At 35.5% G+C, this 72,089-nt stretch overlaps 2 protein-coding genes and 1 non-coding gene across 3 annotated transcripts; all 3 read right to left on the minus strand.

Moving 5' to 3' along the window:
* Positions 1 to 12,547: 12,547 nt before the first annotated feature.
* TRNAA-UGC (transfer RNA alanine (anticodon UGC)) lies at positions 12,548 to 12,620 on the minus strand. Its single transcript has one exon. It is a non-coding gene; the product is annotated as a tRNA-Ala (tRNA).
* Positions 12,621 to 29,922: 17,302 nt separating this feature from the next.
* On the minus strand, positions 29,923 to 32,404 carry LOC136206411 (uncharacterized). Its single transcript, XM_065997443.1, has 2 exons — positions 31,628 to 32,404; positions 29,923 to 30,225 (listed from the first exon to the last, which is right to left on the minus strand). The coding sequence occupies exons 1-2, from the start codon at positions 32,157 to 32,159 to the stop codon at positions 30,146 to 30,148; spliced, it is 612 nt and encodes a 203-aa protein (XP_065853515.1). The 5' UTR covers positions 32,160 to 32,404; the 3' UTR covers positions 29,923 to 30,145.
* Positions 32,405 to 44,582: 12,178 nt separating this feature from the next.
* On the minus strand, positions 44,583 to 46,396 carry LOC136206749 (uncharacterized protein At2g34160). Its single transcript, XM_065997899.1, has 5 exons — positions 46,111 to 46,396; positions 45,809 to 45,857; positions 45,340 to 45,402; positions 45,159 to 45,223; positions 44,583 to 45,054 (listed from the first exon to the last, which is right to left on the minus strand). The coding sequence occupies exons 1-5, from the start codon at positions 46,300 to 46,302 to the stop codon at positions 44,854 to 44,856; spliced, it is 570 nt and encodes a 189-aa protein (XP_065853971.1). The 5' UTR covers positions 46,303 to 46,396; the 3' UTR covers positions 44,583 to 44,853.
* Between the last annotated feature and the right edge of the window lie 25,693 nt (positions 46,397 to 72,089).

Consider the following 72,089-nt stretch of genomic DNA (forward strand, 5'->3'; position numbering starts at 1 on the left):
TGCGTGCCATTCTTTTATTAATGTAATTTTAGAATAGGTTCTATTTATAAAATTCTAATTGATCGTGAAGAAGCCCAGATGGTCCAAGCCCATGGTGGGAGCCCAAGGAGACTTGAAGCAAGCCTGTGAAGATTAGATAGTTTATCTAGTTTCACTAGGATGTATTATAAGGCCCATAGAGTCTATATGTTTATTTTATTATACAATTGCTTAGTATAACATGAAATATAAGTAGCAACGATCACCAGATCATCACCCGCGATAATTATATGTTAAAGCCGTATCACTTAATTAATCCGGATAATGAAATATTGAGTCGCTTAAAAGTGCTTTCCAGATTCACACCTCTTCCTCCCAGGTAGTGCTACAGTGTATGACGTGCCCTAGCAGGTATGCTGTAGTAATTAGTGGGCCGTCGAGGGTTAGGATACTTCGGTATGGCTAACACGTGTATGGTGGTTGGACTCAACGTGGGTAGCATTAGCTCAGAGCGGGCCCTAAGCACAGATGGGCTAAGTGTCACAAAGCCCATCAAACCAAGAGTCCTCATGGAGGATTGGATAGTTTATCCTACCAAATCGTCAATGGTCGACGGTGGAGCCCTAGCTCGGTCGATTGTTGATGGATTATGGATCTTGGTCAAGATAGCCAAATAAATATCACCAATAACGAATTAAAATGGATTATTAATTTGATCTTTGGCTTAAGCCCTTTATTCTAACTCTAATGTAATTTTTCTACGTAGATAAAAATCACCAAGTTACATAAAAGAAATAATGACTGCAACAAGCAACAACTCACTCAGACCACTCCTGGAAAAGGAAAAGCTTTCAGGGACTGATTTCCTTGACTGTTCTATAGACTTGCAAAAGGTTTGTAGACACGAGTGGAAGGAATCTGTACTAACTGCTACCTTACCAGCCAACAAAGGGAACATGCCTAAGGGAAAGGCCAAGTCCAAGTCCAAGGCGAACGCCCAAAAGGCCAAGTCAAAGATAAGGAAGACGGCAGCTCCTAAGGGTAGGTTGGCCTCGACAGATGATGTCTGTCACGAGTGTAATGAGAAGGGACACTGGAAGAACGTGTGTCCAAAGCTAAGGGAGAAACAAAAGGCTAAAGCTTCTGGTTCTGGCATTTATGTTGTTGAGATAAATCTGGCTATTTCTACATCTTGGGTTTTAGACCCTGGATGTAGTACTCACATTTGTTCAAATGTGCAGGGACTGAGAAATAGGAGGTTGTTAGGATCTGGTGAAGTGGATCTTCGAGTCGGGAATGGTGCTCGTGTAGAGGCCTTGGAGATCGGAGATTACACTTTAGAGATGCCTACTGGTTTTGTTTTAGAACTTAGAGATTGTTGTTTTGTACCTGCAATGCGCAGGAACATTATCTCAGTTTCTATGTTGGATATTTCCAGTTTTAATTTTAATATTGGACGTGGTAGGATTTCTATACATCGTGGCAATATTGTTTATGGAACCGCATTTCTAGAAAATGGTTTGTATATCCTTGATCTAAAACGTAGTGAATCAATCTATAACATAAACGCTAAAAGGATTAAGACTAATGAACTGAATCCTACATATATCTGGCACTGTCGTCTTGGCCACATAAATGAGAAACGCATAACTAGGCTTCACTCTAGTGGAGCGCTAGGGTCATTTGACATGCAGTCTTATGACACGTGTGAATCCTGTTTAAGAGGGAAGATGACAAAGGCTCCTTTCACCAAAACTGGTGTAAGGGCCACAGAGCTATTGGAGCTGATACACTCAGATGTATGCGGTCCAATGAGCACTAATGCTAGATCTGGTTTTCTATACTTTGTTACCTTCACAGATGACTATAGCCGATACGGGTATGTGTATCTGATGAAACATAAATCTGAAACTCTTCTGAGATTCAAAGATTTTAAAAATGAAGTAGAAAATCAACTTGGCAAGAAAGTAAAAGCGCTTCGGTCTGATAGAGGGGGCGAATACTTGAGCCAAGAGTTTGTCTCATTCTTGAGAGAGTGTGGGATTGTATCCCAACTCACTCCTCCTGGTACACCCCAATGGAATGGAGTGTCAGAAAGGAGGAACAGGACCCTGCTTGACATGGTCCGCTCAATGATGAGTCAAGCTTCTCTCCCTATCTCCTTTTGGGGATTTGCTTTGGAAACTGCTGCTCATATAATTAATAATACACCGAGCAAGGCAGTTGAAGGAACACCATATGAATTATGGACGGGCCGAAAGCCCAACGTTTCCTTCATGAAGATTTGGGGCTGTGATGCACATGTCAAGAAATTGATGAGTGGCAAACTAGAGTCCAAATCTGTCAAATGCTAGTTCGTGGGTTACCCTAAGGAAACTAAGGGTTATTACTTCTACAACCCAGCCGAGAATAAAACATTCGTGGCTAGGTTTGCAGTTTTTTGGAAAAGGAATTCCTTTCCAAAGTAGACAGTGGGAGCAATATTGATCTCGCTGAGATTCAAGACTCACCGACTCCTACAGCAGATGCTGAGGATGCTCAGGTAACTGATTTAGGTCCTCAAGAAATTGAGGAGGCTGAACCAGTTACACAGGAACCTAGAAGGTCTGATAGGACATGTCATCAACCCGAAAGGTACGGTTTTGTCGTGACTGATGATGGGGACATAATGGTCGATGACCAGGATGAGCCCAAGACTTATCAAGAGGCTATTGAAATCCCACAATCAGATCAATGGCGTAAAGCTATGGAGGCTGAAATGTAGTCTATGCATGATAACCAAGTGTGGAACTTGGTGGATCCACCTCCGGGTGTTAAAACAATTGGCTGCAAGTGGTGTTTCAAATTAAAAGCCGATAACACCTTCAAGGGGCGACTGGTGGCAAAAGGTTATAGACAAATCTAAGGAATTGACTATGATGAAACCTTTTCACCAGTTGCTATGTTCAAATCCATTAGGATAGTACTGGCCATAGCTGCATGGTATAACTATGAGATATGGCAGATGGATGTTAAAACTGCTTTCCTGAATGGGAAGTTACTAGAGGATGTCTACATGACACAACTAGAGGGTTTTATCGATCCGAAGTATCCTAACCGAGTATGTAAGCTTCAAAGATCTATTTATGGATTGAAGCAAGCATCTAGGTCTTGGAATCAGAGATTCAATGAAGCCATAACTGAATATGGTTTCATGCAGAATCCTGATGAACCTTGTGTGTATATGAAATTCAGTGGGAGCATATCCACTTTCCTGATATTGTATGTCGATGACATACTGCTCATTGGAGGCGATATACCAACACTGCAAGGCATGAAGCAGTGGTTGAGTAAATGCTTCGCAATGAAAGACTTAGGAGAAGCCGAAACGATCTTAGGGATCAGGATCTACAGAGATAGATCCAACGGACTTCTAGGCTTGAGTCAGGCAACGTACATAGACAAAGTTCTTAGAAGATTCAGCATGGACCAGGCTAAGAAAGGATTCATGCCTATGCGCCATGGGTTGAAACTTGGTAAGAAAGATTGTCCTCAGACAAAACAGGACAGAGAGAACATGGAAAAGGTCCCATATGCGTCAGCTATAGGATCTATCATGTACTCTATGTTATGTACAAGGCCAGATGTTGCATTTGCACTTAGCATGACTAGCCGGTACCAGTCAGATCCCGGTGAGGAGCACTGGAAGGCAGTTAAGGCTATCCTAAAGTACCTTAAGCGTACCAAGGATCTCTTTTTTAGTTTTTGGTGGGCAAGAGGAGCTGGCAGTATCAGGTTACACTGATGCAAGTTTCGAGACTGATGAGGACCAGAAACAATCACAGTCTGGTTATGTTTTTCTCCTGAATGGCGGTGCCATTAGTTGGAGATCCTCAAAGCAGCCTACCATTGCCGATTCTACAACGGAAGCTGAGTACATAGCTGCATGCGACGCTGCAAAGGAAACAGTTTGGATCAAGAAGTTCATAACTGACTTAGGTGTAGTTCCTACTATCCTAGGTGCAGTTGATGTTTTCTGTGATAACAACGGCGCCATAGCATAACCACTCGAGCCCCGATCACACAAGAGATCCAAACATGTACTTATAAAGTTTCACCTCATCCGGGAGATCCAGGCGAGAGGTGACATTACATTACAGAGAGTTGACACCGAGAACAATGTCGCAGATCCGTTTACCAAGGCACTTGCACAGCGCCTACATGATGGTCATACTAGATCTATAGGGATTATGGCAATGCCTGCTTGGAACTAGTCCAAGTGGGAGACTGTTGGTGTGCCCTAGTTCTTAGGCATTGGTTCATGTATATTGTATTATGCTTTTTTTTATTATTCTTACATAGATACACTATTTGTGTTACATTAATAAAGGCATTAATCTAGTTCATTTATATCTTGTGCTATAATATGAATAGAGAATCCATTGATTGATAATCGTAAAACCATATCCCAAGTCTATTCTATCATGGGAATGATTAGGACCACAGACTTGTATATTCGACGACTGTATGGTAGTAATTGATACTAGCCATAGCACTTGATAAGTTAGTTGTGAATATGGGTACATGTTGTATACATGTGACTGGATCGATCCGCCTGAGAAAACTACATGGTGGTTGTGTCATTAGTTTTCTTAAGTAGGTCTCTAACTGTCTTCAGACCAGATTTCATTATAATATCAATGTGGGATCCGGTTCACTTTGACATACGCCCAACAGGTCTGTAATAGGATGTCAAATACGGGTATGATTGGGTGAACATGTGAACACATTGGCATTGATAGTGAAGTGATGGAATTACCACTCACGTAATAGTGAGATGATATCACAGGCCACTTGATAAGTGAGATTGATAAGTGTGTGGCCACACCCTGATAAGTAGTTTACTTATCTGATTCATTAATCTACTTAAGATCAAGAAATATCATAAACAACAGAGAGGATGACAGCCGCCATGCCTCTAGTTTATAATATCGATATCAAATGGTAAAAAGAAGTTAAGAGATAACTACAGGGTCTCTGCATCTTTAGACTGCTGAAACTCTGTCTTGGTTAGGGACAGTAATGGTTTGCTAGAACCCACTTACTGTCTGTGGGCCGTGAGCCCACTGCTAACTAAGGACAGTCCCATAGGATTGTGCACATCGAACATCTGAGTTAGAACTTATAGAACGGTACATTGGAGAGATGAAATTAATTAATTGATTGACAGTAAAATGTCAAGGTAATTAATTGGTGGTTAATTAATTGATTAATTGGTACTTTGTATCAAGGTAATTGATTAATGGTTTTAAGTGTTGGGTATTTAATTGATTAATTAGTTTACGGGATGTAATTAATTAATTTGTAAATAATGAAATTGCATTCATTGAATAATTAATTAGATTAATACGTCAATTTATTAATTAGTGTTATTCATTTAATTGGGGTAATTAAATTTAATCTAATCACAACTAATTGCATAGAATAAATATTATTGGTATTTATTTATGTAATTAGATTAGGATTGGATTAGTTTTGTAATTAACCAATTAACCTTAAACTAATTAGGTTTAGGAATACACTATATATATAAATTAAAACACTCTAAAACCCTAATTAATATACACATATTCGGCCAACATTGTTTATTGCTTTGGAAAGCAATCAATTTCCGCAGCCACTAATTCAAGGTGGAGAAGTTTTATTGGCGAATTACATAATCTCTCCAGTTCTTCTTCGTTCTTCGGCTAGCATCGGTTTTGGCTCGATAGCTGTTCGTGCACCTGACTATGGAGATCATACTACTTTATGGATTCTTCAACCGTCTCTAGAAGAGACAATCCGGGTAAGTTTTTACCCTTAAATGGATCCAAAAGGTTTTATTCAATCAATGGTTAACGGACAAAGATCAAACTAAAAGGGATTAGAAATAAATTTTAAACCTCAATTCCGCTGCGCTACAGTTGATTAACTGGATATAATCCCTAACAACTCTTACACATGATTCATGGTCTGTCCATAGGAGGTGGGCATGAGGGTCTTGCTAGGAGACCCATCCCCTATAGGTTGAGCACTGCTTTAATACCGAGGATGCCCATATTTTAGGTATTTCGTCGGACTATGTTATATCTGGGAGGAGGTGAGGGAGGCACCCATTATTGTCTGACATGGATGGGAATGGGCCTTTGTATCATGACATGTTATCGGCTCGAAGTCTCATTTTTTATGAATACCATTTTAGGGGTTTGGTTTGGACGATTTTGCATGATCCTTCCCATCCCATGACCTAGATATGACGTGCTTGCTTGTACCACTTAAAGACTTGTCATAATATAAATGAGTATCATGATTGGAGGGATATGTATCAGTTAATGATTGACTGCGGTGAGATTCCTAACATGGATGATGTCTAGCCGGCATCGTGTTGTATTTTTCATTTTGTTTATTTGTAAGCTAGATTTATTTGTATTTGCTTCGGACATACGTTTACATTGTCCACTGGGTCATTAAATGTAATGTTTTGTTGCTTGGTAATATGATGTTCTACTAAATTGTTCGTGTATTTGTTTGGTGGTGTGTGCTTTGATAGTAGTGCCCTTTTGCGTAGTTCATTTGATGTGCATGCTTTTTATTTCATGTCGATGTCTCATGGTGATGCATCCACTTGGAGCTAGTGCCCTTGGGCGTGCAGACTTTTAAGAGGGGTTACCCATTTACCAGAGTTTCCCATCTATGTGCCACATTCGATGTGAGGAGTTTTGTGCCTTTGGGCTAGATGGGTGTGGTCGTGGCCTGTCCATCTTCAGCTTTTTATGGGCATCCTGATTTTTTTTTCTGTTTTGTGCAACAAACAAAGTATCGGTGCAAATGTTTCTTTATTGATAGTATTTTTGAGATTTTGTATATTCAAAGTATTCCCCAATGGGCTTCTTTATATTGTGGATAATCGATAGGATCCGTTAAGGATGGTCTTATAGATGATGTACGAGCCCTCCTAGTTTTGCCCTCATTTCCCCTTGGCGAGGGGTGATTGGGAAGCTATAACATTTCTTAAGACCAAATCGCATGCCTAAATTGTCATGGCTACCTTATATTTGTAAGTCATGACAATGAGGAGGGAGTTGAGTCGTGCCTTTTATATACCATCAACAACATTTTAAGGGCGATGGTGTTCTTTTCATCATCGTACTCTTAGACTCAAAGGGATCATAATGTGATTTATGACAGTGGCATCGACTCTTCCTTGTAGCAGATGAAGAACGGGGTCCTTCCTATTACTGAATGGGGAGTGGTTCGATTGGACCATAGGTTTACAGGGAGGTGGTCGACCTAACTCTGTCCTTATGCATGTAGTTGGGCTTTAATTGAAGGATTTGAAGCGGAAGCATGTTGGTATTTAGAAACTTTTTCCTAAACAAACAATATGTGTGATCCAGTCACAGTAATTAAATATTCAACCATCCAATGTTTGACACCAAATCCGTAACCAGGATCATTAAGTTCTTTAATAATCAAATTGATATTTATACTACGAGATTAGAATAATACATCTTGTAGATTCCAATCAGATATTTAAGCTTCTCTAGCGGTGAAGCCTCTAGACAGTTCACTAAATCGATTAGATCAAGCCTTGAAAGAAATTGATTATTCTTACTCAAAATCGAAAACTTCAACGGTTTAGATAAAATCAATCGGTGCTTCCTGTGGGGGGACTCGGTGGAGGGAAGGAAAATTCATCTTGTTCCTTGGAAGGAGGTTTGCCAACCTAAAGGTATGGGTGGCCTTGGGATTAGACATGCTAGGGATAATAACAAAGTGTTGTTAATGAAACTCCTTTGGAGGATGTGGCAATCTCTGTCTGATCTGTGGGTTCAGCTCCTGTGCGGGAAATATAGGAATGATAGGATTTTTGGGGGGCAAAAAGAAAAAGTTCAGGTCTGTTCCTTTTTATGGAAAGGGGTTACTGCAGTTTTTTCTGAATTTTGTACTGGTATTGGTTAGTCGGTTGGCAATGGTAGATCAATTAGTTTTTGGAATGATGCTTGGCTTGGGAAGCGGCCTTTATTAGAGATTTATACTTTTTCTCCGCCTCTTGAGGTCCGAAATTAGAGAATTGTGAATGTTGTGACTAAGGAGGGAGAGTGAGATTGGTCTAAATTTGATCGTTTTTTCAGTCTCAAAACGCTCCTGATAATCCGGGGAGTTAAAGTTAGCAGTATGGAGGAAGATGGTGATACTCGTTGTTGGTCGTTTACTAATAATGGTTCTTATTCTTGTAAATCTGCTTTTGAGGCCTTTAATCACAATTTGGATGTTCCTCCTTCAAACCTTTGGAAAGGTATTTGGTCCTTGAAGGTTCCTTATCGTATTAGAAGTTTTCTTTGGCTTTGTGCTAAGAATAGGCTTCTAACGAATGTTGAAAAGAAAAGACGATATTTGGTGGACTCTGATGCTTATAGTAGATGTAAAGCTCATGCAGAAACCAGTTGCAATGTTCTTAGAGATTGTGCTGGAAGTAAGGTCGTGTGGAGGAAAGTTCTGCCTGAGCAATGTCTTTCTGCCTTCTTTTCCTATTCAGAACAAGACTGGTTTATGGAGGGTTAAAGGGAAGTTGTTGGTTGAGCTCAAACATGAAGTAATTCTATTTGATGTGGTCTGCCACCAAATTTGGCATTGGAGGAATGTTGAGGTATTTGGAGAAGGAGCGGTTCTCATTCCTAATTTGTTGGCTTTCTTCTTCAGAAAAGTTAATTCAATAATTGAGAGTTTCAAGGTTGATAGTTTAGCAGGTTCTATCCAAAAGATGACTATTCATCTCATAGGCTGGGATAGACTAGGTGAAGGGATGGTAAAGTTGAACATCGATGGGTCGCGTAAAGAGGATAGAAGAATTGCTGCCGGTGGTGTTTTGAGAGATGCATGACATGCTTGGTTGTCAGGTTTTGCTCAGAATCTGGGTTTGGGCTCCTCTTTTATTGCTGAGCTCTGGGGTATCTTTTCTGGGTTTAGGGTGGCAGAGGATCTGGGGATTAGGATCCTGCTAGTGGAGTCAGACAATCTCGAAGCAGTCGAGATGATTTCTGATAAAAGGGCTCTGTGTTTAGGGAGCCAGAATTTTGTTAAAGCCATTAGAAGGATTTGCTCCTCTTTCGATTCTATCAACTTTTGCCATGTTTTTAAGGAGCAGAATCGGGTGGCAGATCGGCTTGCTACTGAGGGCCATGAGAGGGTTTTGGGCGTCTCTATTTTCTCTTCTCCTCCTGATTTCCTGTTATTTTTACTTTCTAAAGCTATTGCGGGGGTTAGCTTTCCTAGGCTAATCCCGGGTTAATTTGTTGTGGTGTTTGTTTTATCTTTACTTTCTTTTCCCTACCAAAAAAAATTAATTTATAATATATATAATAATAATTAATTAACAACTTAATTAATTACTAGTATATCCTTTAATAAAATCTTAGAGGAGTTAATTTAAAACACATCTCAATTCCAACATTCAACACTTGACTATTGTATTTGGAAAAAGTCATCAACTTAATTTGAGCAAGAATAATGATATTTACAATTTGAATTGAATACCAAACAGTGTTAGAATGTTTTGTCAACCTCATTGACATATTCAGTTGTGTTAATTAATTAATTAAAATACTTTTAATTAATCAATTTAACCAAAGCTAGACACATACAACTTATAGGTGTGCGACTTTGTAGGTTCATCTTTAACTGACATTAGAGGCATAATACTAACTCTTAATAAGTCAGGAATCCAATTCCTTGTACTATAAGTGTATCCTATATAAGCTTAGCTTATATTTACTTATAATCCTCTAAAGGTCATGATCTCCAGCCAACACACTGCGCCATGACGTCCCAATTAAAGAATGAAGTTACTTGAAGTAAACTTATAATTAAACTAATTATGAACCATCGATCATAATTTCATGCACTAAAGTCCTTTCATTAAAAATCCCGATATTGACTAGACCCATAAAGTGTCAAGCTCTAATCGTCAAGATACTAAGAAATATTGATTAAGTCTTTCATAAAATAAGACTCTCATTAATGAACCATTCCTCGATACTTATCTCATTTAGACATATCTTGTCCTGGCCAGGAACTCATTCTATCAAAAGACCAATCAATAACTACTTTAGGATTTATCTCTATTTACTTAGAGTAATGAATCGTCTATTAGCAAACTCTTGTTACACTACACAACTAACTGTAGCGATTCACTGTTGGATTACCATAATTAAGATCCAAGTACAAAGCAAGAACAAACTGTAATTACTTGCACAAGAACAACTAAGTTTCCTCAAGTCAAAGGACTATATGCACTATTATGACATAAATAATAATTATGTTGACTATGAGTAAACCTTTGAGCAATTATTATCTAACGTCATAGTTTGAACAATTCATCTCTTTGAATGTCCACATATTTATTCCGATATCAACATATCAAACAGAATGAGATTTTCTATTTCCGATTAATATCTCATACTAATCGAGAAAATAAACAGAGGTGATAGTTTAAGGATAGATGAATGTCCAAATTCATTATCCACCGACTATGAACATTTAAGATTATTATTTTACTAAAGAAACATATCTCATTATTATTAACTCTTAATAATATTATCTCTTTGTAAATAATCTCTAGACTAATGTATATATATTCATTAAATAATTAAACAATACAAATAATTATATATGAATACATATTTTATTAATTGCCATTTGGATACAAAATTCATACTGTATATTATATAAAAGGAATGGCCAAGAACATACAACAATTACAATCTCCCACTAGCACTAGAGCCATTCAGTACAATATTTAAGACCTATCTTCTCAAGATGACGGTCTAATTGTGACTGAGTCATTGGCTTGGTAAATGGATTAGCTGGATTATCAGCCGATGCTATCTTCTGCACTGAGATATCTTCTCGTCCAACAATCTTTCTGATTAAGTGATATCGCTTAAGCACGTGTTTGAAGTTCTTGTGAGACATTGTTTCCTTTGAATGTGCAATCGCTCCATTGTTATCATAATACAAAGGGACGGGACTAACAATGGAAGGAACCACACCAAGTTCAGTGATAAAATTCTTCAACCACATTACTTCTTTAAAGGCACTTGAGGTAGCAATATATTCAGCCTCAGTAGTGGAATCGGCTACAGTATCTTGTTTAGAACTCTTCCAAACAACTGCAATTCCATTACATGTAAACACATATCCTGAAGTTGATATAAGTTTCTCCTTGTCTGATTGAAAGCTAGAATCTGTAAGCCTTCAACTAACAGATCACCTCCTCCATATGTTAAGATCATATCTTTAGTTCTTTGCAAACCATGCCTTTCATCTTGCTTTTTTTTTTTGGCACATCATTAATTGACAAACAATATGGAATGACTTTGAATTGAGAATAATTCAAATTTTCTATTTTTCATGCTTTTTTCCCGTTTTTATAATATTTTTTCGTATATTTCTCTTTTTTGTCGTTTTTTCCATGTTTTTCTATTTTTATCGTTTTCACATTTTTTATGATGAGTAATATTTTTTTTTATTTCTATTTTTATCGTTTTCACATTTTTTTATGTTGAGTAATAAAAAAATTTGAAGTCACAAATATAACTATTAATAAAAAGAAAAATATGGAGATGCAGAACACATATCCTGAAGTTGATATAAGTTTCTCCGTGTCTGATTGAAAGCTAGAATCTGTAAGCCTTCAACTAACAGATCACCTCCTCCATATGTTAAGATCATATCTTTAGTTCTTTGCAAACCATGTCTTTCAGCTTGCTCTTTTTTTGGCACATCATTAATTGACAAACAATATGGAATGACTTTGAATTGAGAATAATTCAATTTTTCTATTTTTCATGCTTTTTTCCCGTTTTTATACGTATATTTCTCTTTTTATCGTTTTCACATTTTTTTATGTTGAGTAATAAAAAATTTTGAAGTCACAAATATAACTATTAATAAAAAGAAAAATATAACTATTTTTCAAATTTTCTATTTTTCATGCTTTTTTCCCGTTTTTATAATATTTTTTCGTATATTTCTCTTTTTTGTCGTTTTTTCCATGTTTTTCTATTTTTATCGTTTTCACATTTTTTATGATGAGTAATATTTTTTTTTATTTCTATTTTTATCGTTTTCACATTTTTTTATGTTGAGTAATAAAAAAATTTGAAGTCACAAATATAACTATTAATAAAAAGAAAAATATGGAGATGCAGAACACATATCCTGAAGTTGATATAAGTTTCTCCGTGTCTGATTGAAAGCTAAAATCTGTAAGCCTTCAACTAACAGATCACCTCCTCCATATGTTAAGATCATATCTTTAGTTCTTTGCAAACCATGTCTTTCAGCTTGCTCTTTTTTTGGCACATCATTAATTTGACAAACAATATGGAATGACTTTGAATTGAGAATAATTCAATTTTTCTATTTTTCATGCTTTTTTTCCCGTTTTTATACGTATATTTCTCTTTTTATCGTTTTCACATTTTTTTATGTTGAGTAATAAAAAATTTTGAAGTTACAAATATAACTATTAATAAAAAGAAAAATATGGAGATGCAGGGGATCGAACCCTGTACCTCTCGCATGCAAAGCGAGCGCTCTACCATTTGAGCTACATCCCCATTTGTCAAGACTTATGATATTGGCCTATTTAATAAAATAATTTAATATATTATCACATGAAAAAATCAGAAGCAAAATAAAATTTAGATAAACTTAATGTATCCTCAATCTTTTTAACTTCCATTTTCTTTTGCATAATTTTTTTTATCACATTGAGTCCCTAATTATTATTATTTTATATAGATGATTTGATTAATTTTTTTTACCATATTAAAGCCCTAAACTCTTATTATATATAATTGTCATTATATATAAGGTCCTTTGCTAAAAAAAATTAATCATATTGAAACCCTAAACCCTCACTATTTTATGCATAAAATGTTGATCAATTATTTTTTATAGTTTTGTCACGATAAAATTATTGTTTTCACAAGATGTTTAGAATCTTGACTGAACAACATTTGAATTCTAGTTCAACCACAATTATTTTATGGTTGTTTAATCCGTCCGGTTTTAATAACATATATATAACCTTTAATAGAGTGAAGTATTTGTTTTAAAATTTATGCATAATATTTTAAAATTTGGTATATTTAAAGAAATCTCCCTTTTCACAAAAAAAAAAGGAAAAAAAAAATCCCCATTCAGGAGATCTGTGTGGGGTGTATTGTTATGTAATTAATATTATGGTTGATGTCTCAATTGGTTAATAGAGTTGTTATTTATATGTATAAATTCAATTAAGTTAAATATAATATGACCGCGGACGTCAATACCACAGGTACGACATATTAGCTGGTCTCGCCCCCCTTTAGGCTTCGTCAAATGCAATTGTGACGCGGCTACCTTTAAAGCTGAATCTCGAAATGGGGTGGGAGCTTTACTTAGATCTTCTGATGGATCCTTCATGGCTTGTCGTAGTCGCATAATCCCTATTGTTGATGATATTAGGGAAGCTGAAGCATTAGCTCTACGTGAGACATTGCATTGGTGTGTCTATCTTAATTGTATTAATGTCTTGTTTGAAAGTGACTCTTTGATTGTGGTTAATAGTGTCAATTCGGTTGATCCAGACTTGTCTGTTTATGGGTCAATTATTCAGGATTGTAAGGCTTTATTAAGTAGTCGACACGATTATAAAGTGTCTTTCTCTCCACGCCTAGCGAACAGGGGCGCTCATGTTGTTGCACGACATGCCCTGTCCAATGCTAGCGAGTTTGTTTCTTTTTCTGCTCCGGCTTGGTTGCAGGAAACTATTGTTGCTGATTCGATTTAAGGAATGAATTTAATCTTGTTTCAAAAAAAAAAGTTAAATATAATATGACAATATTTTATTTTTAAAAGAACGATAAATATATATTTTTTTATCATATATATTAATAAAATTTTATATCAAACGATTTTTTCCAATAAAATTCATAAACACCTTTACTTTCAATCTTCAATTCTATAAAAAATGGATTTTGAAAATTCACCGACTCCAATAGAACGAAACCAAATGGATATAACCAACCCGATTAACAATCCACTAATCTTAATTGACTTGATAAATCAGGTGTACAATGAATAAAATATGTAAAATTTGATGCAAGAGTATTATAATGTGGTAAACACTTAAATACAAATATTCCAATATCTTCATGCACCGGACCACGAAGTTATGGCAATCGGGGAAGGGATTGTCGATTACGGAATTGGGAGGAGCTTTGTTATTGATTCTACTTTATCACCATCATGATCTTTGATGCGTAATTGACAAAGGGCTGTGGACGTTTGATAATCATATGCTTTTGTCACACGAAATCTCGAACGAAGAGGATCCTTTGATGGTTCCCATTTTCGAAGAATTTTCTTGGGTTCAATTGCATGGCCTAACCTCGGGTATTTTTTCTGAAAATGTTGCCAAGGCTCTCATAAACTTAATTCGATCTTTTGTTGCTTATGATCCCAAGAACAAATGGTCCCCTAAACGTAAATATATGCGAGTTAGGGTTTCTTTGGCTATATGGCAACCACTAAAGAAGGAGAAGAAGGTTTGCAAGGCGATGACAAATGACTAACTTGTCTATTTCGCTATGAAAAACTCTCCACCTTTTGTTTCATTTGTGGCTTGATAGGTCACCTAGATCGACATCATGAACTCTACTTTCAATTGAAGGAGGAGGGAGTGATTCATGCTTGGGATGTTTCTCTTCGAGAACCTAATATACGGTCTAGTTTTTTAAGGGGCAGGAATTGGTTGATGGAGGAGATGAGTGTGGTAGCATGTGCAAATGTAAATTGATAAGGGTGTTCAGTTGGGGTTAGGAGCAAGTCAGGCACAACTCACTAAGCCTCAACAAACTCTCATGCATTTGGCACACAATTTTGGTGTGAACATCTTCGAGTATGGGGTAATGTTGACTGGTGTTGATAATGTGAAAGAGAAAGAGACAAGATTGGAAGTTAATGAGGAGTGGAGACATCGACGAGGGAATAGAATTTCCAGAGTATGGGTATGAGTAGTATTAAGAAAATAGAATTTTCACATATGGAAATTGATAAGCCCAAGAAAAAGGAAAATATAGGAGGTGTTCTGGAGCATCCATAAAATGTTTCTTCAACTACAAAGGAGTCTGATCCAAAAAATGGAGCACATGCAAGCCTAGAGGAGCGAGTCTGCCCAGATATATGAAGATTATGAGCTGGAACTGCCTGGGGCTTAGACATCAAGGAAGTTCCCATTCTTTGTGAGCTCATTCAGGCGCATCATCCTGATATTGTTTTTCTTTTTAAAACTTTAGTTTGTAATGCTCGTATTAAAGTTATTCGTAATAAAATTGGATTTGAAAGTTGTTACTCGGTGGATTGTATTAGCCACAATGGTGGTATTTGTGTTTCTTGGAAAAGAGCTAATCAATGTTCTTTACTTTATTTTTCCACCAATCACATTGATATGGATGTTATTGATAATAAGTTAGGAAATTGGGGTTCAGTTGTTAAAAAGCAGTTTTGAGGCAGATCAATGAGATTACGGTGATGACTAGATGAACTTTGGGGGTCGGATAATGAAGTAGAAACCCGAAGGATCAGTGGTGAGTTGTATGATATCTGTCTAGCACAGAAATTGCACTAGAAACAGCGTGCCAAGATTAAATGACTCTAGGCAGGAGATAAAAATTCTTAGTTTTTTCATGCTTTAATCCTTACGAGAAGAAAGAAGAATGATTTCAGTGGCCTTAACATATCTTCTGGGCAGCATCTCAAGTGGTCGACGGGATTAGCAGTTGCTATTCATGGGCATTTCCAATCTCTTTTTACTACACAAGGTGTTATGGGTCTCGAGGCAATTGATTCAATTAGTTCCCCTTTATCATCGGATCAGAAACAATGGTTGTCGCATGAGTTTATGGCGAAGGAGGTGAAGGTGGTGTTGGTCCCTGGTAATTAGTTCCAAGGGGGGGTTAGGAACTAATATAACTTTTTCGCGTTTTAATTAAGCTGACTGGAAGTAATTTTGAGAGTTTATTAACTCGGCTTTTGGTCAGCTTGGTGAGATATGTTTGAAGACAGCTTTAGTCAGATGTTGACTAAAGTTGTTTTCTTGTGAGTTGAGAATTGACACTCTTGGAGGTCAGCTTCTAACTCAGCACCGCTTATTTTCTCAAGGTCAGCTTAGGCAATTTATATGCTGAGTAAATATAGCAAACAACACATACAATATAAGAGAGAGTTCAGAGATTACTCAGTATCACTTATCCTGGTTCGGCCTCTCTGCCTACGTCCAGTCCCCAGAGTCCTCCGGGCTTTTTGAATCCAATACTGAGCTCTTTAACGGTAGAGCACAAACCAATTACAAGGCAGTTGAATATTCAAGAGTACCTTCCTCTATTCGTCTACTCAACTCCTACTAAGTGCTACAACCCAGCACCTAGATTTCTCTACCACTGAATGCTTACAACCAAGCACTCAGCTTAACACTCTCAATATTCCTATTGATCACAAACTTGTTCTTTTTATGCTAAAGAACACTTTAGATGATTATACAACAATCAATCTAGCATTTACACAGAGAATGAAAAGTTGGTGTAAGATCTTTTTGTATTTGAGTGCTTTCAAGATTTTCTCTCTTTGTATTTTTCTCTTGATGCTTCAGTGTTTATGATCCAAGGTTCTTCATTGTCCTTTTATAGAAGGAAATCGCAGATTTGGATCCTTTGAATTGTTGTTACCGTTAACACCAAAGCGGCTCTTTTGGGGAACAATTTCTGGCCAGCTTCAGACTGCTCCGCCATTCCCTTTCTCTGTTTTCTTCAGGCGTCAGATTTGTCTTCTTGCGTCTGTCTTGTCTGTTTGTGCCAGTTGTCTTTTACCAATAATCCAATGACCCATGACTCTTGGAATTAGTCTTTTATGTGTCTTCGAGGTTCCAATTATTGGTGCAGAAGATTTGCAGACTTTGTCCTTTAGTGAACGGATCCTTCATGCTGTCCTGACAGTCGTTCAGCTTTCTTCGTAATCTTCGGATGTTCAACTTCTAAGCTGAGTTCATTCTTGGTCAGCTCCGCTCTGTGTAACCGCTTCTGAAGAAATCTTTAACTTTAGTCAGCTTCGTTTTGCTTCTAAGTTCTACTCCACTCCGCTTACATTCTGTCATGCTGAGTTCCGTTCTACTCAGCTTTGCTTGTGCTGACTTTTGTCCTGTCTTTACCTTATATATATTTTTGCACTCAATATTGAATAAACACATTAGTACAATTAAATCAAAGCACTTAAATTTAATTGCCTCTTAATCATGGATGATTTTGTCAAATCAAAATCTTGTGGAAAGGTGTTTCAACAAACTCCCCCATTTTGATGTTGGCAAAATACATAATTACGGAACTCAGTTATAAGTTGCCCCATGATTGATTTTTGAAATGACTCCCCCGTAAGGGTTGCACATATTGTTTTAACTTAATTCTAAACCTTCCAATGTTTAATTAGTTTTAAGACATTTGTGTATGCTGACTTAGTTTTAGATTTGAGCTTGTTTGGATTTAAGTCAGTATTTCAAAAATATTAGAAGTATGTTGTCTCTCAGTTTATTGCATAAGTTGGTGTTAATGCATACTGAGTGTATTTAACTTCTTGATTTGTTTGTTCAAATTTTATTAGTCAGATCAGGAAGAAAACTAATACTTGTTATATTGACCTTAAAAAAACATACATTCAAAGACATGATATAAAGCTAAGTCTTAGACATTGACTAAGCTAGTTCTACTTCTTCTTTTTCTGAGCCGAGTGATCAGCTTGAGCAATTCCTTTGCCTTTCTCTTTCTCTTTGCTTCCAGAAGCATTACCTGCAGGCTGAGGCTGAGTTCCTCCTTGACTTGTCTCCCCCGTTTTGCCATCATCGGGTTTGTAGAGGAAGGTTTCATTTCGTGCTGCAGAGGAGAGATAATGGGAGTAGCGCTGAAGCCTTTTGGTGCTTTCACCCAAGCCATCAATGACCGGTACACTATCGTCCTGGATATGCCTAGGAACCCGAAGGGAGCTGCTGATCATGCTGAGGAGGCATTCATGGGATTTGCTCAGGCAGGTGAGTGAGCTTGTGATTTGACCAAAAGATTGATGGTACAGTTTTAGCAGAGCAGAATCATAAAACATGCGCTGGGCATTGTTGATGCGCATTGCCTTCATGATAGCTTGTGAAAAGCTCATGAGTTCAGTGTTGGAGATTGGATCAACATCCATCTGGGCTCTGTCGATGTTGAGTAGTCTGACTGCTTCACTTAATTGGTCAATAGTACACTGAGAAGAGGAGGATACCAAGTCACGTGTACTGGTCAGCTCAGTATGAAGCTTGGTGAAGCATTGTTGAAGTTCGGCAGAGGTGGCAAACTCAGCATTGCTGGGTGGACTTGATTTGGTCAGCTCAGCATTCAGCTTGGTAAAGCAATCATGCAACTCAGCAGAGGTAGCATACTCAGTATGGGTAGTGGCACTGGATTTGGTCAGTTCCGCAAAATATTCGTGCAGTTTAGTTGAAGTTGCATACCCTGGATTGACTGCCGACAATTTTTGAACTTGCCCTTCAAGTGAATTCATATGGGTTGCCATTGTAAGCACCAGTTCAGTCAGTTTTGCTATTTGCCCTTGATTCGGTTGCTGAGTTTGAACCGTAGTGATAACGCTAACCAGATCTTTTAGTCCTCGAAGTTCATTCAAAAGCTGAGTAATACCTGACAGGTGGGAGGACTCAGCTTGAGTAGATTGGTGACCATCAGCTTGAGTAGTATTGAAATCTTGAAGCAAGGACTGAGCAGAAGCAATGACACATCAGCCAGACTCAGTAGCATTCAAGTATACAAATCTAGCAGTGTTAGACTCAGAGGCTGGTACTGAGTTTGATGGTGGAGGAGGAGTTGGCTCTCTGCCAGATTGTGTACCTTGATTGGTACCTGGACTTTGATTGATTGGATGAGCTGAGTCATTAACATGTTGAGTTGAAGGTGGAGTTGAGGCAGGAGTTGGCTCAACTTGAGCAGTTTGGATTGGATCTGCAGGGTTTTTGGCTTGTTCCTCATCCTGAGTAACAGAGGCTTGTTTTTTCTACAGGATTTTCTGGTGGTGACTCAGTCTCATTAGAGAAGTACTAGAACTGGATTGTAGAGAGGTCAGTTTCAAGCTCATCAATAGGAAAGTCGTCCATGAGATCAATTTGCTTTTGCACTTTCTTTTTGAGTCTTCGCCGTGTCTCAGCTCTTGGCAGTGAATGGTCCGTTCGAATACCTTTACAGGACTCAGTAGCAACTATCTCTTCTACAAGTTGCTCAACATGACCCTCAACAGCATTACTTTCTCTTTCTCCTTGCTCAGCATCATCCTGAGATTTCTCAACATTGGGATGTTCTTCCTGCTCAGTATTAGCTTCTTGGTGCTCATCATGTAGCTCTGTTTCTTCTACAACTTCCTTTTCTTGGTCAGTTCCATGACCTTCGGGTTGAGTACAGTCTAGTGGGACAGCTTCCACTATCTTTAAGGAGTTCCCCTTTTTCTTTTTCTTTAAAGGGGATTCTGGAGTTTCTTCTTCCTCATCCTCAGGCTCTTCTTGCCTTTTTCTTTTCTCAGTTAACTCAGCTTGCTCCTTAGCCTTGTCAGCTTTAGCTTTTTCTTTTGATAATAGCCTTACTTTCTTTGGGACTGCATGAATGTCTTTTGAGCAGGTTTCTATAGCCTTCCTCTTCTTCTTCCTCTCAGGCTGAGCTGTCTTAGGTGACTCAGCATGACCCTCAACATCTCTTGCAGGCTCAGTTTCGAGCTCAATTTCTGGTTGCTCAGCTTCTTCATCTTCTTCAGCATCTCCAGCTCCTTCATATCCCTTTAAGGGTTGGTTGTACAACAGTCCATCCAGTAGAACTGCAGTGATTTCACTCCCCAATGTACTTGTTTCATTCACCGTCTCTATTTGCTTGTCCTTAATAATTTTTGTAATGAGAGAGCCCAATCGGAGTTTCTTACCACTTCGTTGAAAAGCTCCAACTAGGAAGACGGGAAGGTTGAGTGGAGTGTAGGTCAGCATGTGCCAGATGAAGCACTGCTCGAAGTTGGAGGCGGATGAAGCTGAGCTGAGTTTGGGGAAGATAAATTTGGTCAGCATGTAGTGGACCATCTTTTGTTCTTTACCCATGCAGGTGCTGGGTATTTCACCCTTATGATCCTTGGGTTTACAGAACCCCTTGAGCTTCTCAGCCGTGTCTTTTGGCACTTTCTCCTTCGTCGTTTTAAACTGAATTCCTTCGTCTGGTAAATCTAGTAAGGTGGCTAGATAGGCAGGGGTTACGATGATTTTCTGACCTTTAACTGTGGTCTCCAAATAGTCAGAGTCGTCTGCATCAACGTGTAGATTCGAGTAGAATTCCCGTACTAACCTGGGATAGGTTGTTCTTGAAAGAGAGAAGAGACCTTTCCACTTGTTCTTCTCGATCCATTCACAGAATGGTTTCTCAGACGAGACAAAGCTTGGAGAAAACCATCGACATTTTAGAACCTCCAGATTGTTGACCTTTTTGTGAACTTTGATCATGGTTCTTTTCACTGGTTGTGAGGAGCCGGCGAGGTCAGCTTGATTGGGCGTGCCAGAGGTTTGTGTGGGATTAGGGATTTGATTCTTTCCGGAAGCCATTGTTACAGATGAAGGTTTGAGGTTTTTAGGGAGAGAGAAGGATTTGATTTCAGAGAATCGTAGGAGTAAGGATTCGTGAGTGGGGATTCTTCCACTTTTTATACCTATTTTCGGTGGCCCTATTCAATTAACTAGCCGTTTTGCCTAGGGACGTTCAACCGACAAGTATTCTGTTATTTATGACATCTTCGGCGCATGAGATTTGTCATAAATATGCGTCTTTCCAAGGTGCCAGAGTTTACACGTGTAGGCATTTATTTTATGCGAGTGGGTTTTTACTTGGTTTTGCTAGAATTCGAAGCATTCACGATATTGAGTGCCTAACTTTTGTGAAGATAATTTTTTCTATCTCTAATTAACTCAACATACGTTACTCACTCAGCATGTATATGTACTCATCATAGAATGATTACTCAATACGTTTATCTACTCAGCATAGAATGTTTACTCAGCTTTTATACCTACTCAGTATCATCACTCAATATATATGTCAATTCAGCATAGGGTGGCTTTTCCATTTTCAAACTTAGTAAGGAGTAGATATTTTACTCAACATGGCATTTGCACAATCACTCAAATTTCCACTCACATGGCAATTATTCAATACAGATTTAGTTAGAGTGGATTTGACATACCAATTGCTTCCCTTAGTGTGTTGAATTGTTCTCGTGCCAAGGGCTTTGTGAAGATATCTGCAAGCTGATCATTTGTTGGCACATAGGTCAGCTTGATCTCATCTTTTAGTACATGATCTCTGATGAAGTGATGCCTTATGCTAACATGCTTCATCCTGCTGTGTTGGACTGGGTTCTTTGATAGATCAATGACACTTTTGTTGTCACATTTGATCTCTATTGTCTTTGTTTTGACACCATAATCCTCAAGCTGTTGCTTTATCCATAGGACTTGAGCAACACAGCTTCCAGCAGCCACGTACTCAGCTTCAGTTGTAGATAGGGCTACGGATGATTGCTTCTTGCTGAACCAAGATACTAGACAGCTTCCGAGAAAATGACATCCTCCCGAAGTACTCTTCCGTTCTAGCTTATCTCGTCCATAGTCAGCATCAGTATATCCAATGAGTGTGAAGTCATTTGAGGTTGGATACCATAGACCTGCATCAACTGAGCTTTGCAAGTATCTAAAAATTCTTTTCACAGCCGTTAGATGAGATTCCCTGGGGTCAGCTTGATATCTAGCACAATAGCATACTGAGTATTGAATATCCGGTCTACTAGCAGTGAGATAGAGTAAAGAACCTATCATACCTCGATAGAGTTTACTGTCAACTGACTTACTCTTCTCATCCTTGCATAGGACAGTATCAGTTCCTATGGGGGTTGATATTGGTTTGCAATCTACCATGCTGAATTTCTTCAACATTTCCTTGGTGTACTTAGACTGACTTATAAAGATGCCATTCTTACCTTGCTTGATTTGAAGTCCAAGGAAGAAGTTGAGTTCACCCATCATTGACATTTCAAACTCAGTTTGCATCTGTTGGCTAAATTCTTTGCACAAAGATTCGTCAGTAGCACCAAATATTATATCATCTACATATATCTGTGCAAGTAGGGTATGTTTACCCTTTTTCTTAATAAACAAGGTTGTGTCTGCTTTTCCCCTGACATAGTTCCTGGTCAGCAGGAAGTTGGTCAACCTCTCATACCAAGCTCTTGGAGCTTGCTTTAGGCCGTACAGGGCCTTTTTGAGTTTATAAACGTGGTTTGGAAACTTTGGATCTTCAAACCCAGGAGGTTGATTAACATATACCTCTTCGTTTATAAAGCCATTAAGAAACACACTTTTTACATCCATTTGGTATAGTTTAAAATTCATGTAACTGGCATAGGCACACAATATACGTATAGCTTCTAATCTAGCAACAGGAGCAAATGTTTCTCCATAGTCTATACCCTCTTGCTGACTATAGCCTTGGGCTACAAGTCGAGCTTTGTTTCTAATCACATTTCCATGCTCATCTAGTTTATTTCTAAAGACCCACTTGGTTCCTATGGGCTTTTGATTCCTAGGTCTAGGTACTAGATCCCATACCTCATTTCTGGTGAATTGATCAAGTTCTTCTTGCATGGCATTTATCTAATATTCATCTTGCTCAGCATCAGCAAAATTCTTTGGCTCAAGCATTGAGACGAAGGCAACATTGCTAAGGTATTTTCTAAGCTGATCTCTGGTCATCAACTTGTTGTTGGCAGCATCAAGAATGGCCTGTTCTGTATGACCTCTTGGAATCTTTATTTCCTTGGGCAATGTTGAGTCGTTTGGAAGAGGTGTTTCTATAATCTATACAGGAGTAGATTGGTCAGCAAATGATATTTCAATTTCTTGCTTACCTTGGGTCAGCTCCTGTATAGATGACACATAGGCTTCTGGTTGTGCAGCGGAAGCTGAGCCTGGTTCATCTTCTTCAGGCTGAGCTGACTTACCTGTAGGGTCAGTTTCATCGAACTCAACATGTACAGACTCTTCTACAACCTGAGTTCTTTTATTAAATACTCTATATGCTTTACTGTTTGTTGAGTACCCTAAAAAGATCGCCTCGTCAGCTTTAGCATCAAATTTAGCAAGGTTGTCTTTTGTATTGAGTATAAAGCATTTCACCCAAAGGCACGAAAGTATCCAATGTTGGGCTTTCGACCTTTCCAAAGTTCATATGGGGTTTTCTTAAGTATAGGTCTAACTAGAGCCCTATTCAGTATGTAACATGCCGTGCGAACAGCTTCACCCCAGAAGTACTTTGGAAGCCTATTTTCACTCAGCATTGTCCTAGCTATTTCGACAATAGTTCTATTTTTCCTTTCAACAACCCCATTTTGTTGAGGTGTTCTAGGAGCGGAGAAATTGTGGTCAATACCACTGATTTCACAAAATTCATCAAACTGTTGGTTTTTGAATTCTCCACCATTGTCGCTTCTAATATGAGCTACTCTTAGGTCTTTGTCATTTTCAAGCTTTTTAATCAGTGTGGTAAACATCTCAAAAGTTTCATCCTTGTAGCTCAGCAAGATGATCCAAGTGTACCGAGAGAAATCATCTACAATAACCAAGGAAAATTTCTTACCTCCCAAGCTGAGTGGCTGGATAGGTCCGAAAAGATCCAAGTGTAGTAATTCCAATGGTCTTTTGGTTGAGACAATATTTTTGCTATGAAATGACTTTTTAGTTTGTTTGCCTTGCTGACAAGCTTTACACAGTTGATCTTTTTCAAACTTTAATTTGGGTAATCCCTCAACTAATTGCTTTCTAGCTAATTTGGCAAGAAGGTCCATGCTGACATGCCCAAGTCTTCTATGTCATAGCCAGGAGTTGTCCTCTTTAGACACTAAGCATATGTTTTTAGAAAACTGTTTTTCTAAGTTTAACATGTATACATTTTCTACATGAGGGGCAGTTAAAATTAATTCATTTGTATTTCCCTCGAGTATTTGACACTTAGTATCATCAAATACAACCTTTCTGCCGCTCTTGCAAAGCTGAGCTACACTCAGCAGATTGTATTTGAGACCTTTAACTAAGGAGACAGACTCAATAGTTGGGTTACCTCCGATAGTACCTGAGCCGACTATCTTACCCTTCTTGTTGTCTCCAAAGCTTACACTCCCACCTCGTTTAAGCTCTAGTGTGATGAACTGAGTTTCATCACCTGTCATATGCCTTGAACATGCGCTGTCTATATACCAAAGCTTTGATTTCTCCACGCATGTCAAGCTGACCTGCATTTTAAACTATTCATTTTTAGGTACCCAATTCCTTTTGGGTCCTTTCTTGTTAGTGTAAACAGGTGCAAAGTCATATTTTAACTTGTGACGACATACATTTGTAGTATGGCCACTTTTACCACAAAAGCCATACGTAGTTGCCCTTTTAGGGTGATATCGAGTGTGGTCAGCATTGTTATGCTGAGCATGCCAGCATACCTTGGTAGTATGACCTTTCTTACCACAAAAGTCACATTGGACAGTCTGTTTGTTATGCCAGCACACAGCTTTTGTGTGTCCTTTCTTCCCACAACAGCTACATTGAGTAAACTGTTTATGCTGACCAGTACCTGAGTACTCAGCATGGGGTTTATTCTTAGTTGAACCTTTTATTTGGTTCTGTAAAGTTGTGACATCCTTTCTAAGTTTCTTTGACTCAATTTGAACCTTCGTGACAAACTCATGTATGATTTGCATGTTGGTATGTAAGTCAGAGTTGTCCTGGAGGAGATATCGGAGGTCACTCAACTTGACCTCTTCAATCTCGTCACACCGCCTGCTGAGTGCTTTAATCTTTTTGTTACACTTCTTAGTTAGTGTATATAAGTCACTCAGGGCATTTACCATTTTATTTCTAAGCAAAAGTAAGGATGTTACCTCATTGTTGTTTTCCTCCTGCTCGGAATCTTCAGAGAGGTCAGCTTGCTCAGATTGGGATTGGTCAGCTCCATCATCTGCCATGAAACATATATTGGCTGTTTCATTTTGCTCAGCTTCGGATGATGTTGACACATCACTGTCACTCCATGTGGCTACCATAGCCTTTTTGCTTCCCTTCTTCTCCTTTTTGAGGTTGGGACAGCTTGACTTGATGTGCCCAGTTTGATGACACTCAAAGCATGTGACAGACTTCGAGCTGTCCTTCTTGTACTTGTCACTTGACTCGGCTTTATACTTGTCATTTCTTCTAAATGACCTTTTGCCGTTTCTATCATTCCTTCTGAACAGCTTCTTCATTTTTCTGGTGAACATGGCTATTTCCTCATCATCAGTTGACTCAGCTTCAGTCGAGTCAGCTTTCATGACAAGTGACTTTTGTTTCTTATCTTCTGATTTTTCTTTCTCTTTGGCTTCAAAGTTTTTCATAGAGATTTCATGGGTCAGCAGGGATCCGATCAGCTCATCATATTTATAGGTAGTCAAGTCTTGAGCTTCTTCTACGGCTGTTTTCTTTGCTTGCCAACTCTTAGGCACACTTCTCAGAATTTTCTTCACCTGTTCCTCTTCAGTGAAGTTCTTTCCAAGCCTTTTTAGCTCGTTTATAATATTTGTGAACCTTGCATTCATTTCTGAGATGTCTTCATTCTCATTCATCTCAAACAGCTCGTAGAGTCTCATGTGTTGATTGACTTTAGACTCCTTAACTTTGCTTGTGCCTTCATAGGTTACTTCAAGCTTCTTCCAAATCTCTTGTGCTGACTCGCAACCTGAAATCTTATTGTATTCTGCAGCATCTAACGCACAGTGAAGCATGTTTATAGCCGAAGCATTATTTTGTAATTTTCTGAGGTCATCCTCTGTCCACTCAGCCTCACTTTTAACGATTTTCTCATCGTTAACAGTTTTGTATGGCACATGTGGACCTTGAACAATTGCAAGCCATGCACTCATGTTTGTGGCTTGAATAAAGTTTTTCATCCTATTCTTCCAGAATTTATAATTTGACCCAAAGAATAGGGGAGGTCTAGTGATTGATAGTCCCTCAGGGAGTATCTGTGTTGTTTGGTTTCCTAGAAGGAACCGAGTGCTATTCTCACCCATTTTTAGGGATCAGCTCAAGATTGTTAAATCTTTGAGTAGTGAGCTTAGGCTCTGATACCATTTGTTGGTCCCTGGTAATTAGTTCCAAGGGGGGTTTAGGAACTAATATAACTTTTTCGCGTTTTAATTAAGCTGACTGGAAGTAATTTTGAGAGTTTATTAACTCGGCTTTTGGTCAGCTTGGTGAGATATGTTTGAAGACAGCTTTAGTCAGATGTTGACTAAAGTTGTTTTCTTGTGAGTTGAGAATTGACACTCTTGGAGGTCAGCTTCTAACTCAGCACCGCTTATTTTCTCAAGGTCAGCTTAGGCAATTTATATGCTGAGTAAATATAGCAAACAACACATACAATATAAGAGAGAGTTCAGAGATTACTCAGTATCACTTATCTTGGTTCGGCCTCTCTGCCTACGTCCAGTCCCCAGAGTCCTCTGGGCTTTTTGAATCCAATACTGAGCTCTTTAACGGTAGGGCACAAACCAATTACAAGATAGTTGAATATTCAAGAGTACCTTCCTCTATTCGTCTACTCAACTCCTACTAAGTGCTACAACCCAGCACCTAGATTTCTCTACCACTGAATGCTTACAACCAAGCACTCAGCTTAACACTCTCAATATTCCCATTGATCACAAACTTGTTCTTTTTATGCTAAAGAACACTTTAGATGATTATACAACAATCAATCTAGCATTTACACAGAGAATGAAAAGTTGGTGTAAGATCTTTTTGTATTTGAGTGCTTTCAAGATTTTCTCTCTTTGTATTTTTCTTTTGATGCTTCAGTGTTTATGATCCAAGGTTCTTCATTGTCTTTTTATAGAAGGAAATCGCAGATTTGGATCCTTTGAATTGTTGTTACCGTTAACACCAAAACGGCTCTTTTGGGGAACAATTTCTGGCCAGCTTCAGACTGCTCCGCCATTCCCTTTCTCTGTTTTCTTCAGGCGTCAGATTTGTCTTCTTGCGTCTGGCTTGTCTGTTTGTGCCAGTTGTCTTTTACCAATAATCCAATGACCCATGACTCTTGGAATTAGTCTTTTATGTGTCTTCGAGGTTCCAATTATTGGTGCAGAAGATTTGCAGACTTTGTCCTTTAGTGAACGGATCCTTCATGCTGTCCTGACAGTCGTTCAGCTTTCTTCGTAATCTTCGGATGTTCAACTTCTAAGCTGAGTTCATTCTTGGTCAGCTCCGCTCTGTGTAACCGCTTCTGAAGAAATCTTTAACTTTAGTCAGCTTCGTTTTGCTTCTAAGTTCTACTCCACTCCGCTTACATTCTGTCATGCTGAGTTATGTTCTACTCAGCTTTGCTTGTGCTGACTTTTGTCCTGTCTTTACCTTATATATATTTTTGCACTCAATATTGAACAAACACATTAGTATAATTAAATCAAAGCATTTAAATTTAATTGCCTCTTAATCATGGATGATTTTGTCAAATCAAAATCTTGTGGAAAGGTGTTTCAACAGGTGGTGCTTTTCTCAATGCATCTGGACAAAGCTCTAAGTCCGGATGGGCTTAATCCGGGATTTTTTCAACATAATTGGCAGACTCTCGGTCCGGCAGTGTCTTCCCTTTTGCACCCCTTGCTTGAATTCGGGTAACATTCCTAATCAACTCAATAACACAAATATTATCCTTATCCCGAAAAAAACACCCTCATGTTGTGATGACCGATCTTATACCCATTGCACTGTGTAATGTGCTCATGAAAATTATAACTAGGGTGATAGCCAATAGACTGAAATTGATTCTGGATACAGTGGTTTCCGAGGCTCAAAGTGCTTTAATTCCAAAACGGTCTATTACTGACAATATTATGTTAGCATTTGAAGCCGGACATGCCTTATAGTTAGGGAGCGGTGGTAGAAGAGGATTTGCGAAACTAAAAGTGGATATATGTCTAAGGCTTATAATAGAATTGAGTGGGTGTTTCTTCAGGTTCTACTACTTCAGATGGAGTTCCCTATGCAAATTGTGGATTTGATCATGGTATATATATGTGTCATTTGTAGAGTACCAAATCACTAACCGGAACACATACTTTGCACCTTTCAAACCTTATAGAGGTCTCCAATAGGGTGATATGTTGTTCCCCTATTTATTTGTCCTATTTACAGAGGTGCTTACTTCATTTCTTAGAAAGTCTGAGGAACTTGGAAGCATTCATGGATGCCGAATTTGTAAAGGCCCCCTAGTATTTCTCATTTTTTTGTTTGCTGATGACAGCTACTTCTTCTTTCGAGCTACAGTTATGGAACGTGGGGTGATCCAGTAGATCTTTCAGGTGTATGAACAAACGTCAGGATAGGAGATAAATTTTGAGAAGTCTAAGATCATGTTTAGTGCCAAAGTTCCACCTCTGCGTATGACTGAGTTAGCACAGCCCCTGGGGGTTTAGATGGTTGACAGTCAGGGTATCTATTTAGGGTTGCCATTATAGGTTGGGAGGGGTCGTACTGCTACTTTCTCCTACATAGTGGACCGTCTGCACAAGAAACTGAGAGGTTGGCAAGGTTCGCTATTTTACTTGATATTTAGTGTGTAATTTATTACCCACTATGGATACTCTTCTTCACAGAGGTTTGGATGTGGAGAGTCGATGTGTTGCTTGCAATGGGGGTTTGGAGGATCAGTGGAATTTTTTCATCCAATGCTCGATGATGTTGAGAGTTTGGAATGAAGCTCGGCTGTTAAATATGATTCGTTCGAAAGCGACGAATGCGGAAATTTTCAAGCTTTGTTCTTTGACATTCTGACTTCGTCTTCTAAAGAAACCGTCGACACCTTTTTAATGGTTTTGTGGAGCTTACAAAGGTCTCAAAATGACTAGTATTGGAATCGTGTCATTATTTTACCGGAACATATTTGCTATAGGCTAGAGATGTTTTATACAATTAGTTGCAGGCGAGACATTTGAAGCTTCAAGCGACTGCTTCTATAGATCCTCCTCAGTGTCGTCTATCGAATTTACCGCCGCAAAATATCCTCGCTTCTAACACATATATTGCTATCTTAAGTGGGATCGGGCGTTGTTCTTTGCAATTCTGCAGACAGCTTCATTACGGGCAGAACTACAGATTTTTCTGGGTTTCCACTGGTTAAGGAATGCGAGGCTTTAGCTCTCTTTCATGCTATGATTTGGGTTATGGCTCTCGGCTTTGTTTGTGTGATTTTTCAAACGGATGCAAAGGTGGCTGACGGGATTAATTCTATATCCCAGGACCATTCCGAGTTTAGAGATATTATTGTTCGTTGTCGAGAGCTTCTTCATCAACACAACTCTTACCCAATCAAGTTTATCCCATGACAAGCTAATGAGTTCGCTAATGCTTTTGCTCGACCAGTCTTCTCGTGCTGGATTTTGTCTCCAATTTTATCATACTATTCCAAGTTTTGTTTCGCCTTTAATATTACATTTTTGCCAGATTGACACTTTTTAATGCATTCCTATTTCAAAAAAAAAAAAAAAGATAAAGATAAAAAAAAAAAGGAATGTGTAAATATGTCTCTAATCAAACATAGATTAAAGTTAGTAATCAATTAATTAATTAATAAAAATGAAAGCCAAAGCGATGATCATTGCATGCTTTTAAATGGCATTAACAAAACACAAAATGCCATCCATATTACAGCACAAAATATGATCCATTTTCTTTCCTTCAAAAGGAGTAGTTTTCTCTCTTTTCTTTTCATGAACTTGTTGGCCTAATTAATATCATCAGTAATCTAAAAGGACACCCTAATTAGTTAATTATTCCTTTAATAAACCCCAAAGTGTCTCTTTTTTTTACTCTTTCTGTGCTTGCTCGGTCGGTCGGTCGGTCGATCGATCGGCTACAACAGATTGAAACCCATCCCATATATATATATGTATCTGCTCTACTTCCCCCTTATATTGACTGCAACACTGAACATGCTACTGCTTGCGCCCAATGCCTTAATTTCATCTTCACCTGCTGTGGATCATCCCCTGCACCACATTAACTTTAATTAGTTAAACAATAATATTTCATTGTCCTAAACTTTGTCCGACCTTAAACTTGCTTAAAGGGACATATTGAACCCCTAAACTTGACTTATTGATATCTTGTGTGGTCACGATGGTCTATTCGCCCCTGAACTTGTCCAGAAAGCTTGATTGAGCATCTGAACTTTCAAAATGTTTCGATAGCCCTCTTAACTTGCATAAAATATCCGGATATTCCTCTCAAATTGTATAAAGTGTAATCAATTAATCACTCGATTGCAAAAATGTAAGCTCGTATAATTTGTGTTGCATGAGCCTTAGAATGTTATTACATAATTCACAAAATAGATTAGAACATATTAAAAACGAAGTTTTTATTTGCTCAACTGTAAAACTTGTCTCTCATCATGATATAACCTCATACCTCGACAAGGCATGTGCAACAGACGTCCTAATGTAATTTACTTTTTTTTTTACAACCGACTGATTAATTGACGACATTTGACACAGATTGAGAGGGCAATTCGAACATTTTATGCAAGTTAAGAAGACTATCGACACATTTTGAAAGTTCACACGTCAAACTTTTAAATTATTCAAGTTTCTTCTTATTATTATGTCACATAGAGGTGGCAAAACTACCTACGACCCGATTACACGACACGAAATCGACACGTAATTTTAGTATTTGGGTTTAAGTTAGTAGGCAATGGGTTATTTTTGGGTTCACACGAAACTGATAGCAAATTGAGTTGAGTTAGGATTGATATTTTAATCCGAAATCGACACGAAAAGACATAATTATTTAAAATTATGTTATATTCTATTGTGTTTTTATATGTTACTTTATTAAGAAAGATAATAAAATTATAATTATTATTTGCAAATATGATTCGAACTTCCTAAATTGACATGATATTATCGGACTTTTCGATGGTTAATATTAAAAATAGTATTTAAAAATAGTATCATATCAGTGTAATAAAATTTCATGTAACCCAAAAACACGACACGAAATCGACACTAATCCGAAGGTTAACACGATTGTGACACGCAATTTTTTGGACTAGGGTTGGGTTTAATCTTTTTAACACGAATCAAAAAAGTGACATGACACAAATACAACTCGAACACATAATTGTCGGGTCTAATGTCACATAAATTTAGGACTTATAAGACATTTTAATCAAATCACTAAACTAGGGAGACATTTCGAAAATTCAAATACTAATCATATAATTTGAACAATTACTTCACCTATTGTATAGGTACGTGGTATTGAAGCATGACCTACGGTTATATATTTTGACGACCAAAATCAATGTCTCAAACAAACAAATCATAAAAGTTGAAGGACCAATGTAATCGTTTTGCCACAATGAATCAAATACGAAAAAACACACACCTGGGCTACATATTTTCCAATCGGATTCACTAGCTGTAGGGCTCCCGAACGACGACGACCGAGTACCAAGCGACGCCGACGAGATTCTCTGGCTATGCGAATGCGGAGACGAAGCTGGGCTACAAGAAATCTGCCGATTAACCGCAAAATAAAGATCCAAAGCCGGTAAAGTATTACACAATCGTTGCCCTGCTTCCTCATTGAACCCAAAACCAAGCTCTATACATCCTTTCAACTCATTCAAATCTTCATCCGTCAAATCATCGCCATTATCCACCACGTTATTCATTCTCCTCTCCTGATTCAGAATCTGTCTCCGACGCCTCTCCCACGCGATATCTCGCCGAGTCTCGCACATAGAAAGCTGCTTCGACAAACACTTCTTGTTCTTAAATCTCGGTGGCGCTAATGGCATTCGCTGCAAATCCTCCGATTCCGATTCATCCAGGAACGGCGATGATGATGAAGAAGAAGATGAAGACAACAGGTATTCATTATTTTCTGCCGTATTGTGTTGCTGATCTAATGTCATAGTTGATTATTATATATCAATAGAAAAGGAAATTAAGAAAATTGTAGGCGGCAATGCGACGGCAAGGGGAAAAGGCCGTCGGTGCCGCCTGAGAGAAATTGGGATGGGAGGCAAAAGGAGGAGATTATGGAGAAAAAGAAGGAATAATATCGGATTGAAAGAAAAAAAATGGATGAGAAAGAGGGACGACGACCACCACCGGGGTGAGGAGGTGAAGCTAGGGCTTTAATGGGTATGGAAGTTGAAGTTGCCGGTACTCTCTCCCATCCGTTGGTTTAAAATTAAACCATTCGTTTATAACTTCCCAAATGTTAATTTTGGATTTTGTTTTTGTTTTCTATTTTAAACAAAATTACTTCTAGTGCTTATATACCATTTGCATTTTTAACCATTTGATTTTTTATCAAAAAAAAAAAAAAAACCCATTTGATTTGATTTGGCGGTTGTTATTATCTTCTTAAATGTTGATTACAAAATAATTTAAGGCTAAATAATTCTATTAAAAATAATTAGGATACTATGATCTCTGAGTACTTAATTCCGTTAGGGATCCCTAACCATCATAGGACCCTAACCATCATAGGATTCAAAGGGCGGCTTTATTTTAAAAATAAGATTTAAATAATTGTAAATAAAAAAACTAAATTAAAATATACTTATCTGTTTTTAAATTTTAACTCAATCAAATTCATTTTTGACATAACATTATCTAAAGCTCCGTTTTGATCGCATACACTTTAATGATCATGTAAAATTTGGTTATTCACCGTTAGATTTAACCTTATTAGAATTTTAAGGTAGAGATTCAAAATATCCTAAACCTTAAATTTAGAGGGTGTTTGTTACAGCTTTTCAGATGAGCATTTAGCGTTTCATTCCAAACCGCAGGAAATATCGCGTTTGGTTAGGTTTATATAACCGCAGCATTTAGCATTTTCTCTAGAAACTGCAGCATTCTGGAGCGTTTCACGAAAAGCTCATAGTTTGAGCTTTTCATAAACAGTTGTTTGTAGGTACATATGTTATTGACAAAATTATCCTTTTTATTTTCATAAAATATGTTTATTCTTTAACATTATTTATATTTCTACATAATAATTATCGAAAGAATAAGATTTTGTTACGTTCAATAATTTTTTTATTTTTTATATAGATTACTTTTTTTAATTTGTGTAATACGTTTTTTATTTTATAATAGGGTAAGGTGCAAAAATACCCCTAACATTTATAGCTAGGAGCAATTTTACATTTAACTTCTAAAATGGTGCAATTATACCTCTAATATTGGCAGTCAAAAGCAATTTTACTCCTAACATTGATAAATTGGGTCAATTTGAGAAATAATTTATCAAACTGTCTTTTTGGTCATGAATATTACATCTACATTTCACATGTCCACCATTTTATCATCGTTATAGTAACAGATCATAAACATATGATTAGACGTGATTTTTTTTAAGAAAATAAAAAAAAATATAATCTTTTGTACTAGTTGGACAAAAACATTTCAAATATTTCGCCGAATTTAGAAATATTAATTTTCAATTTTATTATTAAATCACAAAAAAATATGAAATCTCTTTTTTAGAACTACTGATATGTGCTATTGGTGTAGAATAAAAAATAAAATATCTATGTTTTCTAATAATATCTGAAATCGAACTAATTTGTCAATGTTAGAGGTAAAATTGCTTTTAACTATCAATGTTATGAGTAAAATTATTCCTAGTTGTAAACGTTATGTGCATTTTTTCATATTTTTCCTTTTATAATTTCATCGTTGATTAATTTAAAACATGTCCATTTTAGATATTTTAAATCCGAACAGCAACAGTTTCATATAATTTTACCAAACACTATTAATTAAACAGCTAACAACTTACTGCAGCCGCAAATAGCTAATAGCAACCACAACAGCTATTAGCTAACAGCTGAACCAAACATGCCCTTAATAAGCCTAGATCTAACGATAAATGACCAAATTGACTTGGTTATTAAGATGCATGTGAACATTGATGTAGCTAAGATTACTAATATTTCATTTTCTTGGTGCATTATTTTTTATTTGGACATGTTAAGTTTATGATTAATTATTTTTTGTAATATTAAGTTTTTGTTTATCAAATTAGTTAGTTGTAAATATATATAATTTAGTTAAAAATCGTTATTCATTTCATTTATGTTTGAAATGATATTTTTTAAAGCTCGAACAAGGTTTTTATAGTTTTTCTATTCGTATTACACATTAAAAATTGTTTCGGACTGTTAAAAGTAAAAATTTCAAACACATCAGAAATGAATGACACTATGTTAATCGATTTTTATGTTCAAAACTAATTTATAATCATCAGAGACTTCATGTGATATAGAATAAAAGATCAAGAGTTTAATGTGTTCAAATAAAAAAAAAATCAAGGATTTAATACACCAAATAATGAAAGATCAAGACTCAAAATGCTTTTTCCCTTCATTTTTCATATGCGGCTTCTTATGCATGTATATTGAAAGAGTGAAACTTAATGCCATTGATAAATGGCAAACTTAGTTAAATATATGTTTTTTCATATTAACAACGAACAATATTAATATGTAATTCCAATATGAGAATATATGGGTGGAGTCGGACGCAAAGACAGTTGTGGTTGTGGACACACTAACTCGTCGCCCGATTCCACTCTCTCCACTCCATTTCCTGTACTTAGACGTCAAACATTTATCGCTTTTCTTTTCATCTTGCGTTTTTCATTTTGTTAGGAGAGAAAGCAATAAAGTAGCACATAGTTTAGTTCAATGGGCTCGTGATTCGCAATCACCTCCTATAGATAGTCTGGCCTTTATTATGTAACGATGCTATCAATTCTTAATATATGACTTTCCATTTTAAAAAAAAAAATTGATATATGATTATGTGAATTGAATTTAATAGTGATTTGGAGAGTGAATCCTTATGTCAAGCGTTTAGGTAGTAAAGGCGGCTGCCTAAGGGTACCAAATATAATTCTATCAAAAAAAAAAGTACCAAATATAATAAATAATTAAGTTTTATTAATTTTTTTTAGGGCAAAGTACGAGTATTTATACTCGTGGTTTACCTTATTTGCAAATAGAGGTCCGTGGTTTAAAAGTTTGCAAATAGAGGTATGTGGTATGCTTATTTTACAAAACAAAGTATTTAAAATTAAACGTTTAAGTAATTGATGACAATAAGCACATTTTTTAATTTTTTTCAATTATATTTATGTATTGACAAAACACAGATCCCAAAATCAAATTGAAACGGTGTAAAATGAATTTAAATATCAATTTAGTTCATAAACTGTCAGATTAGTAAAAAACGTAAAATTTCACCATATTATTTGTTGTTTCGATTTAGAAAGTTGTTTTTTTCGGGGGTTATGTTTTACTGACATGTAAGAATAAATTTTTTTTTAAAATAAAAATGTCTTTAGTTGTAATCAGAACTTAACTGTGTAATTGTAATACTTTGTTTTGTAAATAAAACATACCATAGACTTTTATTTGTAAACTTTTAAACCATGTATCTCTGCAAACAGGCAAACCACATATATTTTTTTTCGTACTTTTCCCTTTTTTTATATATACTAATAACTACAATTGATTAATATTTTAAATGTTGGGTTTTTTCTTTGAAGAAAAAGAACATATATTAGTTAAGAAAATCAATGTCCTTACACAAAATACTCTCTAGCTAAAATGGAATAGAGAAATAAGTAAAACTATCAGCATTTGAACAAACTTACCTTCCAACAACATGGGAAGTTTAGTTCGCTAATTGAGAAATAGAAACGATCTTATAAAGTTTGGTCTATTAGCAACAAGAATACTACAATCTTGGATAATAGCTCTAAAATCTGAAATATCTCTTAGAGTTAACAGTGTTAGTCGCAATCTTTGCATTGAATTTGAAGATCGCATGCGTAAAATTAAGCATTGAGACCCAAGCAATACACTTTCAGAGGACTAGAGCCTCAACACACTTCACATCCATCAATCATTCATGAAGCAAGCTGTGGTAAGCAAAAAAAATGGCAATTGCATCCCGAATCACTACGTCGGCCCTGACACTATAGTCTCAACAAACAAACTATCATCACTATTGCATTTAAACCAACCCACTACTGCAGTGGAGCAATGATTGACATAATTAGCAATTCGAGTACTGAGAATATTAACTGAAACTCAAAAATTACCCGTTTGAATAAATTTCCAATCCTTTAAGAACCTACAAGTAGATACCACCACCTCAACTAGAGAAATGCATGATCCTAAGACCAAATCAAGATGGTTCCACCAAACGACACGCTCTTAATCGGTCTTGATATTTTTATTATTGAATATACCTTTTTAATAATTATATTCACAAATAAATTAATTCTTATTATATAAAGGCAACTTAGATTAAAAAAAAAAAATCAGCTATAATGTGTATTGATTATATCAAAAAGTTGTGTATTGTGAAACTAATAAAACTCTTCTCTCCAACTTTATCTATTTTGAATTAGAGAGAGTAATTGAGAATGGAAAATTATATGATGGGGAACAATAATAAATTATAGGGTAAATTTCAAATAAAACTCTTGTGGTTTCACTAATTTTCAGATAAAGGACTGTGGTTTACTTTTTGTCAAAACGAAGACTGAGGTTTTCAACTTTAGCAAAATAAGGACTTTTTCGATTGATACTATTAAAATCGCCATTGACGACTTCAAAAATGACATATTTTAAGAATTACTAATATTCTAAGCAACTTTAATTTTTCAACTTTTTTATTTCGAGATTATTTAGATGATGTTTGGTAAAGAGAGAGAAAGTTAATGTTTAGAGAGAGAAAGTTCTAAAAAAGATGATTTTCTAAAATCGAAAATGTTGTTCCATAGAAAATATGATATTGAACAACTTTAATTCTTGAAAATGTTCATTTTCAGGTCGTTAAAAATAGTTTTAATAGCATTATTAAAAGTGCGAAACCTCAAACTCGTTTTGACAAAAATTAAATCACAGTCCTTTATCTGAAAATTAGTGAAACCATAGGGGTTTTATTTGGAATTTACCCTACATTATAACATTTTCAGAGTTGAAGTATGATGAAAATGGTTTTTGATAAAGACAATATAAAGAAAATTTCAAAACCTAACATAATGTGAAGCGTTAGCTTAATATAAATTATGCATTCTAAGATAATCTAAATTTAGTCTTTATTAATACAAATAAAAATTGGTTTTATACATAACCTTATTTTCCAAAAGATAAACAACCATGCTCTCTTATGGCTCTACTCAATGTGGTTTATGAACAATATAAATTGATTTTGTATATAAAAAAAATATATCTTGAAATCAAAATTTTCTTTCAAGTTATCACAGCAGAAGAATATAAGTATGTGTCTATAAAGGAAAAACAAAAGAAAGGGAAGGATGAACATTAAAAGTAAGAGTAACAACTCGAACCCAAGCAGTAGCTCGACGAGCTGGACACAACAGTTCAGTGAGCTACAATATAAATAATCGAAACTCTACTCCAAAAGGTCTGATTTTATCCGACTTTAACAATTCTAATCCAACCAGAGGGAGGCTAGAAGACCTACTAGAGATCAGAGGACGACCTAATCACTATAAATAGTAGCTTTTACAATGTAATTAGAGAGATTAGTTAGATTAGTTCTTAGAATAGCTTAATCGTAACTTAGTTTTACTTTCCATTTTCACTTACTTTAATTTATATTTCGTTTTTCTTTACTTAGTTTATATTTCATTTTTCTTTACTTTAGTTTACTATTTTTGTCCTATTATTAGTTTCGTGAAGCAAGTTTTGATATTAATTTGTTAATTCCCTTGTTGTTTTCAATTTAAGTTTATCTAATTCAAAGTTTCTCTTCATCTCCACTCTCTTTCATCCTAACTTTGAATTGATAATCCAAATTTGTTAAGCATCATGTCTTTGTGTCTTAGCTCAGACATGAGCTAAAACACTATAGGCTAGGATTACGGTGAACCATGCTTAACGAGTATGGATCGTTGATAGGCTTTTATGTTGTGTTGCCGGACTTAACTAGAGAATTAACTAAAGTACTGCTTACCTCTATCTAAGAAACCTAACCAAGTAATTAGGTAGAGAAGTTGAATTGTGAAACCTAACCAAGTAAACTAATCAACTTAGGATATTAGTTTATCATATACCTTAATCGGTGCAGCTTCGTGGTCTAGGTTACGGCTTAGCCTTGGTTTTCATAGCGTCTAATGCCTTCAAACACAAATAGGGATTTTGCCTAACCAAACATCGACTTAATAGTGTTTGAGATAGATTTAGTAGTTCTTGACCAGAGTTACTATTTTCTAATGGAAAATCACCGTCTCGAGTTAACCTTTAAATTCACACAATATACACTTATTGATCCATAGGAGTTAGCATAAGGATCTTAAATCCTAGTCTTCCATTCATACGTTTAACAGATTAGTTGTTCAATTTCTTTGCTAGTTTAATTGCTTTATTAGTATAAAAATAACTCATTTCATTTAACTGATACCTTAGATAATATAGAATTCGAGTACGAACAGGTCATTAGGTACTAGTCTATATGGGATCGATATTGTTCTTTATAACACTTTATTACTTGATGCGATAGGGTGCATTTGCTCTTAAGTGCACATATGATAGTAAAGAATGATAAATGTGTTCTAACTTTCTTTTCTCGCATATAGATTGTCCGACTTCTTCAGTCTACTTCTTTTATATAAGTATGCCCTATGTAATAATACTTTGATATTCTTAGTATTATGTATATATCTTTATTTCATTCTTAGAATTATATAAAAAAAATACTATTTTACAATTATTCGGTAATTATTTATCATGTCTTCTTTAGTAAACCTTATGTAGTAAATAACCTCGATGTAGTGAATAATCTAATAATCAAAATACACCAAGAGTCCATATGTAGTTTATTCCTAATAACATTGTTTTCTCCCTATCAATAAATCTTATCAACCCTAAAGGGATCAAAAGAAAAAAACACAATTCTTTTGGTGATTCCTAAAGAAATCAATTGCTCCCATCATGGATCAAGGTACACTATCTTGATTGTTTGCGTGTTTGTGAAAATCATTTTATTCAAACATCCTAGCAATCATGTTTATGCAATCTTATGGATTTGTTTTGCATAATTAGGAACAAATTATATTTGAAAAATCTCTAACAAACACAAGTAACAACAATAGTTGAACCAAAAATTCTAACATACCATTGTTTTAGGTTCTAGAGGTCAACTGTAATGAATATCGCTTTCATTGCTTCCATCCCTGATTTAGGTTTTAGGAAAAACAATAATAATTATATATATACTTCATAATAAGGGTGTCAACGGGGCGGGGATTCTCAAAAAATTGCGAGAATCCGAATCGATAAGGGAGGGGAATCACCAAATTATTTGGGTGGGAAATTTTTTACCCTCAAAGCTTAAATTTGGAAGGGGGTGGGGGTATACCCCCAATTGTGGGGATTCTTTACTAAATATTATTATATTACAAAAACAAAACCTAACTAAAAAAATAATAAGCTACTATATAAGTAATATATTGTGACTAGAAATTAGACTAAGTATTATGATTTTTTTTGATCTTATACTAAGTATTATGATTAACTAGTAAGTAAGAAACTAAAAAAAATATTAATAGTGAAGAAATTAAAATAGAAAAAATGGAAATGTTCAAGGCTGATGAATAACAACAAATATTCTACAAAAGCAAATGCACAAACAGACATACAGAACAATCTATTAATCATAAAAGAAAATATCCAATTTTGAAATCAAGTTGTCTAATATAATGAACAGAGGACAAGTGTAGGAAACAAATGCTTGTATCTCTTACTTTCTTTTTTTTTTTTTAATTTGCGCACAATGCGCTTACATTACATTAAAGAAGAAAGAAAAATTCTCACTAGACCCGGATGTGATTCGAACCCATGACCTCTCAAAGCATTGTATCTCTTACTTACTTTTCAAGAAGATGGTAGCATATATCATAGTGTTAAACGTACAAAAATCAGAAAGAAAGAAGGGCATCTTAATGCTTTCAAATTAGATTGTCCTACAACCCGCACGGACTTGATCACTGTATTTGTCTGGATATGAATGAGTTCCCAACCTCAATAATAGAATAAGCTGAAACTAGAGATCGATGGAAGCTTGGTTGTATTATATATGAGCTTCATCTTTGAGTTGTATGCCCATTTCCCTATCAATATGTAAACCCATAAGGATTTGTATGTTTTGTGTTCTGTCAATGGGGCCTATCCCCAATCATGTTGCTTTCATAATGGATGGAAATAGAAGGTATGCTAAGAAGAAGAAATCCAAAGAAGGGGCTGGTCACAGAGTTGGATTTTCATCTCTCATATATCCATACTTAAGTACTGCTATGAACTGGGAGTGAAAGATGTGACTATTTATGCCTTTAGCATAGATAATTTTAAAAGATCTCCTGATGAGGTTAAAGATGTTATGGACTTGATGCTAGAAAAAACTGAAGAATTGCTCCAAAAAGAAAGCATTGTGCACCAATATGGAATCAGGGTGCGTTTTATAGGTAATTTGAAACTTGTTAGTGGGCTGAGATTGGTTTATGGCACTTTATACTGGCAGTCTTAAACTTCCAGCATAACCATTCCTATTTGGAAAAGGAAAGTAACCACTTCTAATATGAAACCATTTGCTCGTGTCTGACATGAAAAGGACTCGAATTTCCAAACATTAGTGACTGGTGTTGCAGGAGCAAACAATAGGCAAACAATAGTCAAAAGGACAGAAACCTCAAGGTCAAACTTAAGTATGGTATTCTGTTTATTACAGTTTTCGATTTGCCACTTTCATACTTAGCCATCTCATCTACCTTTATATATTCAAATAATACTACATATAGTTAATATAATTCTTTCCAAAATATTACGAGACATCATTACTAAAAAAATTTTTTTTTTTCAATTCTCGGGCGGCCAGCCGGGGCTCGAGCCCCGGCCAACCCCCCGTAGTTCCGCCACTGTGCTCTTTTCTTTTGCTAGGAATCTTGTGCAATCCAAGAAGATAGGTTGATGGATTGGTCAGCTGCAAGAATAGGAATAGAAGGTGGCATACACACAATTACCAGAAGAAGAAAAAATGTCTTTCTTCATGTGTTTTAATGTCTCGAGTGATTAAAAGTCAATTGTTTATATTATTTTTAGAATGAGGACTAAAAGCTTTTTGGAGATAGTCTAAGATAATTGCTTGCAATAATTCATATATTTCATGGTGGGAAATTAACCATAACGAAAATAATAAAAATGCAAAATTAAGCTTCGTTTATCAGTCTTTTCTCGACTTAGAATGAATCTTTGAGGAAACTAACAAATAACACAATGACCAACCCACAATAATGAAATGAATAAACAGAAATAATCAGTATTTTTTACATGGATCCTGATAACCACGTGAATTTGGCCATTCACTGTTAGATGTAAGCTGATTAAATCTAAGCCTTAGGATGTTTTGAATCTCCACCTTAGGATTTTAATCAGCCTATATCTAACGGTGAATGACCAAATTCACCGTGGTCATTAGGGTCCATGTAGAAATAATAGCCACAACAACAATCACAACACACAATATTATTATGTGGAAACCCCTCTTAATGCGAGAAGTAAAAATCATGAGACCGTAGTCCGCTCAAATCTTCCACTACATCAAATAACAATGGACAATACAATAGTTATTCCCTACATAATACTAGAGACATACGCAATCATTGTTTAAAAAACAAGGCCGCTTGGACCACCTAAGCACGACCTAGGCGTTCGAAATCGAGAATCCTCCTCGATTTTCTCTGATTAGTCCTTCTGAGCGTTTTTTAGCTCCTATGCCGCTTGTGCTCTGTCTAGGTTACCTGGATGCCGCCTACACTGCATCGGTGCCGCCTAAACGATGATGAACAAAATCTTTTTTACTGTTAATTTTTTTGTTTTATTATAATTCACTTTTGAACATTATTGCATGATTATTCGTGAACTATGTTTATTATTTTTAATATTTTGGTTTAATTACGTTCTCTACTTGTTTTATGAAATGGTTTAAGACTTTAAGGACATTGTTTCATGGCTTTTGGTGAATTATATTACTTTTGAACATTATATTTTATTTGTTTGAGTTGTTTCAATGATACTGTTGTTAAAATGTTGATATTTGTCCATTTTAAAAATAAATGTTATATAAGTGTTACATTAAATAATTTTATATTAAAAGTATAAAAGAAGCATGTGTTTTAAAACATTAGTTTCTCTGAACACTTCAAATAGGTCATGATCGCAAGCCAGATATCAGTCCGTACTCACATTCACTAAATCTTAATTCAACTCCTCCAATAAAAAAACCATATTTCTCTAGGGAGAGATACAACATGCGCAACCGGAGGCGGAGCTAGGGGGTAGGGGAGGATCTCCCGACCCTCCGACCCGACGGAAACCACCACCAGGGGTGTTTTCCACCCCTGGTTTGGAGGTTTACTGCCATGGCCGGAGCCCCTCTTCTTCAACCTAATTTAATTTTTTTTTTAGTCATTGAAGTCCAAAACGACGTCGTTTTGGACTTCAATGACTAAAAAAAATAAAAAGGATCCAACAGATTCGTGACCCACCCACCCATCCATTTAAATTAAAAAGGATCAAACAGTAGAGATCTCATCCCCCTTCTTCTCCCCTTTTCCTTTCTTTCTTTTCTCTTCTTCTCCCATTTTCCTTTCTTTAATTTAGAGAATCTAATTTAGGGATTTCTAATTTAGGGTTGAATTATTTCTAATTTAGGGTATAATTTAGATATTTCTATTTACTTTAATTTAAATTATGATATTTAGGTGTTTTGATTAACTTGAATTGATAATATGTTAAATTTTAGGGGTTTTCATTAAATTGAATTGATAATGTGATAAGGTTTTAATGATCTTGATTAAATTGAATTGGTGAATTAAATTGGATTGAATTGTATTTAATTGGTGATATTTAGGGATTTTAGTTTAGAGATGTTGATTAAATTAAATTGACGAATTGAGTTGAATTAGTGATATTTAGGGATTTTGATTGAATTGGATTGTTGATGTTTAGGTATTTTTTAGATTTTAGTTCAATAAATTACTAGTGAACAATGAATATATCGAAAAAAAAAATTCAAAACAACTTTTGTATATAAATACATTTGCAATAGGAATCAAATTCTTGAATCGTCGTACGAAAAAAATTTCTACGTACAATGGAACCCCCCGAGGTTTCAATCCTGGCTCCGCCTGTGCGCAACCTCCCTAATTAAAAACGCATGGACAATAACACCATAAGATGTCTGAAACATTTACTTTTGAAAGCCTTTAAATGTAACAATGTCAATTTACTTTACTACTTAATCATCATTTCAATGTCACCTCTTATAGTTATTGTATATTTTGAACCCAAACTCCAAAGATACTTATATTTTATAACACTATCCGCTTTTACCTTGACACAACAAGTAATATAGGAGTTTAAATGCCACCAAAATAATCAAAAGGAAACCTGCACACAACAAGTAATATAAGCTAAGCTTCAAAAATTTACAGGGCAAAATCTTGAAGTAGTAATCAAGTTCACAATCAAAGGTATACTAGAAATTTCTGAAAGGTTCACCCAAAATAGTAGGTATAATGTTAAAACAATATGACAACAATCACCAGCAAGAAGGCTAACTATCAACAACATCAAAAGATTTATAAAAAAAAAAAAAAAACCTTAAGCACCTAATGAGCAATAAGTTAAGTTAAATGCATTATCAAATTCCCTAATACCTCTCCTTTGAACAGAAGATTCAAGCTGAATTTCATAGGCATAAAGAACAACGATTCCTATCTGAATAATAATAATAGTGTATGTTTGGATTAGTAATTGATAATTGATAAATTATCAATTGATGACATAGAGAAGATTAGTAATTAAATTCCCAACTGTGAAATTGACAGAATGATAAAAAAGGCTACTCAATAAAGATAGAATTAAATTACCCTTTGCGGAGTAGACTGAATCAATGCCAATATATTCATCAATCACAGGCAAAAATTGACTTTCAATGAAATTATCAAATGTGATTTTGACATCACAAAGGATAACTATTGGCGGACGGCAAAAAAAAATGTTCCTCAAAGTAATCTCTCCGCAAACAACTTCTTGGAGATTGGTCAATTTTGAGGAACATTATTTTTATTTTTTTATTTTTTTTATTTAATTATTTTAAATTAATAGTTAATTTTGTCAACGTTACGATGTATCAACCCATTTTACCAACCATTAAGTTCAATAACCTTAACTAAAAGAACAAAGAAAAGAAAAAGAAAAGTCATATTCTGAAATGAAGGGCAAGTACAATTTTTTAAATACTCAGGCACCTTATGTGCACTAAGTTAAAAGATAGCTGTGCAAAATAAAAAGAAAGGAACAGTATAAATAATATCTCTACAAACCCAGAGTAGAGAAAGCGCATGCAATTGCAAAATTGACTTCTTTTACAATTCCAGAATGCCAGCACTTCCTTTTTTATATCAAATTCTACCTCTAATTTCCTACTATTATGCAGACAGACACCAAACCATAAAATAAAGAACTACAACATCCACCATTCCTTGCTCTCTTTCTACTGTGGCTGTGCCTGTGGCTGTGCCTGTGGCTGTGCCTGTGCCTGAGCCTGTGCCTGCCCCTGATCCTGTGCCTGTGCCTGTGCCTCTTCATTCTTCTCCACTTCTTTGGCTTCCGCCTCTGCGGCCGCTGCGGCTGCTGAATTAGCAGTGTCCATCAGACTGTCAAATTTCTCAGATTTCCCCAACACTATCTCAATCTACACATTGATTAACCATTTCTTAATCAGTCATCAGAATTATGTATATTAAGAAGGTATGGTATGCCCTTTTTAATTAACCATGGATCATCATCATACGGTACCTTTGCCTTCTGCACAAGTCGTCCTTTATTTTCATCTTTCATTCCTACTGTTGATGTCAAAACTTCTGTTCATTTGTCCACAAAAGTTGCAAAATATCATATCAACCATACTTGTCATCATTTATGGATGTTGTTATGTTAACATGAATTGATGGTAATTAATTAATTAGATGAATCTTACTTTTCTCAGTGGCTAATCCATTGTTCTTCAAAATCTCAGCAATTGTGACAACTGTGGTGATTGCTGTCATCAAATCAAATATACCAAATCATCTTTTAGTATCCATGTGTAAGAATAACGGTGGAACATTTTTATCACAATAAAGGGCCACCCCGTGCATTAGGCGGAGGGGTCCCACCACAAGGGTGTATGGGAGCAAGCCTTCCCTCCCTGCCAATTTATTTGGTAAGAGGCGGACTCGAACCCCTATTATAGAAATATCTTTGTCTACATTTCACTAAAACACTGGGAAATAATCCATAAGGATGTCAATTTCTGAGATTACCACGATTTATGGAGACAATCCGTCTGCCAGGATGTGATATGATTGGCAGGATTATAATTTTCAAAGCATAATCAAACTGAATTTCCAATGAAATTCACAGACAATATCTATATAGAGAAATTGAAATTGCTTTCACCAACATACCCATGCCCAGTGCAGAAAGTTCAACCTCATTGTGCTGCTGGATATACCTCTGTTACACACAGACAACAAATCATGGTAAAAATTAATGAAATCACAAAACAGAAAGATAATTACAGAATTGTGTAGATTTCTTAGGAACATTTTGACAACCACCACCACATTAGAAAACCAAATTGAAAAAAAAAAATGTGAATCGAAAGCCCCCAAAATTACCAAAAATGTGAATCGAAATCGAATTAAGAAAGCGAGCAATGTAAATTAGGCTAGACGAAGAAGAGTAAAATAAACAGAAATGAAGAGACCTTGGCGAGATTGACATAGAAAAAGAGGGGTTTCTTGGTATTAGAGACTTGAATCCTGTTCTTCTTCTGCTGGTTTTGTGCCATGGTGGAAAGATCAGTGGCAGTAGTTGCAGTGGGTGCCGGAGCGGGAGAAGGAGTGGGGGCGGGGGCAGGTGTGGGTGTTGGCGCCGGAGCGACGGTCTCCACGGCCATAATTCTGTCAGTAATTGTTGATCGTTGATCTCAGATTGGTTACTTTGAGAGCGAGCGAGAGAAGCAAGAAAGTTTGGTAAGTCGAAGAGGAGCGATTGTTCAGGACGTGAAAAGTAGAAAAGACCGTTATATTGCTGCCCATTTTATAAAATAACCTGGCGCCAAATGTGGTTCATTCCATCAATTACAAATCAACACGTGTTCGTTTGCCAGTGGATGTTGACTTGGTTAGAGAATTGTACGGCCCCTATTTCTCATCCCCTTCTCATTTTGGGCTTCAACTTCTAACCACATGCCTCTATCAATAGTTAGGCCCAATTTAATTTTCTAGTCATGCTAATAATGGATTTAAAAAGTCTATGGGATTACAAGTTATTCTATTTTATTTATTTTTTTTTTCTTTTTAGTTATTCTATCCTCTTTGTAATAGAATGTTTTTATTTTTTGTTACAAAATATATTTACACTGGGTAAACTACACCAATAGTCCCCGAACTTTACATAGTTTACACTTTGGTACCTAGATTACATGTTGTCCCAAAAATATACCTGAAGTAATGATGATCGGACAATTTAGTATATTTTTACCGGTTATAACCGGTCAACGCGAGTTTCATGAGTTAATTACATTAATGGTACCCGAACTTTACCATAATTTACACTTCGGTACCTGGATTTTATTTTATCCTAAAAACATAACACAAGTAAAGGTGACTGAAAAGTTTAGTTCATTTGATCGGTTAGTGACCGGATAATATGAACTAAATATTGGGACTCACCATACACTCAATTAACATAAAATTATAATTTATAATTTTATGTTAATTGGGTGTATGATTGGTCTCAATTTTTAATTTAAAATGGTCAAAATCGGGTTGACCAATCACTGATCGGTCAAATGTACTAAAATATTGAGTCATCTTTACTTGAAATGTATTTTTTGGACAAAATAAAATATAGGTACCAAAATGTAAATTCGGGTAAAGTTCAGATACCATCAGTGTAATTTACTCGTCAAAATCGCATTGACCGGCCATTTAATTGTCCGGTCATCGTTACTTCGGATATATTTTTGAGATAAAATATAATCTAGATACCAAAATGTGAATTAGGGTAAAATTCATGTACCATTGATGTAATTTACTCTGTTTACACTCCAAATTAAATTTTGGCTCATTAAATATTGTAATAACTTTCGTGATATGCAGTGAGAGGTTGAGTTTTTTTTTTCTACCGTTAAGGTAATTATGCGACAAATTGGATGACGAATTACACAATTTCTCTTACAAAAGTTGCAATGTCTCTTACAAAAGTTGCAAAGGTCGATTTTTTGTAGGTTTGTTTTTTATTATTATTAAAGCCTCTGAGTCACAAATAACAATAATATAATATTATTATAGCTATTTTAAAAGATATATATTTCCATGTAAAACCCTAAACAATTAATTAAAAATATTGTAGAAATAGTATATACGAGCCATGGAAAAACTTTACACCCACTCAGAGGCCGGCCTTGGGCTTAGACCAGGAGTACCAGGTCTAGGGCCCAAGATTGTAGAGGGTCCAAATATTTTATTAATTGTGTATATATAAAGAGTAAAAAGAATTAATACTGAAATTAATAAATGTTCAGTGGTAAAGCATACACTTGTCATTGTAAAACGTTTTGTGTTCCACCCCCTTTAAAAGCAAATAATTAATTTTTTAAAAAAATTATTTAGATTTAAAAAATATTTAGATTTTAAAGGTTGCAAATAATTAATAGGTTAAATATATTATTTTTTCTCTCAATTTGTTCAAAAAAAAACTTGATTGGCCCTCTCAATTTGTATAGTTGAGGGGCTATTGAGACACTTTGAAAGTTCAGAGGGCCAATCAAGCTTTTTGGACAAGTTCAGGAGTCAAATGATGTATTAAGCCTAATTAATATTTTAAATCTAAAAGAGGCTCAATTGATTTTTTTGAATATAAACTAAGGTTTAATTTAAGAATTAAATTCATATTTGGTCTCTGTTACATCCAAAATTTTATCGTACCATTTGGTAGCATTTTCCACTTGAAGTATTTTCATAAGTAACATTTAATCCATTTTGGATGGAAAATTTATCAATTTGTTAAATTTTTGTTGCCACATGACACAATTTTTGACACGTGATATATATGTGGCAATTGATTTAATTTTTTACCATATAGATTTAATATGTAGATAACTAAAGAATTATTTTTTATTTTTTATTTATGTATTAAGTGTGTATAGAAAAAAAATTAAAAAAATTATTCGCAAAAAATTTAACAAATTGGTCAATTTTTTTTATCATTGTCACTTATGAAAATATTCTAAGGATAAATGTTATCAAATAATACCACATTGGTCAAATGATAAATTTTGGATACCACATGGGCTAAATAGAAGTTTAATCTATAAATTTAAAAAATTATGAAACATCTTTTTAATTTTGAGTAGATAATTATATTTAGTGAATGTAATAATAATACTTACAGTATAATGATTAATGAAATATTTTTTTGTTTATCATGTATTGAAATATATTTTAAATTTTTTTACATAAATTATTTTTATTAAACGGGCTTTTATTTATATTTCGTTTAGAATCCGTAAATTATCAGGACCGATCCTACACCCACTTTGCAGTTTGGAAAAAGAGATTGGATTTAAATGTTTTTAAACTTATTGCCTTTTCATTGGATTGATCAGCTTATCTTAAAATATATTTTTATAAACTTAAAATATATATCTCATGAGTTTCTAAACAAGTTTTTATAAACTTAAAATATATATATTATTTTTTGAGTAAAAAGCGGGAGGCTAGAAAGCGAAGAAGCGAGAGCATCCCAATTATATTGGCACCCCTCGAACGACGCCGTAAACTAGGCCCAATTTATTAATAAAAGAAAAGAAGAATGTACAAAAGGGAATTCCACTAAAGAATATGGGACAAAAAAAATCCGTACCGTGCTAATGCATTAGTGGTCTTGTTCCCTTCACGAAAAATATGAATAATAGCAATTCTATACATATGATATGATCACATTAAAATAATAACATTATTTTTTTAAAGCTGAATAATAATATTATTATTATTAAATAAAAGCCATTCTTTTCCGTATCACAATACTTTAATTATTTTATAAAAAGCAAACAAGTATAAGTTGATGTTAATTTTTAATCTCAATATTAATTAATGTTAAACTAATTACTATACAATATATTTTTTTCCTTTTCTAGAATGCTTTAATTTAATTTAATATATGAAATTAAAAGATGTGAATTTAATAGATCTGTTTATTGGGAATAACTTTATAGGAGAGAAAATCGTGAGTCTACTATTCTTTAATTTATAAGCATCTTTCACGAGTTCATTACATGATTCTAAATAAATAAATATAATAATAATTCCTTGTCGGAGAAGAGAATATTTTCAAACCCTTCTTAGTTAATTAAATTATGATAATAATAATATATATACATGACTTTGTATTAAAAATGAATTAAGTTGAAGCACCACCGCCTTTGGTTCAAAAACATCATAATTTAATTTGATAATTCTATTACCTAATCAAATTAGATTTTCTCCACGTCATGTTAATGGATAAACATGAATTTGCCAAATTTATATAAATAAACTTGAAGTTTATCTAAAATAAATAAAAACCCTATGGACATCTGAATCTACGGTCTGGTTTGGTATTTTAAATTGGTTTAAAATGATATAATTAAGGGAAAATTACAAATCTGGGTCAAATGGGAAACTCATTTACATATTAAACTCATTTACTAATTCTACTACATATCTAGACTGATTTTATGTGACTTTCCAAAAATACCCTCAATATTTACGCGGAGCTCGCCCCATCCCGTCTGACTTCGCATATTCACCCATATGCGAAGCCTGCGAAGTTAATGTTTTAATTTACTTAATGAATTTAGTTCGCATATGCGAAGCCTGCGAAGCTGAAGTTTGTTTTGCTTGATGAATTTAGTTCGCATATGCGAATGCTGGATATGATTTGAAGCTAATACGCGAAGTGGTATATAACAAAAATTGGCAAACAACAACGGATTCGAACATTAAAATCATAACATTGTCAAAATTTACAACAAGATTGCCACAATAACAACATTCAAATCATAACATTATCAAAATTTACAACAAGATTGCCACAATGAACTCTACTAACTAATCATTTCAAAGTGAAACTAACTAATCCGGTACCAAGATTACGCATCTGCTTCAAAATTGGCACCGGATTAAGTTAGGTCCACTTTGAAGATTGACACCATAGGATGGACGTGTCCCATGGTGCACCCCGAGATTGACACAACCTCTCCTAACGAATCATTTCAGGAGTGAATGTGTCAATCTTGGGGAAGTTCATCCCTATACATGAAGGAAAATCATCTCCCTTGCAGCCCAGTACGCCGCCTTCCAGAAAGGGATGTTACGTATTCAACCATCTACTATCAAAAATTAACCGTGTTAGTTAGGAAAAAAGACGATTTTGGCTTCGCGAAATGAAAATTAGCGAAGCATGCGAATGTAAATGTGCAGGGGAAGAGGTGATTTTACTTCGCATATTAATTTTTTCGCGAAGTCTGCGAGGTCTGAAATGTGACTATCTACGTCGCATATCGATGCTTTCGCGAAGTCTGCGAGGTCTGAAACGTGAGGATCTATTCGCAGACTTCGCGAACTAATCGATTTGCGAGGTAGATCCATACGTTTTAGACTCTTTCTCTTCGCAGAACTTCGCGAAATCATCAATTCACGAAGTAGATCATCACTTTCCAGGCTCGTTCTCTTCGCAAAGCTTAGCGAAACCATCGATTGCGAAGTGAATTCATGAAAAAACGCAGAAAAAAACAGATACTTACATTTTTCGCCACTTTCACCCCCAAAAGCGACAATAACAATATGATAACATGGGAAGAACGAAGGAAATAACGTAGAAAAACCATTTCTTTGATGGTAACAAGAAGAAAGAAACCAAGCAACGAACAAGAAGATGAAAAACCATTTACTCGTTTTCTAGGGTTGGGAAGTTGCAGAATCAAGAGATGAAGAGATGAAAAAGAGAAATTCATTATGATTTTGACTAAATGGTGCAGATTTCGTGCAATTTAAAGGAAGAAAGGAAGATCAAAAGTCTTGAAATCATTAATGCATGATCAACTTTTCGCATAACCAAGGAGATAGGGGGGAGTGGTGATTCGCGAGTGGTGGAAGTGGGAAGGTCAGGGGTATTTTTGGAAAGTCACACAAAATCAGTCTAGATATGTAGTAGAATTAGTAAATGGGTTTAATATGTAAATGGGCTTCCCATTTGACCCAGATTTGTAATTTTCCCTATAATTAATCTTGAACAAATGATATTATTTTAAAATATTGAAAATGGTTTCATTATACGTGTCAGAAATTATTAGTGATATTTTCTGAGAGCTAATTACTAATCTAGCCTATTTAAGAGGGTTCATTAACATATTTGATATATTTCCCTTCCATTTTACAAATCTAGACATTTTTATCCATTTTGGATAAGAATACCCTTACTTTAATTCACGCTTCTTTCTCACTCTCAAACGTCTTTTTCGTCTCCTCTTTATTTCATCTTCTCTTTTCCATTCCTTTCTCCATCTTCAAGTAGTTGGTTAGTTGGATGTTTTCTCGTTGAACCCATCATTTCAATTTCCTCCATTTGTTGTATTTGAGACAGGAGTAATATTGTTGCAAATGCAGCAAATATTGTCGCAAATGCAATAAAAGTTGTCACAAATACAACAGGAACAATGTTATCACAAATGCAACAACATTATGCCACATATAGACAGAAATGGGGGAAATCAGAAATCACAGATTCAACGAGATAGTATTCAACTAACCAACTGCGTACTTGAATAATGTGTAAGTAAAATGAAGAAATAATACTTACACGGACTTGAATAATGTATGAATATGCTTAGATCGTGAGTTGTGTTGTTGAATTTTGTTGTAAGAATGGAAAGAAATGAAAAGGAGAATGAGGTTGAGGGAGGTTAGGATATATAGAACTAAGAGTTTTTTTGTTCAGAATGGATGAAAATGTCTAATTTGGTAAAATGGAAGGAAAGTGTATCAAATATGTTAATGGATCCTTCAAATGGACTAGATTAGTAATTAGCCCTATTTTCTGCATATGCTAATTTTAAACTTGACGCATGTAAATAAGGGCCGAGATAGAGCGGGCCTGGAAGAGCCCAGGCCCCTCGACCGCAGGAACCATCCATAACGTGAATGACCTTTATTGGAAATGTTCCGATGAGTAGGCAGATCGTAGACTGATCAGATTCATGGATGGTTCGCCCCCACGACCATTGGAGTAACCACTGCTATGGATGGTTTCAGATCTCCTGTTTCTGATAATTAAGATTTAGGTGGTTAATTAACTCATTGAGTTTATATTTAATAATCCAACTTGATTAATATATCATAGGTGATTAAAAAAAATTCAAAACTTATTCAAAACGACTCAATTTTACTTTTGTAATCCAAGTCTAGCTTAACTTTGAGAAGTTTTAGAGTAGTACCTATCCTGGATCACTCATATAATAACATGTATACATACACACAAAAAAATGAGTGAGTTTGATTTTGTAAACTTTTTTTACGCATGAACGTGTAAAATTGATCCTCTCAGCAGACCTATCAGTATTCGGCACTGGATGTGAATTTTGTGCAAGCGTATCAGAGAAATTAATTCCCACTTAATTTGAATGTTTAGAGAAGGAAATATGTCACACCCGACCCTAAACGACCTCAATCGGCATCGGGCGTGAAATAGAAAGATCATAATCAACACTTAGGAGTCTCCAACCTCGGCTAATTGGTCAGTAACCTTCTCTATATCCTGTACTTTATCACCTAAAAACATTAAAACATTTAAAAACGTGAGACAAAAATCTCAGTAAGAAACTATCAGCTATAAAAACCAACTTACTGAACATAACTACATATATACCTTTAAAAAGGGATTTAATTAAAACCTTATAAAATATATTCAAAACCAAAGTTCATAATATAGTTAAAGTAGTAAACCAAAAACCAAAAATATAAAATCTTGTATCGATTCTTGAGTTCAAAACCTTATAAAATATTATAAATCGTAATCAATTAAACGTAAAACCTTATATCAAAATCAATCATAACGTAAAACATAATCCAAATGAACTTAAAACAGTGTATCCATCCTCGAGTTTCTCCCCTTAAGTATCAATCCATAACCACATATATAATCGACACGTCTCTTAACATTGCCTATCCCATATGGTCTTACCCGACACTTCTTTGCCATACCCAATAGGTCTTTCAAACTATGTACACAGGCCATGTCCCTCACTGAACATGGTCTTCAAATATGGAACCACCGATCCGGATAGCTCTCGATGGATATAAAATCATAAAATCATAACGTACTCAAATTTCCTTTCACAATCAAATTCCAAACTATTTCATCAAAAGTTTAGGATAATTTTTAAAAGATTATATAAAGATGAGGATCAAACTGGGTATTCTCCAGATATGGATATATATATATACGCATGAGGTGGGGAGAGATGATCATTATCTGATTTCTTTTTCCTTTTTCTTCTTCTTTCCGTTTCTTCTGCAGATTATCGTTCCTGAACCGTTTTTCCACTGTTTCTTTGATTTACGGATCCAATAACTATTTATATTATAATCTTCAATAATTAGCATCAAACTATAGAATCAAGAAATATAGAGTACCTAAATTCCGATAATCATTGTTTTTTTTTTGTCTTCTCTAAACTCCAAATAATATCTTTATACCCACAAAAGTCAATAAATCTATAATATCATTCGATTTTCTTATTTGATCTATAAACACTCAATTCGATCTTTATATAAACTTAAATCATAAGCACACAAACTTCAACTAAAAATAACTTCTATTACAGTATATGTACCAACATATATATCATTTTCATATTTATCTCTTAAATTTTCTACCTCAAACTGTGCTTAAGATCAGCAAAATTTATCCTCAAACTTCATATCTTAATTATTTAAGGTTTAATTTGATTGATTTTTTGGAATTTTTATTGATTAAGGATTGATATTTTGAATAACTGGTTATGAAATAGTTTGGAATTTGATTGTGAAAGGAAATTTGAGCACGTTATGATTTAATGATTTTATATCCATCGAGAGTAATCCGGATCGGTGGTTTTATATTTGAAGTCCATGTTCCGTGAGGGACATGGCCTGTGTACACAGTCTGAAGACCTATTGGGTATGGCAGCGAAGTGTTGGGTAAGACCATATGGGATAGGCAATGTTAAGAGACGTCTCGATTATATATGTGGTTATGTATTGATACTTAAGGGGAGAAACTCGAGGATGGATACAATGTTTTAAGTTCATTTGGATTATGTTTTTGGTTATGATTGATTTTGATATAAGGTTTTAAACTCAAGAATGGATACAAGATTTTATATATTTTTGGTTTTTGGTTTAATCCTTGACTATATTATGAATTTACGTTTTGCGTATATTTTATAAGGTTTGGATTAAATCCCTTTATAAATGTATATATGTAGCTATGTTAAGTAAAGTTGGTTTTTATAGCTGATAGTTTCTTACTGAGATTTTTGTCTCACCGTTTTTAAATGTTTTAATGTTTTTAGGTGAGAAAGTACAGACGTTTAGGCGGGGTTTGGAAGTTGGCTGCTTATTGTGAGAATTATGGTTAGAACTTTGGTATTTCAATTGTAATATAATGGCGTTGGATAATTTGGAGACTCTTAAGTAATGATTATGATCTTTCTATTTCACGCCCGATGCCGATTGAGGTCGTCTAGGGTCGGGTGTGATAAAATAGATGTACGAATTGACTAGTCAACTATGCGGTTTCTCTGTTCTTTGGAGTGCACATCCTCAAAGGACCGTCTAAGACTTACAGAAGATTTTGGAAAAAGAGCTCTTGGACGCTTCCTTACCTCACCTCGGTATTGTGTTGTGTAGCTTTGTGATGTTTACTTTTTTTTTTTTTTAAATTTGCACAATGCGTTTACATTAAAAAAGAAGAAAGAAAAATCCCCACCAGATCCGGATGTGATTCGAACCCATGACCTCCCAAGACATAGTTAAGCTCTCAACCACTAGGCTAAGAGCTTCACCACAGCTTTGTGACGTTTACTTATAAAAAAACAAAATATAAAAAATGTCATAACGGTAGCGTTAAAAATGGTCTCTAGAGATGAGGTTTGGCCGTTTTTAAAGTGCTTTCCAACCTTTGCTATTTTCGTACTACATTGCAGTTAATCATTATGATATTTTCATTTTCTATGTAATATAATATTGTTATTTCCATTCACATTTTAATACAGTAGTTTTCACCTGTCAGGACTGACCAAGTGAATTTGATCAATTATCATTATATTTAGGAGGTGTAAATTTAACTATACGATTGTTTTAATCTCCACTATAAGATAGCGCTCTGGTAACGGTGAAAACTTCTTTAATATCTGAAATAAGATATGAAAAAAAAATCAAGGTTGTGCTGTTAAGTGACGTTCTACTCTGATTGCAAAAGTTAGTAGAGTTAAGAAAGATAGTATTAAACAACTTAGTAATAATCGCAATAGACGAGACTATTAAGTGAGAATCTACTTTTATTTTATTTTTAAATCTATACTTTTTTTTCTTTCTAATTTCATTCTGATTAACATGTTAGTACATTGAATGGTTAAGGGCCTGTTTGGCTACTTGCTATTTGTTGTTCCCGTTTGTTAGTTCATGCTCATGTTCCCTGGGCCTTGAGCCTTCTTCTACTACCAAAAAAAAGTTCATGCTCATGTTTGTTGTTTGCCTTTAGAAAATGCTGCTTTTTTAAAAAGTATGGATTCCTCCTTTTGAAAAAAGCTATACTTTTCAGCCGTAAAATGCAAACAGAATGTGTCTAATCAAACACTTAAAACTCTACCTTTTAAAGTGAAAAGGCAAACAAAAGTGAAAAGTAGATAATCAAACACCTTCTAACACTACATGTTACCTGATGGTCAATCAAATTGTCATATTAGTAAAATTAAACTGCATTTTTTTTTTTAAATTTAGTGATCTAAAGTATATGGCCATTTTTTACTAATAAAAAATATTATATTTCTTGACATGCAAATCTTCAAAACCACGTTTTTTTTATATCTTTTATGGGGTTTTCATGTTCTTTATAGTCAATTTCGTCCTTTTATGATTTTGTTAAGATTATTCTTTATAATTTTCTTATTGTATTTGTACGTTTTTCATCTAATGAAGATAAGTATGTTCATAAAAAAAATATTTGGTAGGTCTGTTTACGTTGTATATTAAAAAAATATTTGGAATTATTTATTGAGAGAATATTTTTTAAAAATGTGTATAACCACGATCTAAATTTCTAAAGCTTTCTTCTTCTCCTTTTCTCTTCTTCTCCAGCTTTCCGCTATCGGCACCGTCTCGCTTCCTTCTTTTGTTAAGGTTCCCTTAGAGGAGGAAGAAGGAAGCTTGTCTTCCTTCTTCCTCCTCCCATTTATGTTTTAATCTTTGTTTTTTTAGCTTCGGTTTTGTGTTTTCTTCCTAGTTTGAAGTCTATATTCTTTCTCGAATCTCTTTTTTGCCAGATCTACACCTGTTAGCTATACTTTTATCATTTATTCTTTTTTCGGTCTTAGCAAGAGCGGAAAAGGTTCATATTGTCCGCAGATCTATAGATCTGCGTGGTTGCAAAAAAAAGAAAGGACTCAGATCCGAATGTCCGGAAGAGACTAGATGATGAAGAATGGATTACATCTGTTTTTCGATGGGATTCGACTTCTGAGAAGTATATGATTTCTATTTTGTTGTATTTGTACCCTTTATGGTTTTTTATTGCTCTTTGTAGTCTTTTTACTGCTCTTTGTAGTCTTTTTCTTGCTCTTTGTAGTCTATTTTCTTCCCTTTGTGGTTCTTATATTGGCTATAGCCTGTATGGATGGGAAGTTTTATCGTGTTGTATTTGTAATTTGTGATTCTATGGAATGAAATATGGCATTTTTATCAAAAAAAAAAATTGTGTATAACCACATATAAATTGAGAAACATAGTGTGTTGTACATTTAAAAAGACACTAATTAAAACACATGTATATATTTGATGTTCAGGTTAATAAATGCATAAATTAAAAATCTAATTTTAACGGACTACTCCTAGCAATGTTTGGAGGATTATGGAGTTCTCGTGATATTTTTTCTAAAGGTCTTCGCTGGTGAGTTGGAAATGGTTATAGTATTCATATGGGGTTGGACCCTTAGATTTCAAGGGAGGATGGATTTGTGTCAAATTCTATTTTTGGTCTCAGTTTTGATATGGCTAGGGTGAATGAGTTATTTATTCGTGGCACACAGGTTTGGGATAAGGGCAAATATTGGATCCTTTTTCTGCCCATTGAAACTGAGCGTATTTGTAATATTCCAGCCTCAATGCGTACGAATGAAGATCGTCTAATATCGCACTTAACGAAGGATGTCATTTAATCGTCAAAATCTGGTTACCGGGTTATTGAAACCTTGCGTTGCAATCGCCCTTCGGATATTGGTTCGAAACAATTATGGGATATCCAGCTTCCCCCAAAAATTAAAAGCTTTCTCTGGCGCTTATGTTCTAAATCGCTCTCTTCTAGATGGCCCCTAACTGATCGTCACATTCTGTTCCAACAAACTATCTGTTTTGGTGTGCCTACGAAGTTGAACATGACTAGCATTTGTTCACTGGCTGCCAATTTGCGCGCCAATGTTGGACAAAATTGAACATGGAACCACCTAATCCTAATGTGGAATTTATGGGAGATTGGACGCTTCAACGCTCCAGGAAGGAAATGATAATTCCCTTCGATCAATTGCTGTTATTTTATGGTCGATTTGGACACAACAGAATGACTTAATTTCGCGCAATACTGCTTATTCACTAATGTTGTTGTTTCTTGGACGATTCGATTTATTGAGGGATGGAGGAATGCGCAACAAAGGTGATGTACAAACACCAGTTCATCATCTTCAACTGCTTTTCGTGGTTTAGTTCGCTCGGATAAGCCACTATTTGGGGTTTTAAAGTGTAATATTGATGATGCTCAGTTTAATGGGGATTACTGCAGTGGGTTAAGAGTTGTTATCCATAAACTCGACGAGTCTATATTAGCCATCCGGAGTGAGTTGTTAGCATGTTGTTTTGACCCTAAGGTGATTGAGGCTTTGGCTTTATGATATAGCTTGGTATGGTTACAATCTCTTAATATCTTTAATGTCTTGGTTGAAATGGATGCGAAATGGGTTGTGGATAGCTTGTTTTCATCTCGCGTGGACTTGACAGGGTATGAAAGTATTGTAAAGGAATACTGCAACAAAGGCCGGACTTTAAAGTGTCATTCGTTCCTATATTAGCTATGGAGTGGTGCACTATATTGCTCGTCAAGCCCAATTCAATGCTGGTTTGTAAATTTCTTTTATTACTCATCTCTAACTTGAAGGTGCTTTGAGTAAGGATTCAACCCTTGATTCTTAAATAAAGTTGTCATCTCTTAAAAAAAACAATAAATCGTAGGTAGTGAAAAAAAAGTTGAGAGCCACGTGAGAGTTGAGATATTTCATTTATATGCAAAATTTCGCTTAAAATAAGATATACATAAAAAAAATTGAAGTTTCTCCTACTTTAATATTAGACTTGTTCATGTGCTCGTCGGCCGTCCAAGCACATTTCTTATACATTCTTGACTATATATATTTGAGAATTAGCTCAGACTATCCGAAACCATTCAACCCTTACATATAATAAGTTGAATTTAAGATTTGTTTTAAAAACCCAAACCCAACCCACTCCACCCCCTTATATTATATACATTATATATATAGTTATTATTTTTAGTTAATTTTTATTACTTTCTTAAATATTTTTTTAGTTATATATAATTATTTTTATTAAATTTTATTGATTAATTGACTAATCTTTTATTTTGTTATATTTTTAATGTCATATTTTAGTTTAATTTTAGTTAAATTTTTTAATACAATATATATTAGTTAGGTGAACTAGGTTAGATTTTGAAATCATTTTTTTTACCTTAATTCAACCCGATTTGAACTCGATGTAAATATTAATGTGGATTGAATTAGGCTTTAATAGAAATTTATTCTTAAAAATTTATTATGTCAAGTAATAATTTGAATTATATTAAACTAACTCAATTATTATTATTTAGTATATTTTAAGGATTAAGGCTTATAAATTAGAAAGGTGGGATATATATTTTAGGGTTTAAGATTTATAAATTGAGATCTAAATTTTATTAAATTGGAGTATATAAATATATTTTATTTATAATATACAAAAAGTATTGATATTTTTAAAAATATTGGATTCCTTTGGTTTTTCTCTCACTTTCAGAGATTGGATCATAAACATTCTGGCATCTGCTCGTATTTCTGTGATGATCAATGGTTTTTCAAAGGGTTACTTTTCTTGTTCTAGAGGGGTTAGACAAGGGGACCCCCTTTCTCCTCTACTGTTTGACATTGCTGAGGATTTTTTCTCTCGTTGGCTTACTAAAATGGTTAAGGAGGGTACTTATTCTCCTATGTATTATTCTGGTGGAAATTCCTTTCCCTCTCATCTTTTTTTTGCTGATGACATGCTCATTTTTGGAGTGGCATCTTTGAGCAATGTGCATGCTCTTAAGGATTTTTTCCTGCTCTATGGTCAGATATCCGGTCAACAGGTTAGTTGGGCTAAATCTGCTATCTTTTTTGGTTCTCAGGTGAGTCCTCCGAGAAGGGTTCGACTTGCTAACTGTCTTGGCATCCGTTTGGAGTCTCTCCACTTCAGTTACTTAGGAGTCCCTCTATTTAAAGGTGCTCCTAGGGCCTGTCACCTCAGCTGCCTTGCAGACAAATTTCTATCTCAATTTAGCAAATGGAAAGGTAGCTCTCTCTCTTTTGCAGGGCGTTTAACTCTAATTAAGTCTGATATTACTAGCTCTCTGGTTCATTCATTCTTGATCTATAAGTGGCCAATGGGTTTGTTGAAAAAGCTCAATAGAAGTGTTAGGAATTTCCTTTGGACAAGTTGTATTGATCAGAGGAAGTTAATCACGGTTCTCTGGCAAACTTGTTGCAAAAGTTTGGAGGGTGGTGGTCTGGGCATTAAGGATTTTAGGATCTTTAACCAGGCTCTCTTGGAGAAGATGTGTTGGGATTTAATTCAAGGCAACAGTCCTGCTATTTCTCTGATGAAGTCTAGATTTATGGATGTCTCTGGTTTGCCTAAAGCTATCATTGCTCCTTCCTTGATTTGGTCTTCCTGTAAGTTTTTTTATTCATCCATTTGGAACCAGAACTTTTGGTGGATTGGCCAGTCTTCAACGCTCAATTTCTGGACTGATCGGTGGATCATTCCATCGGTGGTGGACAGATTGGATCTTGATCATCAGGATAAGCATTCACGCTTTAATTCTGTTGATGATTTTTTGGTCAATTCGGAATGGCTTGGCTTAGGCACTCTGCCTCCGGTTGTTCAAGACAGTATTCGATCTATTCATAGGGGTAGAGATGATTTTGATTTATGCGCTTGGCAGCCCTCTACGAAGGGTATTTTCTCTGCCAAAGAGTACTATTCGATTATCAGCCCTCGTTCCTACTCGGTGGACTGGTATAAATTTGTTTGGATTGCTCACACTCCCCCTTCTCATTCCTTCACATCCTGGAGAATTTTGCATGGAAGGGTTCCGACTAACGACCTCCTCTAGCGTCTAGGCTTCTCTTTTGCCTTTCGTTGCGTTCTTTGTGGTAGGGATGCTGAGTCCATTAACCACTTATTCATTAGCTGTTCTTTTGCAGATTCTCTGTGGAGGGCCATTGAGATTCATTTCGACTGCACTTTACCTCGTCATTCCCGATTCACCCACTTCTTCAGCACTCTTCGTAGCATTCATTTTGGCTCATAGGTGTCGATGATCTGGCATGTTGCCGCTGTCTCTTGCATCTGGTTAATCTGGTATTGCAGGAATGAAGCAACCTTTAAGGAGGTTTCTCCTTCTATTCAACACTCGAAGATCACCCTATTTCGAATGATTCGAGAGTCATTCGCTTCTTCTAAAGGTTTTTGCTCTTCAAGGAGAGATGCTGATATCTTATCCCATCTTCTGGCTTCTCCAAGGCCGCCTCTGGCTCCCAATATTATTCCGGTCCACTGGCTTAAACCTCATCCGGGTTGGGTTAAAGTCAATGTGGACGGCTCTGCTTTTGGTACTCCTGGCGAGGCGGGAGCGGGAGGTATCTTTCGTAACTATCGCGGCTTTCCCAAAGGTTGTTTTGCTTTTTCTACCCCTCCGTCTTTTGCTTATATGGATGAATTGAGAGCCGCTATTTTCGCAATTGAACTTGCTTGGGAGAAAAATTGGCATCATCTTTGGGTTGAGTCAGACTCCATGTACGTAGTTAATCTGCTTCAACTTCGTTCCATGGATGTTCCTTGGAGTATTCGACAAGAGTGGTTCACTGTCTCAGCATTTGCTCTAGGATGAACATTATTTTTACACACATCTTTAGGGAAGGGAATCGCGTTGCTGATACTTTGGCAAAATTTGGAGTCCCTTCCTTTGTGATCAATTGGTGGCCTTCAGCTCCTGCTTTTTGTCACAGGTTTATCAATGATGACATCTATAATATTTTTCATTTACGTTTTCTTGATCTTTCCTAAACTTTTCTCCTTTCCCCTTCTTCTTTTTTGTTCTCCTTTCCATTCTCTTGTTCAAACACTCGTCTTTTCTTTTATTAATATATGACGGGTTTGACAGTTCTTGGGCCATGGGTGCTCTCCCCGCTCAAGTTCTGTCCCAATTTCTATAAAAAAAATGATTTAATTATAATTTTATAATTAATTATGATTTTAAGTAAAAATAAAAAAACTTAAATGTAAAACTCAATTGGACCCCGGCCAGCCCATAATCAAAATAATTGTCAAGTATCAAACAAAAGATTGTAATTAATTAAGGAATAGTTTTGCTTTTAAAAAAATAAATAAGGGATAGTTTTAGGGCATTAAAATACAAAAATATGTAACATTATTAATAAGTTATATGTTTCTTAGGCCCCATCCCACGGCATATGTATAAAAGAAAAGTTCGAATTCTGATGCATACAATCAAATAATTAAGGTTTTGATTTGATTTGATTATATGTATCACGAAGTTTCCTTGGAAATGAAATTATTGTCTTCTTTCTTCTATTTTTGTAAAATAAATATAACCAAAAAAAAAGATTTTTTTTTTTACTCAAACAAACTTTTATTAAGAAAAGTTAGAAGAAAAACAACTGAAAGGTGGTGGATAAACTCACAAACCGTGAAGAAACTTAAATGTGACCGTTCTCGTTAAGGAATGAGCTGCCATATTCGTTGAATGTCGAACAAAGAAGATAGAATAATTGTCTAAATCTCTAAATAAAACCACATATTCGGATATAGTATCCGAGAGATAGGAACTAGTTACCACATGTTATCAGATGGCTTGCACAAGTGATAAACAGTCTGATTGGAATTCGATACTGCTTCGACATGTAGACTTGATCTAGCTGAGGGCCTCTTTGAATGCAAGAGCCTCGGATAAAGCAGGATCAAAGAGACTCGGAATAGCACCATGTGATGCAAATAATCACTCGCCCCTCTGATCCCGTAACAAAAAACCCATAGGAGTTGTAACCTCTTTCCTCGAACCGACCGGCGTCGAAATTGCTAACATAGTGACAAGGAGCAGGTTTCCGCCACTGGGAGATTCCTGTCACTTATGATAAGCTAACAGTCAGGGGTAACGTATGAGTTGCAGTCCAGAGGGCCTGGTCACAAGTAGAGGGTGCAAAACCAATTAGAAAAGTCAGAACAATCACTCATACACCTATCAGCAAAGAATAGCTCCCAAACCTTATGCACAAAAATGCAAGAGACAAAAATATGAGTTTCGTCCTCACCATACATATGACAAATCGGGCAGATATTAGGTAGTAAACTTCATTTTTAAGGGTCTGTTCCGACTTCTCGGTTTGAGTCTCATCAGACACCTTTTAAATGGATCATATTCTAATTAAAACTTTCTGCGTACACTAGGATTCGAACTCAAGATCTAGTTTAAACGATTTGAGGCTCTTAACTGATAGGGGTATTTTACCCCTATCTTTTAGCGTGATTTACGGATTAATTTTAGAAGAAATAAATAAGTTTAATTACAAAAATAGAGTATTTTGAATAAAATAACGAAATAATAATAAATTTCGTATTTGCGGATAAATTCCTTTATTTTTTATATATTTAGGAAATAAAAACATCAAGCTAACTCGGCCCCGAGATTTGTATTTCAGGTACGAGCAAGGAGTGAAAATCCACTCAAATACGCGAGGCGCATCATCCCATACGCGGGGCGTGAAACATAAAGTCAGAAATGATTGCCCTATCCACAGACGCCGCGTGGTATCGAGTCAGCATACGCGAGGCGTACGCCAACTTACGCGAGGCGTATAAACATATGTCAGAAATGATTGCCTAATCCTGAAAGTCAGACTGCATTGTCTCCTGAGTCAACGATCCATACGCGAGGCGTACCACCTTACATGCGGGGCGTGTAAGGGAGTTCGTCAATACAAAAAGTTCAGAGACTCATTTACGCAGGGCGTGCCTCAAGCTATGCGCGGCGTAAAAGGCTCAATTCAAGCAATAAAATCTCAGAGACTCAAACACGCGAGGCGTATCCCAATCAACGCGGGGCGTGTTTGAGACAACAAGATCCGAATTGGTCCACATGCAGGAGATTTCTGACGGAATAGGCATACACGCAGGGGGTACACCACCATACGCGGGGCGTATCATGGGATTTCTGCACAAAATAATATTCCTCCATGCTTGCACCTTGTGGAATTACAATTTTGCCCCTAGCTTAATCTATAAATAAGAGTGTCTAAGCACTCATTTGATATACCATATTGTAGAGAGAGCAAAAACTATACTTGTTTTGAGTGTTGTAGTTTAGATTTGTGTTTAGGCTTTGTGTAACTAAACTCTTCCATCTCGAGAGCTTGTCCGTTGCTCCCGGCATTTCATCAAAGTCCCGCTCCATCTCCGCACACCAAGCTCGAGAGCTCCACCATTCAAGTCCTTAGAGACGGCTTTTGAGTCCGGTTAGCTAGTTCCGAGGGTGGATTCTTCCCTTTACACTTGCTAATTAGCTTGATCTCATCCTATGTACTAGGCTTGTTTGTAATCCATATTTACACTTTCCATATTTATAATTTATGATTCATAATCTTCTTTTCTATATATGTGTTGATGTTTGTTACTTGTTTTGATATTTATAATTGATTGTTGTGTAGGAGAACGCGACTACCGACGTCATTCGGGCTATCTTTAGGGATTCATATAGGTGTTGCCTTACCGGAAGTGACAAACTGGAAACCGTAGGAATTGACAAGCCACGGAACTTACGGGCCCTAATTTCTGGTCCCAAGCATTAGACACGCCTTGACTAGGAACCACGTAGTCTAAGTACTTCGCGGGTCGGTTACTCTACACGTAGTCGTCTTTGCAAGAGCAAACCATTAACCGTATAAACATTAGAAGTCATTATTTATCATAATTATAACTTATCGCATCCATCTCGCTTCATAGAGTTTCGTTACATAAATTCGCCTCACACGTAGTTAGGAATAGTTTGTAGTTGGTTACCACATCAACCCCAAAGTATTCACCGCTTAAATAACGTATAAAACCGAGTCGTTTAATACTTGCAGTTATAAATCCCGTGGATTCGATACCCGGTCTTAACCGGATTATTACTTGATACGACGGGGTACACTTGCCCCTAAGTAGTGACATCTAGTAGATACAAAGCACGTAGAAAGACCACATCCATAGTCATAGCGCAATCATCGTAATATACATTTCGTCGCTAAAAAGAACACTACTAGGTGACACGCCATCATTAACCAATCAAACCAACTAGCGATGGCAACAGGTAGTGTACCCGCGGATACCCGGCACTACCCGATCCTAATGGGACTACCCGTACCTTGTATAAAAGGGTATGGGAAGGGTATGAGATCAAAATAATTACCCGTTAGGGTAATGGAACGGGTATGGGAATACCCCCTAGGGTACCCGGTACCCGTTACCCGTCATAATTCTTTTATATATTAAAAAATTATTGTTTTTTAGATGTAATATTTGAGATTTTAAACTCCAACCTTTTGTTTTTCAACCATTGAGTGATACCACTAAGCTACTTATTCTTATTGATTAAGGTTCAATTTGTTCAATTTTTGGATAAATGATTTATTAAATTTATACTTTGTTAAATTTGTAATATTTTTTATTTTATTTATTAATTTTTAACGGGGAAGGGTCCCCGTGGGTACCCGCGAATTAAATGGGAAGGATATGGGATGCAAAAATATACCCGTTAGGGTAATGGGACGGGTACGAGTAATTCAAAAATAAACGGGTAAATGTTTGAGATTGGCACTACCCGCGGGTATCCTACCCGTTGTCATCCCTAAAACCAACCTTAATTGGTATATCTTATTTTTATTAATTAGCTATACTAATAAAGTCATATCTATCCTATCAGTCTTTGATCACATGCACCTTAATGACCATGTAGAATTTGGTCATTCACCGTTAGATCTAGACTTATTAGAATCCTAAAGTAGAGATTTAGAGCATCGTGAGGATTGGATTTAATAAGCCTAGATCTAACGGTGAATGACCAAATTCACTTGGTCATTAAAGTGCATGTGAACATTTCTGCCTATCCTTACTCGGTTCTCCTTTTTTTCCATCATTTATAAATATATATTTTTTTTCAATTATATGAGAAAATTTTGAAAACCATTTTATCTTAAAAATAAACTTAGAAGAAATATACTTTAAATTGTCTATTATATATATATATCATTTCATTTTAGTGAAAAATAATTAGTTCGTACATATGATTTAATTTTTTAAAATTTTGTTATTGAACATTTGCAGACTAATCCCAGTACCCAAAAACTATTTAAATAAAAAGTAATATTCCAATAACTATCTTATTCATATAAATGTACCTTAAGATCTAAGTCTCATACTTTAATGGGCTCACTACATAAATATCATAATTAACTATAAATTTATAAATTTATCAAAAAAAAAAATATATATAAATTTATAACTAAATCAAATTATCAAACTTAATTCTGAATATGTCATTATCTTTTATATATAATAAATAAAGTATGTTTTTACGTCCTAATTTAAAAATTATAAATTCCAATTCATAAATCCTAGAATTCTAGTTCTTAAAATAGATTAAAAATAATAATTTTATTAGTTTGACATAATTCAAAATTATGACTGGACATAGTTATAAATAGTTTTTAAAAGGTGAATTCCTGTGTAATTTTTCCTACTTTAATTGGTATTAACTTTTGATAAGGCATTTCGACTTCGGGTCCAATAGAACATACTCAAGGCCCATCCAGGGACTAACTTGACTAGACTCCGTGGACAGGTTGAGAGCGAAGCTTGAAACATCCCACAAGAGCAAGTTGGACAACTTTGAAAGACCCGACTTAGAATGCTAAATGAAATTTAGGGACATTATGGACTAGTCAAAGCCTATATAAAGGACACATGTAACATTTTAATGGGATCCATATTTCTCTCTCTCTAATACTTTGTTACTGTGGTTACCTTCACAGACTTGATCGTCGAAGTTTACACAAAGACTTTTCTCGATGCAAGGCATCTAACTCACGTGAAAATACAACTATTCAGTCTCCACGTCTCATTATTTAATGCGGTGAGTGTGGACTGATTGACACTACGAACCATTCCCTTCATCTGAAGTAACAAAGAGCACAACCTCCAACATAGTAGAAATCCATCTTCCAATAGGAATCACCCCTGCGAAATTAGTTATTGAGTCTAGCAAACATGCCAAATAGAAGGAGATTGACATGACAACTCTCAATCTCAACTTTAAGGATCAAATTGCGGTAGATACAAATTTTGATGACAAGTCTATGGATTCCACGACCAAGCTTATGAAAACCCTCAAGGATTTTCAAGCTGCACAAACCTCGCATACAAAGAAACAACGTCAAATGTTGAAAACTCAGAAAATGATGTAGGAAGACAATAGAAAACTATGAGAACTCTTATAAGATAAAAACCCTCCCATATAGGAGCCCGCTCCCGTGGAACCGGGCATAGTATCTGAAGGCGATGATGTCCCCTCCTTCATGAGGACAACTCTCAAACAAGCATGATGTTACTAAAACTCACTGAGTGGCCATATCAGTAGAGAAGGCCCCAACCGAACAAGGAGAAGACTAAGAAGCTAAGTTTCAGAGGTTCCTAGAAAAAAAAGGCACTAGTGAGGGTTATTGGAGGAAATGTTAGGTCAACAAAGCTCCTCTGGTGTAACATGTCATAGAGGTCAATTTCCCAAAGAATGGGAAAACCCATCGGCTGCCAACTTACACGAGTATTGAGGACTCAAACGAACACTAGCGCTACTTTCATGAGCATGATCAACTTACTCTAAAGAAGATCATGTCATGTACAGAGTATTTCCCACAACCCTGATGGAGGTACTTAAGAATGGTACAAGGGTTTGGAGCCCGAATTTGTGGACTCATTTGACTTCTTAAAGGACTTGTTTGTCGCCCAGTTTGTGTGAGTAGTAAAAGCCAAGAGAACAAGTTCAGACCTGAATGATGTGAAGTAGCGATTGATTGAGCCTCTACGGGGATATCTAGCTCGGTTCCAACACATGTCATTCCAAATAAAGTCAATGAACATGGAGGTGGTCATTGACGCACTGGCCAAAGTAACAAACTATGAGCCCCTTACACATAATATAGCTAATGGCCATCAATGAAAACGTCATCTGTTATGGCGATAGTACGAGGCTCGTGGACTACGAAGAAGTAGAGGAAGACCCAATGTGGGAAGGAAGAAAAAGGAAAACCAATGAAGGAAATAATTCCAAATGGGTTGAACCCAATCCTCTCATGGAGATAGAGTTTGATTTAGATTGAAAAAGATGCATCCACTACAAATAGAAGAGTTTATATGCCTTTTAAACCCTAGGTTGGAATAGACTTAAAAACCCTTAAGGCATTAGGTAAAAAGATCATAAAATAAATTAATGACAAACTAGTGAATAGAATAATAGCAGGAAATGTAAATAAGTAGTGGCAAGATAGTAACTAGAACAAAACTATAATAGGAAGAGCTTTCTAGTTAAGTTAGTCATACAACGTGTGGTGTGTTTGATAAGCTGTGTGGGTTGAAAATTCAATAATCCACACAATGTGTTTGGATATTCACACGTCGTGTGAATTAAATAAAAAGAAGCCGAATTTCCCCTTTTCTGTTGTGTAATTAAGTGATACTTCGTGTCTTTTTTTTCCTTCTTCTCTGTGATTGCCTTTTGAACTATCTACCATACCGTGTGAACCATGTTTCATTGCAACTTCATTCTCCTTAGTGATATCCTCATATATGTATATATTTTTTTTACTTTACCCAATTTTTTTAATTTTCCCTTCTTATTAGTACCCATAGAGTTGCTAAATGGTACAAATGAAACACCAATGAAAAGAATTGGAGTGTTTAGGAGATGATAGAAAGATAACACTCAATTACTTATGTACTAAGTTGCCTTTTTGTAATTTAATAATAAGGAAAGTCAATTAGTGCTATATTTCTGTAAAGTAATCACTTTAAATTAATTAAATTAAATTAATTTTGAGGCCAAAAAGATCCCAATTAATAAAGTCAACATTGGGGGGTTATTTCTATGTTTAGGAGTGCTTGTCCAATAACCCCACCTAAATAAAAAGATGTTAGCTCAATTTTCATGTGTCCAATTATAATTTAGTTTACTAATTTTAATTTATTTCAAAAATGTATTTGTATTTTATTTTGAGTTTGCTCCTTGTGGGTTCCAATCAATCAATGTGTCCTTGTAATAATAATAATAATAATATCACAAATATATGAGTTTTCCTTTTCACAAAGATAATTCCAATTATTATTATTATTATTATTAAAATGAGATAAAATAAAACTGAAACAATTTCAGCTTTTTTTAATTTTTATAGAGCTTGACAAAATTATATTCTAAGAGAAAAAGAATAAATTTGAAATATATATATAGTTATTGGAGAAGAGATAGACCCACTTTCGAGAAGAATTTTTAATTTTGCATAAAGAAAAAATGATGGATGGACCCAAATCTAAATATAATTTTAATTTGATGAAAAGCAAAAAAAAAAAAATTCCGCCAATTGCTCAAAAAATGAGACACATACTATATAACTTTTGATGATCTATTTGGTCCCCTATGGGACCATAAAATATATTTGTATAGTCTTGCTTTTTAAATTTGAAAGGTGTATTGTTGAGTTGCTTTCCTGCATTTGATTTTTTTGAAATGTTGTTGGTTGGGTCAAATGATTCTTTTGTTGCTTCAAAATGTTTACTCTTATTTTAACTTATTTTATTATTGCAAACATCATCAACTACAAATATTTGTCCCAACTATTCCTATTCATTTCAAAAAAAAAAACACATAATTGATATTAAAGTTGACTTCATGTGTATAATGTGTTGGTTCGGACTACAAACCCGAAGGAAGTTAGTGGGCCTATAACGACTTGTTCCTGAAGGGGTGAAACCAATGTGAAAGATCTAAGGAAGGAGCATCCCTAAATGATGGTAATGAGTGTATAAATGAGTTGTATTTCACATTAGAAACGAAGAGACGGTGATTTAGGTATATTAGTAAGATGTGTCAATACATGCATACGTGTTTTAAATCTTGAGATTCAATCAATTGGATTTGATTCAAAACGAAAAATATCTACATGGTTGTTAGCGATATTTTCGAAATATGCTAATTTCAACCTTGTCACGTGTGGTTAGGGTGCGGGCGTGCCAGAGAAGATTACTTCTCAATTGAAATGGTTAAGTTTATGGAATTTGCGCGCCAAAACTTGAATTCTAAACGAAACGATTGGCGAGGGACGCAAGGATTGAAAAAGTCCCTCTTGGGTCTCTAGCGCCGTTATAGAAACTTTGCTAGATAAATTGTTTTATTTAAGCTAATGCGGGTAAATTGAAGACGAGAAAATAAAGGAATTTAAAGTGCGAAATTGACACGAGATTTGGTGAAAAATCGGTGTTTTATTGATGTAAATCAAGGTTTGAATACATGTGTTTGAGGTAAGCATAAAATTAAAAATGAATTACAATTGAAGAACTTCTATACTAAACATATAGCTAATTCAATTGAAATGGAAGAACAAATCAAATACAAGGAATTGAAATGCAATTAAAATAAAATGGAATTCAACAACAAACTCGGAGCCACAATAGCTATCTCGGATTGATGTTGAATTTTGGTGTCGGCCGGAAGTTCTTGGAGAGCTGCAACCGGTCGGGCCCGTACGGTATGTGCTTTGTGCAATGACTAAACGTTGGTAGGCAAATGGGGCAGATTTAAACTTTGACTTTGGGGAGCTTGGTTGGAGTGCTTACGAACACGGAATTGGACAAGTAAATAGTGTAAATTGAACTTCGGGAGGTTAGGAACAACTTTCTATAAGGGATCGAAGGCTAAAACGGACTTTAAACAGACGTAATTGAGGATTGAAAATGACTGGACGAATCTGGAAAAATCTGGAAACAGAATGTCTAAAATGATTTGAGGTGCAAAGATCGGCTTGTAAACGGAGTTTCCGGACACGGAATTGAGTGAATCAAAAGGCTAGATCGAAATTCAGGACGTTAGGAACAACTTTGTCGAAGGGATTGAAGGCAAAAAATAACGTTAAATGGACAGAATTGGGCTTTGAAAAAGGATGGACGAATCTGGAAAATTACTTTAGAAAGGAAATTCTAATTGAAAACTTGAGCAGAGTAACGACTTAGAAACACTAATTTGAGTCGAGAAAGTTGAAAAGAGGCTTTTGGAACTTGAATTGAAGCTAAAGGAAGCTAAAGGAGGGATTAAAACTAAGAAAAACGAAGAACGAAAAGAAGAACTTGGAAGAACTTGAAGAACTAGGAGCTAAGAGCTAAGAACTAAAAAGAGAGCATTGAGAGTAACCTTTAGAGAGAGGTTTTTGTTGTGTGTTGAGTGTGTGTTTTAGTGTAGGGGAGGGGGTCTATTTATAGTATTTTTAAGTGGCGTTTTGGTAATTAGTTAGTGGTATTAGGGTATTTTGGTCTTTTCATCACCAACTAACTCAACTAACTCCAACTAACACTCCAACTAACTTAACTTCCTCAACTGCCGTTGACTGTTTCCGGAAGAGACGATACACCCCGCGTATGTCCTACTACGCCCTGCGTGTTGTGGCTCTTGGGCCTTGTGCATTTCATTGATGATTTTTACGTGTGGCGTCTCTGGTGTCACGTCCCGCGTAAAGGAGTACGCCCTGCGTATTGGCGGATACGCCCTGCGTATCCGTGCTTCTGATCTTGGAACACTCTGCGGATGCGCCTTACGCATGACGTATTGGCAAGTACGTCCCGCGTAAGAAAGTACGCCCCGCGTATTTGAGTTTCTGACGTTTCATTTCTCCGGACGCCTTGTTTACGCGCTGCGTATGGAGGACACGCCCCGCGTGGTGCCGGACTTTCTCATGGGTTGAAGGTTAGTTTACACGTGTATTATTTT

The sequence above is a fragment of the Euphorbia lathyris genome, chromosome 9 (assembly GCF_963576675.1).
Source record: "Euphorbia lathyris chromosome 9, ddEupLath1.1, whole genome shotgun sequence".
NCBI lineage: Eukaryota > Viridiplantae > Streptophyta > Magnoliopsida > Malpighiales > Euphorbiaceae > Euphorbia > Euphorbia lathyris.

Excerpts from the sequence above, each read along its gene's own strand:
- LOC136206411 (XM_065997443.1), bottom strand. The coding sequence starts at position 32,159 with ATGACATTAGATCAGCAACACAATACGGCAGAAAATAATGAATACCTG. Across the intron at positions 30,226-31,627 it reads TTGGAAAATATGTAGCCCAG|GGGATGATCCACAGCAGGTG; the intron begins GTGTGTGTTTTT and ends AATGTGGTGCAG.
- LOC136206749 (XM_065997899.1), bottom strand. The coding sequence starts at position 46,302 with ATGGCCGTGGAGACCGTCGCTCCGGCGCCAACACCCACACCTGCCCCC. Across the intron at positions 45,224-45,339 it reads TGGATTAGCCACTGAGAAAA|AAGTTTTGACATCAACAGTA; the intron begins GTAAGATTCATC and ends ACAAATGAACAG. Across the intron at positions 45,055-45,158 it reads GACTTGTGCAGAAGGCAAAG|ATTGAGATAGTGTTGGGGAA; the intron begins GTACCGTATGAT and ends ATCAATGTGTAG.